General features: G+C 42.5%; 1 long non-coding RNA gene across 1 annotated transcript; it reads right to left on the bottom strand.

Annotated features, from left to right (window-relative positions):
* Positions 1 to 13,378: 13,378 nt before the first annotated feature.
* Positions 13,379 to 56,083, bottom strand: LOC124404061. The gene is made up of 3 exons (XR_006928976.1): positions 56,022 to 56,083; positions 34,464 to 34,559; positions 13,379 to 14,053 (listed from the first exon to the last, which is right to left on the bottom strand). It is a non-coding gene; the product is annotated as an uncharacterized LOC124404061 (long non-coding RNA).
* Between the last annotated feature and the right edge of the window lie 16,006 nt (positions 56,084 to 72,089).

Raw genomic sequence — 72,089 nt, forward strand, 5'->3', positions numbered from 1 at the left:
GTGTAATAGGTCAGGCCAATTTCAACAAAGAAATTTCGAACATGATTTTTGGTAAAAAATAAGTAGGTTTGTGTTCTGGTATTTTACTGGACCGACATTTGTAGTTGGCGAGAAAAAATATTGAAAACTTGTTTTCGACGTGCTCTGAAAATTTTTTCAAAACGTACAGGTATTTTTTTTTTTTTTTGTGTTTTTTTAATCAACCCGTATTTAACCAATTTTTTTTATACTTAATGCAATCTAGATATTCAAAGAATTATAAGTGTAGAAGGTATGATACTTGATGTGTGACAAAAAAAAAAAAACTTTGATTTTATTCCAACAGTGCTCAGAGTGAAAGTAGAAAATTATTTGTAAATAGATATCTCTAGTCATTGGCAATTTTGGTGTTCTTTTGGGATTGGGGAATGATTTATCTTTGATTAAGGGCCGTTTATCAGGTAAGAACAGTAGAAAGTAATCATTGTTATTATTTCATTCTGGCTAGACTAATGGACGGTATACAAAAACACACTCGAAAAGTGTAAATTCCGTTTTGAAAATGAAACAATTTTTTTTTTTAATAATCTTAATCATTAACTTTCATATATCGCGTCGGTCTGGTAGAGCTCTGCAGAAAACGATTGGCAGTACAGTAACCACGTTTATAGGTGAACGGAATATTCGAAATACAAAAACTAAAACTTTTTAGAATCGTAAATTTATCCTCTAAGCTTCTATGAGATGGTTTTTTTATTCGATGTTTTATTTTGAGAAATTAATAAAACCGTTCTCAAGTCTAAAAAAAAACACGAAATCTGATGAAAAAAATCGCAACTGAGCCAAATTTCAATTATCAAAAACACTGCTCTTACCTTAACGATGATTTTGTTGTAGAGCTATCTATTTGAAAATAATTCTGCATTTTTATTTTACGCAATATCACTATTGATAAAAATAAAAATTTTGTAGTCTCTACGTCAAGTATTGTAGCTTCTATAGAGTTAAATATTTGGAAAATATGAGATGTGCAAAAATGAAAAAAAATGATTATCATGTTTTGAGAAATTCTCGAAGAAATAGACTCTTTCAGAATACATAGAAAACAACTTTGCACATTATTTTTTCTCAAAAAATACCGATTCAGTGAAAAACAGAAATACTGGTCCCTTTATTTTTTACACAAAAGTATGTGAAAAATTTTTTATTCTATAAAAAAAAACTACTTTTCAATGTATGATCCCTTTTCCCAGTTTGTTTGATGTTTTCCCCTTTTAATGTCTACTTTATACGTAATGTTGTTCGGTTGAAGTCAACCAACTTCACAAAAAATGATGGCCAGCACTCGAAAATAGGCGTCGAATAAATTTTAAACAGTACCGCGGACCGCGTGGCATTTTCGCGTGGAATGCCCCCCGTATACTTATGACAGTATGTATTATCTGTGTCGCGGCTCAGGAAATCCGGTGCCCAACGATCCTTGGGCAAAGGTGCGCCTCCTCCGGTCGCGATGTACAACCAGAAGTACCTCAGGGTCATTCCCAGGATGTCGCAGGGTCATCGCGTGTGTCTTTACAGCCAGGCCATGCTATTGTCAACCAGATGCGGGTACGTCAGAGACTGTCGGTATCGCCTCTAAACTCGCCTTGGCATGGGTCCATAAATTCCTCTCGAATCTAGGTAGTAACTAAAAACTTACAAGGCAGCTTGGTGATCCAAATTTTCAAAATAATGATGGAAGCTTTCCGCCTATTTTTTAAGTTGTTACTTAGATTTAAAATATTTAATACTTCTCGATGAAGACTTGAACGGGTTAGTAATAAAGATGAAGACTTCTTTACGTAACCTTGTGAGAGATTCGACTCTGGGGCAAAATGGATTGTTCATTTCCTTTGGATCACCATTGTTCGCTTTTATTGCTTGCACATCTGTGTTGATCAATGCTTGCAAAACTGTCATTTAAATGAACAAATCGAAAATATTCTCCTGATTCAATTTCAAAATGCAAAGTTTCAGATAAATGTATAACATACGCTCGAAACAAGTTATAAAATATGTAAAGTACCCATACGTCTGTAAATTTCCCAGTAAATTTTTGGAAAAGTGTGAAATCCGTTCAAACAGAGGCGTTTGCCAAATGGTTAAATGCATAGGCCTTTCAATTTCCACTATAAAATGTACCTTGAAATGTATTCTAAATAAAAAATGCGAACCGCATGTCAGATATCATCTATACCCAGTCCTGGACCCATGACAATTATATCACGTAACCACTAACAATTCGTAAAGTCTCTCGAAATTTTTGTACTCCTGATCTGATCCGGGGGAATCAGAGACTCGAAGGATTCCCACAAGCAGTCTTCAGCTTGATAAGAATAATGCGGTCAAGGGAGGCGCGGAGGTTGCGGTGGCGGGTACGCGTGTAACATGTGTGCAATACGATGGGCGTGTACCCGTTTCGTGGATGCGGTCCGACTGTCCATCGTTCGGCTGGGCCGAGAGCTGAGGGGTAATTACCACATCCTCCGATGCCACCCCAATTGACCGAACCGAACGCCATCGCCACGGTGTTCCTGACGAAAGGGCCGGACGGCTTCCGTCACGCGAGCTGCTACTCTTCCAGCGAGTTGCTGTTGCCACTGACGCGCGTGTTTCGCTCGGCCTCTCATTTTCGGTCTCATGGTGTACTAAAAGTCCACTTTTACTTACACCCCTTCCGTTCAAGCCACCAGAATCATGTCCGTCAAATATTTTCCCCGATGAATTAGAACCCCTTTAAGCGAATGATGTCATGTTTGGACAAAGTTTTTCTTTAATTTATACTGTACACGAGAAATATGAATAAAGCTTCCGCCATCTAGAGTACACAGTGAGACTTAGCAGATTCAATATTCGTCTGCGCATGCGCGAGCTTTGTCTCACCTATTCATGCAGGCTGGCCACCTCAGGATTCAACTGTGAATTTAAAGCGCGGTTCAGTGAGGTTATGTACGTGATGAGATTTTTTTCGGTTGATTAGCAGAATTTGAATACTATATTGTTGAGTGAATGATGATTGAGTACTGCTAGGAGTTATCGTAAAAACAACGTAATTTCAATTCGTTGGCTTCCTTGCTTTGCAGATGAAAATGTTGTCGAGGTGACATCTCGCCGACTAATAGTGTTCAATTATTTCTTGCATGAGTAGTCGGTCACTTGGCCTGCTAAGTTCCGCGTTTTCTTGAGGTACAAATGAACGATCACCGCTATCTGAGATGTTCTAAGCACCAAAAAAAGTGTCGAGAAAAAATTACGGAGACCAGAGCACATCATCGATCGTCCAAGACAGGGGGGGGGGGGAGGGGGAGGAGACACGGTGAGCCTATTTATATTGCTACGTTCACGAATGACAATGAGATTAACCGCGAAGATGGAAATGAAGATGACGTAATAAATCTTCATTAAGGAGGGTTGAGGGGTGAAAAAGGCACATTGTGGCGACAAAAGCTCTGCGCCTGCTATTAGGAGTGACGTCAATGCAGATATCGACGTCAAGGCTGGTGTGGAAGCTCTCTAAAGTTCAGTTGCATCATGCGTTGATTTAGAAATTCGGATAGCGTCGTTATTATATCTTTTTCAAACAATTACATTATCAATGCAGGCATTTGCATGCTCCGTGAAGGGACGTCATGTGATCGTTTGGTCAAGTCGAGGCTTCACGCAACTCTGAAAGTGGTGGTATCCAATTTTCCGCTTTTTAATCAAGGGCACAACGACACGAGATTGGTGGTCAGTTAGCCGAGTAAAGGACCTTCAGGCCTGAGGGCTTCGATATGAGGGGGTTTCCACTCTTTGCAGACCACCACATCAAGCCAATTTTCATCATAATCCATTTCCTTCCAGCGACCACACTGCGACAATTGCTTTGCCTGTGCTTGCATTTCGTTGAAACATTTGTGTACAAAACTATATACTACAATGCAATTCTGAAATGAGTGATCAACGATCAGGCAGACACGAGAAGTAAAAATAAACGAATACAACTTTCCATAATATTTGTAAGCCTTGAATATTCATTTACCAACCGAGTTCATTCACTGGTCTGTCCATCCCACTTCATTCTCCAACATGCATACGGTTCATTCAGAAACCTGCTCTCGTCTTGCGTACATTCTGACAGCTAGGTGCAACCTACTGGTGTCAATACAACGATATTGAATCCAATTTTTCTGCAATTAATACCTACCAAGTAACACCTTCCGCAATCCATACTTGACAAGTGGCGAGCTTTAGTCCTGAGTCTCGAGTGGATCCAACAAAGGACGCAAGTGTGCTCCAATCCAACCGGAAAGTTGGAAGACCTCTGCGATCGGCGTGACGGCATATGTGGCTTGCGTGCGTGGCAGAGCCAACAGGTGCCAGGCAGGTCCTACACATCGTGGCGCAGGATGGCGAACGCGGTCATTAAAGTTCGTTATTATATGTTGATATTATGATTTTTGTGTAATTAGACCGAATCCCGCCGCTTACGCTATTACCTCTACCACCGCCACGTGCGTCGAGTCGGTACAACTTCGTGGCTCTGGTTCCTTCGCTTTGAATCACAACTACGTGACTGGGAGCCACGTAACCCATTGGTAGAATAGTTGCATGAGTAAAGTCAGGAGTCCCAGTAGCGCGAGGGTTGCAGGTCTTCTCGGGTATTAGGCAAACAATGAGTGATTAAGACGCGGCAGGGGTCTCGACTCCTCAGCGATGATGTGTTGCGGGGATTCTGATCCCCCGAGCGATTCTCGTGGTGAACTGGTGAACTCGGTTCCTGGATGCTTGGCACAACCCTAGACCTTCGAATCCAACACACCCACAAATCATGCGACGCGTGCTCTACGATCGCCATCTTTTGATGAAAATGATGAACACCATTTCACGAATGATGTTTGAGGTTGTTGATATTTGTTTAGTACTATAACCCAATCAATGTATCATAGGCGAAATATAATCGTATTATTAGGGCCACTGCAATATATTTTCGATCAGGAGCTTGGAACTTGAATCTTAACAATTTTTGTCATAACTAACTTTTAACGTGCGTTTATGAGGTTGAAGTTATAGTATATCGTTATTGTAACGATGGATGTTCAGGAGAATATGTTATTTCTCAACTTTAGGAATGTCTGAACTTTAGTTTACTGTAATAGAGCAAAACATATTTATGAATATTTTGAAAATCGAACAGCTTCAAAGTGACTTTAAAACTGTAAGATCGGTAGTGATATTTTCTCCAATATTTCGTTACTTTATTGTTACTTACTGGGACCTTGTGTGCATTATATGTCTCACAAGCCACGTACAAATGTTGAAAACAATTTGAACGCTGTATAAGACATACGAAATAAAAAAAATGGCCGAACAAAGGTCTTAAAAGCTTAACTAAACATCACCAAAATAAATGTAATTAAAAACATCCCTGTAATTCTAAACACAATTTAGAATTCTGAATTTCGAATGAAAAAACTCTGTTATCAACAACGTTAACTCAATTGCATTGTTTGTACGTTTGACTAAGTAATACATACAGTTTATTCGTTTTTGATAAACAATATCTTACGTGATTCGTTAACGAATACACCAAAAATCGTCCAAGAGATTTGATTCTTTAGCTCATTAGTTGTTAAAAAACAATCCGTTACCGGCAATCGTTATAATTCACAGATGGATAAACTTATCATTTAGAAATAAATGTATTACTGTTACCGTCAATCCAACTTATTGTTAGACAATCTATAGCAGATTCGTTCACGAATAAAACGAGCTATTGTTAATCAAAATCGGACAAGCAATTTGACTTTTTTGGTAACAATTTATAGAATAATATTGTTAACATACTGAGGTCTTTAAATTTAAAATTCAGTGTTTCACATGTTTCCTGAGTCATGGGGAATTTTTTTTTTTTCAATAATATGTAACTTATAGATTAGCTCAAGTGAAACAATCTAGGCTCTGGTGTTATCACTTTTTTGTTTGAGTCACTCTTTTGAACCGACTACATGTAAAACGTCACCCTCAAATGTAAAACTGCGTTTATGGAGCTGCTTGGCTTGATCGTTAATTACGCAATAATGAGTACTTCGAAAAATACCTCACGAGTGCGTAATTGAAGGCGTTCGATTAAACTCCGACTTTAAGCCGCGGAGAGGAAGGAGCCGAGCGGAAGAGAGTGTGGCGCGGCAAAGAGAGATTAGCGTGAATAATGAAGACATGACCCGCGAAAGTCTAAGCGAACCCCCTCAAGACTATGTACCGCTGGAAAGGGGGAGTGAAGGTGGCAGTGCCGGGGGATGAAGGCGAAGGACGGAACCAGCGGGGAGTGAACTGGAACGGGGGTAGTTAATTACTCCTCCCCTGCAGGCCGGCGTAACGACTTCCCCTCATTTGTCGAGAGGCACAAACAGCTACCCCTTCAAAATCCCTCGCTAAGACGGTAAGATCTTGCCTAAGAACGCCTAGAGTCCCGTAGTAGGACTGGAGCCATAAAGAGAGGGCATTTTCCATGGACCAAGGAAAGCCTCTCTGAGCTATCATACGCATTTTCTATTATAGTTTCATCTTATAATGATTCTCGATCCCGTTTATTAAATTTTGAAAAATAAGATCGCTATCGTTAAGATAAAAAGTTTCAAATTTTAAATCATAGTAGAAGATATGAAAACAGTTATTATTGAGTGTGATTATAGTTGTCGATTCTAGATTTTCTGGTTTCAGTTACAAAATTTATTTTTGTATTATACCAATAACTGTATTTCTAGATTGTGGGAAAAAATGAAAATAATTAAGTATGTACTGTAAAGTAATTACAAATATATGTTTCCAACGCTAATTGGATGGATATTTTTATGCATAGAACTTCGTGCGATGCGAGATATGAATATCGTATCAAGAGAATTTCTAGTTATGGTTAGTATACAGTCCTGACTAATTTCATTTTTCATCACAAAAGAAAGATATTGTAAAACCAGAAAATCTGACATTCTTTATCATTCTTTTTGATTATAGACACGCGTACTATGTTTGCTTACAGCTGTTGCGATAATTTGATGTTGGTACAACAGTAAATAGATGTTGAAGCCTTGTTCCATTGAAAAACTTTACTAAATTCAACAAAGAGAATGAAATTTGTAATAACCAAAAATGTAGTATTTACAGCTATTCCCACACGGAATAAGTGTTTTTACCAACCACATTTCCCTGTAGCTCCAAGAATTTTTATATCCTTATTGTAACGATACACATTTACCTAGAAGTGTCTATAGCGACTATAGCAAATACAATTTCATTTAGTGTTCCCATTGAAAAAAGCATTATTCCAACACCTGCCGCTAGTTTCGTTGATGCAATTAATTGATAAGCATTTCCGCGATCATTTTTCACCTAAAATGTTGAACCCATGAGTCTGAGATGACGGAATAGTGATAATAGAAGTGAGAACTCGTCTACTAATTTAAGAAAACTCGATGAGCAAAGGATACAGAATTCAGGAAATGAGCTAATTTTGGAGAACACTGAAGGCGTGATCTGGACAATGAATCTTCGTATATAATTCGGAAAATTAAATTTGAGGCAATTGTACCCTGCGGTGTGCGGTGTATTTATCTATACCATGGATATTATTGCCACGGATACAGATATAATATACGTGAAACCGAAGCGTGCAGCAGTGCAATTGTGGTCGTGGTTTGGGCCCAGCATCTATCCGACCGGAATAAGACCCCAGCGAAAAAGTCAAGGCGTCGGAAGGGCTGTTTACGAAATCGACCAACTGGCAACCGGAAATGGGATCTCCGGGAATCGGTTCTGACAGCGTTTTGACGGTGCCGTCAGCAGCACGCAATGGAAAACGAGTCGGCGTACGTGCTTTGTACATCAGCGTGTAGGAATTACGGATACGGATCAATTTTTGCTACTTACCACTTTTGCAATAGATATCTCACAAACCTCGAATGCATTGAATGGCGGAGAAGAATTAAAGTCTGAGGCTGCCGTAAGCGTGCCGTGAACTCGGCTTAAGGTTGCAGTCAACACTTGATTAGAGAAAACAAAGGATCCGCCGACAAACAGAACGCGATGATGCGACAGAAATTTTAATTATTGTTGCCCCCCGGGGGGCAGTGCCCCGCTGATTGCCCCCAAACTCTCCACCTCTACATGGTATTATAAACTTACGACTGCCGTTGCGATCCCGCAGATTCATTACCTGGCCGAGCACCGCTGCATAAGTGCAGTTATTTTTATAACGATTATCATTGCACGAACGATATCGTTTTGTCGTTCGAATTAACGACAGCATAAAAGGTGTTTTCAAAATATTAAAAATAATAAGGAATTGTGAATTGTTTGTATAAGTGTTGTGACAAAAGTTCCGGGTAACCTTTACGCCAATTGTATATCCGCTGCTGCATCTGATTCGCATCCGCATAAGGAGAAAGATACAAGGTCAAGGAATAGTCACGGTGCCGAATTGTATATATATATATATATATATATTCTGAGAGAAGTTGTGGAACCCCGTCGGGCTCGCCAAACTATGATGAATTAGCTTTAAGTCATATCGACGTGCTTTGCCGACAGTCAGGACTCCAGAGGCGAGAGGAACCCCACTGAGATAATCTCTCACCAATCTCATTTCTCATTAATCGCAGTGAACTATCGACCGAGGACCCAACGAACTCGATGTTTTCGGCACTCGAGCCAAGATTGTACCTGCAGCCGACTATAAACCGAAACACGACGAACTGTACGCGATGCCAGAGCACGGAATTATTCTCAGATTAGAAAAAAAATTAGAAACTAGTATAAAAAAGGCGCCCAGCAACTGTACCTCGTGCCCGGAAGTTCAGTTGATGATCTTATCAGTTAGAAAGAACTAGTTATGAGCTCGAGCACGGGATGCAATAATTTCAAATTTCATGTTCAGAAGCTTTTAACTTTGGAAGTTGGGGCGAACAAAGATTTTCATTTTTTTCCTTCTGATCTCATTGATTGAAATAATTGGAAGCGTTAGCGTCAAATCGTGACTCGTTTCACGTTACTTTTTTGTTTTTAAGTAAGAAAGTATAGCATAAAAACAGGAGGAAACAAATGAACAAAGAAAGTACTAAACGTAGGAGTTGACAGTTGTTCAGTAACTTACCGCGTAAATCAAACCTTCGTCGTTGTCACGAGTTGCTTGATATCTTCAATATTCCTTGTGAATAATTCGACGCACGTGAAGATCGGTCTGCACGTGACCTGTTGATCTTCTGCACCAGTAGGGATCTCCTAGCGCAATATAAGCCATGCAGCAAAGAAGCGTGGTCGCAGAAGACGAAGAGGAAGGAAGATGCGTGGAGGTGGGGCATAAATCACGAGCACAACAGCGTGGTTTATTAACTACATCCATCGTTTATTCGTCAGACAATTTATTCACCAGACGCACCCACGCGCGAGCTCTGCACGTGCTCGTAGGTTAGTTCACGCACACGTGGTCAACGGGTGAGAAATCAACAATTTTTTGTTCACTTGTTTAGTTTATTTCGGTAAATCACACCGTGCGCTATTACGCCATTGTTATTTCGCTTTATTCTCAAACTTTCTTGCACGTCCGTTAAATATTTTCGTCGATCACAAGCTGCCGGTAAAACAGTGCCCGTCAAATTTTTGGTAGACGTTAAAAATACGACAGAAAGAAACTGAAAGAACGATTTCAATTCCCGTGTTTAAAAAATATTGCGGATCGGCGAGTGGCAGTCAATTTAAGAAGCCTGCGTGGCTGGTTGCAGGCGTGAACACCCCATAAATAACTAATTGTTGCGGCTGAATTGCGTCCATAAACCCGAACGACGCTGCGGACCTCCGGAGTTCCGACGACCCGAAGGTATAAATTATATGCCCCCATAAGCGGGACTCGCGGGCCAACGAGGTTCGCGTCCCGCCTCGTGAGGCCCGGCTAAACTGACCCAAGTATGAAAGTTGAATAAGCCTAGTCATGCGCTCGACGTGCTTCTCGTAGTTAATTAGTCCCACGTACCTATTTACGCACCGATCGAATATCCGTAAGCGACGAGAACCCTTCGAGATTTTTGCGACGACTGACGCCCGAATCTATTCAACTTCGACAACTTCACGTCAGAAGGTGGCGCCTCTGGAGAGTAATTATTGAATCACCGATATGCTCCGCGATGACTAGACTAAACTAGTTCTGTTTTGCCCCACGCCATGTTGTTGATGTGATATTTAATGTTTGTATTACATGTTTTTGGCGGGGGTTACGAAGTAGAACGGCTCGCACGATATCGAATTCTCAAATCACTGAAAATTTAATTCTTATAGAATATTCTAATCAACCGTGACAATCTCGGGAAACTGACCACTCAAGTGCACATGTGCCAAGTTCTTCGTCTGTTTAGACAGGCTGGCCAATTCCGCCTGGTTGTGTCTTGGTGCCAACTTCACAATAGTACGTGCAAACGTTTTGAGGTATTCTTAGCTTCAATGTAAACGCATTATATTTTGGTTATCTCAAATTTTTTACTCAACGTAACCTCTAGATTCCTGTGAATTTTGATATCTAGCGTCCGGCCACAATTGAGTTAGTCAACCAAGCGAGCAATCGAAAAATGCGATGCAAACCAATTAAATCCATCAATGGAATCACACGATTTGGCGCATGCGCATTTGAGTGTTCAGTTTTTTGAGACCGTTACGGTAGAAAGGAAAAATATTGAATCATCATCATCATCAGAATCATAGAATCGTCAGAATTACAACGATTCTATATTTGTAAGTTTTCTATACTTTACCTTCTGATATTTTGATTTTTTTCGACTTCCTACCCTTTGAAATTCTATGACATAGATTATCGGGTTTTTGTACATCCGATAAAACTGTTTCAACTGTTCAACTGTTTGTTCATTCAACCTTTCGACCTGCATCCTTCGTTCCCAGTGATTTGTGTGACATTTGAAGATGCCGACGACTTATTTTTTAGTAAATTGGCCATTACATTGCCTAACTCTGTGAGTTCTAACCCAATAGACTTGAAAATTCATTGGCTAGTATCAGAAAGCCTTGAGAAGGAATACGCGATGTGAAAGACTACTCTATGAGAATTTCTGAGTCTAACTACCGGGAATGAAGTACGAATTGAGCACTCAATTATTGCATATCGGTGTCTATCGGTGCTGTCACATCGGAGCTTCGTATAATATTTTCCAACATTTAGTGGCCCGAGACATGCGTGGCCGCGCGTGGGCGTTCATGAATGGGCCCCACGCTGGGCCCTATCTTCCATCGCACTCGCATGCACGCACCTCCCGGGATCGTATATACGCGACTGACGAATATACACAAATACATACATACATACACGCACTGATCGCTGGAATAAGTAATGCCAGGTTTATACCGGGTGTGCAGGCCCACCGCCGGTCCGGCCAACATGTATAGTGTTATAGGTACACGGATACAACGCAGCCTCGCAGGGCGGGGGTTCTTGACTAATAGGTTGAGTCAGGTGCCACTGCGTCGTGTCTGGACCTCCAACGGTTCACCTCAGGTTTGGACCACCAATGTGTTCCGAAAGCACTCGGACAAGCTACCGGATGGACCTTTCATCCTTCCCCAACCAAACCCGATTGCCGAAGCACACGGGACTTTTAACTAACAAGGAAAGTATTTCTTGATCAGAAATATGGAGGATACTAATGCGTAGTTTCATCCAATGAGAATGCCTTGACCCAGTTTACGATAGATCTAGGGGTAGAAAATTCGCAGTTACTGAATTCACTACTGCTACGAAATGATACTAGATTCTACAAGTAAACGATTCTACAAGTTTGAGCAGAATTCATGATCCAGAAGCCTGATCCTTTTTGTCTCAAGGGTACAGAATTGCAACGGTCCACGTCATAGAAATCTTTCGCAATTAGCAGTTTTAGAGAAAACATTTAAGAAATCGCGCAAACCTGCGTTATTCACCGAAAATGGGCATTTCATGCATATTACAGAAGACTGTATTTGAAGTTTGAAGACTCATGGTTTGTAAATGGCTCCGAAGGATACCCGGTTGAGTATAGTTTCATTTTATTCACTGCAAACTGATGTTGAATAGTTTCAATTTTGAATCTAAGCTTTTACAACCTCTTTGGAAACAATTGTCCCAATTTCGTTCTGCCAGTACTCTTCATTCAAAGCAAATCGACAATCGCTGGCACAACTCAGGTTTTCACAATTTTCTCTATAGATGAACTGATAGTGGAGACGAATTTTATACTCGTGAAGAACGTGCCTTTAGAGCGGAAGAAGGAATGGAACGGATTATCCTCGAGTCGGGGGCTAAAGGAACGCGGGTGGCACCTGGAGGCCCGTTTACTTGGAGACAACACGGATTCCTCTTGTCCCTAAGATTTGTCAAGTAGCGACGGTACTCCGGGTCCGGAGGAAGAGTGGTAGCGATTACTTAAGCAGTAAGCTCGTTAAGTTCGACAACATTCCACTCGCCGTTAACCGCAGCACCACCAGCCATGCAGCGTCTCGTCCTCGAGCTCGCGACAGCATTTCGTAGGTCAAAAATCGAGTGTTCTCCGGTTATGTTAAGCTTGTCGTTAAAGGATGAGATACTAACTGGAACCAGTCGTAAACTGAGACCAACGACGAAACTGCCGCGGGGCACCGACACCCGCTGCGTTCGGGACGGCCGATTACTTCGCGAAAAAATGATATTTCATAAGCTCCGGGTCTGGTGATCGGACGAGGTACCAGCCGACACGCAATCGTGGGCAAAAGACGTCTTGAATCTGGGATTCTATAAGCGGAGGCACCGAGTGTCGGAAGAAGACGAAGAATCTTGGCGAAAGTGATTTTTAGTGAAAACTGAGTTAGTTGTGGCAGCTTGTTTTCGCTCAACTCTCATTAATTTCCTTCACCTCGGTTGTTTTTCTCTCACCGATTTCACGCTGCCCCGTTGATGCATCGATTTATCACTCGTTCATACACTTTTCTACGAGATGTATCGTAAATGTTATAGAAATATTACCAAAAAAAACAGAAAGAATTCTGATACAATCGTATAGGGTATAATATTTCATAATAATAATATTTACTGACAATAACTAACATAATCGATAACGAGCAATGATAATTGTGAAGGACTCTACGATCAACCGTAATCTTCCTTATTCATATTTTCTTACAACAACGTCTGACAATGAAAATAGGAAAATGTCTTACAATTGACCATATGGTCTTCTTCCTTATATTACAATTGACCATATGGTCTTCTTCCTTATATTACGATTGACTAAATAATAAAATCAAAAATAATAATAATAATAGTGATTTGACATTAAACAGTAAATAGACGTATGTCAGTAAAACTAACGTACATGTAATGTTTATCAAAATCAAAATGATAATCTTTCAAGAATTATTTGCAACTATTATGTGTTTATGTGTTTATATCTAATGTATAGATAATCATTAATATGTATTATATAAGTATATACAAATTAGGTACTTTGGGAATATAACTTGTTCGTGCTTGTCGATATCTTTTTTGTTTGTTTTTTTTTTTATGCCACGAAGTTGAACTTGAAGAAGGTTCGTCGAGGGTAATTGAAATGTACAATATGTATACAATATGAATGCTATTATATGAATAATATTTGATTTGATCAACGATAATTTGTGCACTTTCGATATTCACCAATATGTATATTCATTATTCTCTTCCTACTGATATACCTAAAGTTATTTTATTTATGATATATATATGTATACTATATATAACATGTGCTATTAATAACTGATGATTTTGTTACTTATCATGTGGTGTGGCAGTATTTGGGAGGCTGGGCGATATTCCAAGATTACCATAGATGTGGGGGTGAAGGGTGAGAGGGATGTACGCTTTTATTTACATTATGACGGGGGGTTCATCGGAGGAATACAGTGCTACTTTTGCTACAATCTAGTTTATGCGTTCCGAAGTCTTCACGGCGACGGTGGTATCGAGGAATACCGTCTTGGCGGTGGCCTCCAAGCCTCCTCCGGGTAATGGTACCTGAAACATGTTGAAAATCTATCGTCAGATCAAAAGTTGCTCACTAGGGGAAATCATGGCGAGAAACATAATCCTTAAAACTGGTTTCCAATATCTTGATAAAATTGATATTTCATCGCTGATAGGTTAATTATTATCGTAACTTGTATATAGTCACAATCTCAAGAATATCTAGGATATGTTGGGTGTAGAATAATTTGTAAATATGAGATAGTTGAAAAATTTCAGAGAAATATCAATATTCGGAGAAGATTTTTTATTCATTGTTACATTTTTTGTCATTCCAAACAAACGGGCATTTGGTGAAACACCGTTTTCGTTCAGATCGGATTTTTAGATTGCTATCTCAATCTTTTGTAAGAAAATTCTAAGAAAATCACTAAAATTTGATTTGGGCAAAATTTTAACACCACCATTTTTTCACAGTGGAATTAGATTCCCGATTGACAAGTTTCCAGGAAGATACTTGTCTCGTAACACCGATCCACGGTAGTTTTGTTGCCCTTGATATTTGAAGGATCTTATCGTTAGTAAGATTTGATGTCACTTGCCCTAGGAGTAAGCGTAGTTTTTCAAAATTGAGTCTAGTCAGTTGTTTTATCGACATTTTCATATACGGCTCAAAAAAGCAATAATCAGACAAAAAATCCTGTATTTAATTTTTTAATATCTAAATTTTATAGAAAAAATACTACACAGCTTACCGAAAAAATATTTTTTCTGCTGCCCTGTTTTTTCCTCAAATTTTGGTGTTTGAAAACGACGAATTTACGAGTAAAGTTATAATTATATTGGGTACCCCGTCCCTCTCGTTACAATATCAAAACAACATAAAACCTAGAGTCAATCTAATATAATCACGACTTGAGTCGTAAATTGTAAGTTTTCAAACACCAACATTCACGCGAAAAAACATTGCAACACAAAAGAAAAACCGTTATTTTAACCGTTGAGCTGTGTAATTATCTTTTCTAGGGTAACAATAATGCCGAACTTCAGTTTGTATGGAGAAATTTGGAAAGGAGGAAGCAGCAGCAGGACATGCGCGTGGTGATAAGAGCGAGCGTAAGGATATGAAGGGGAGGAGAAATCTCTACGCTGTAGGTAGCTACTGCCTCAGTCTGCATCAGGGAGCGCTTGGCCGGACGTTTAACATATGGGCAGCTACCCGGATTATTAATGCCCCAGGAGTGCCAGCCTCGGGTTCTGACGCCGTGAGCCCGGCTGGCGTAGAGGTCCAGGTCCAGTTCCGTCGGGGACGCTACCGCAGGTCGGTGGATGGCCACCCGGGGCACGTAACGCGACACTCGAACTACAGGACGAGGGGATGCCTCGCACCGACGGAGTTATGTCTTCCTGTCCGCCGGTGGCTAATTAATATGTGTTTAGGGTGGAATGCAGCGCGGGTTGTGGACGTGGCGAATACTGCGTCCAACGTCGCCGACGGAATAGCCTGTACACCAGGTTCTGGCAGCCTTTGTGGACGAGGCTTCGCCACCCCGTCACACTCCCTCGGACCGTCTAGACGCCCAGGGAAGGGTTGTGGTTAATATTAATGAGGTATAGGCATCCCTTGCTGCGATTGACCGAGTAACGCACCGAGAGAAGCCCACACCGATTCAACCCCTGTCTTTAACAGTCGTTGGTTTCACCCTTTTTACACCCTCCTCGTACATCCGTTCGTTCGTGTGCGGGAGGAAAAATTAAGAGCCTCTTGGGACGAGGTGAGAGACAAAAGTGCGGTCGAAGAGGACCTGTCACTTTTATGACGTTGAATTTTTTTTACGTCATCCTCAGCTTCGAATAAAATCCTACGCTAGTGGAATTTTAAGCTATAAGTATCACGAACAACGCTTTTTCAGACGTGGTCTTTTACATACCAATTGTAGTATCGTGTTCACCCTTTTACACATGAATTATATTGTTACGAAAAGTGGAGCTAGAATCTATAGTTAACTACCTGGTGTACAAAACGATCAGAGATTGATTTTCCACGATACGTAATAACAGTTCCCGGAGAAGATCTGCTCGGACAAGATCTCTCACAATCTTGAACCTCAGCCGGTAATTCCGTTACATTTTGTGTCAGTACAACAGTGAGATTCTAACCCACGTCCAGAAAAGTGGAAAGCAATTGAGTGGCAGATTTGTATGAAAAAAATTGAGTTCGCACCGAAGAGTCGACTCTTTACCGCGGTGATTGTAGGTACCTAAGTGCGGAGCTCGGAACGCGTGCTAGATAATCGGTACTCGATTTCGCGATGTTGAAAAAGCGCGGCAGAGGGGGAATTATACAAATTTTAAATACGAATCGACACGCGATGCGTCCCGGCTCGTTACTACACGATGATGCATGGCTCGTCGTGCGATGTCCTGGGGCGTCCGGTAGCCCGTCTCTGGTCGCCCCCTCGCGCACACAGAGGCCTCGAGAAGAGGGCTCAACACACGCAGGCCGGTATGCCGGACCAAGTAATAATGAGAGATCGTAGATAGTGGCGCGATATTAATTGTGCGCATCGTGTGTTGCACGGTGCTACCGACTTACCCCGATCCTCCGGGGCGATATAAGGAAAAGATACGCCCGACGCGATACGAACCCGAGGTAGGTATACAGCCGGGACCAACTTTTATTTATTTCTTACCTACAGCAGCCCGTGCGCCACGCGCACCTGTGCACCTCGTATCCCCCCTTTGACGCGTTTTTCTTTATCAATCCCATAAGCGATGCCGTTTCATCCTCGATTTTTCCCGGGAGAGTATGAATTAACATTTGACGTTCGGTAGATCGCATATTGTGCACTGATTTCTGTACCAATTGAAGGGCCAGTCTTATGCTTCCAACACTCGATGCTTGTGCCGATTAGAAGCCCCAAGAACCGACACTAGCGCTGCAATATCCGAAGTTGAACTACCGGGTAAAACAGATTTAGTCACATGGTTCTGTCACTTTAACCAATGACATACACAGTGAACCACGTGATTCGATAGTACCATTGAGGCTATTGATGCGCTGGCGTTGATTCGTCTGCTTCTAATCGACTCAGGCCAAGGACGCTGGACAAATAGTGTGTGCATCTAGTGAACATGAGAAGAGTTACTTGAGCTGTGTTCATGAAGTTTGTGTCTATTATAATTGTGTTTTGTGCGATTGTCCCTGATGAAACGGATGTAACGATCTCGAGAAGTGGCAAATTAGTTTTTTCATCGAGTGAATGCACGAATGTAAAAGTAAATCGAACGGTGGCAAGAAAGTAACTTCTCTGAAAACGAATGGCTTGTATAAAGAATTAGGAAAATCAAAGATTATCGAGAGGATCTGGACTATTAATTACTGCGAGTGAAACTAGTGTAGTGAAATATCGGCTCGGCCCCCTGGTCAGCGTTGGTCCTCGGAACACGATAGTCACAGAAAGGCGAGGTCCTCCCCCGTGTCGAGCGAGATTCAAGCGCGTTGCCGGTGTCCCTTTGGCCGCAGATAAAAGAGCCACTTTGAAGATACGATCTCGAAACAAATTACAAGTCCTTTTTCCGTCGCTCTGCTCCTCTGCAGCTCCGCCTTCTCCTTGCCAACAGTTGTATTAAAATAATCACTACCCGTTAGCGAGGAGAAGGAGAGGATACGGGGGGGGGGGGGAGATTCGTTGAAGTTGTGTTTTAAATTAATACCAACAACCTCTTATCGGCGAATCAAAGGCAAGGAGGGCGAAGGGAAGGACGCGCGTCCAGCGAGATAAAAGTGTTGATGACTTTCAGTTCGGATCCATAGTGTGCTGCACAGACTCTCCTCACCATGTCAGCCTTATTCTTTGCGAGCTCGAGAAAACTCGAACGAATCACGTGCCGTATGCGCAACCTAAGTGGAGAGTGATCTTTTTTTTTTTTTAAACAAATTGCCAATTATCATAATGGATCTGGCAGGGTTTTTGCAACTGATAATGTCAATATTTGTGAAATATGGAACGAAGGAGCTCGCGAATCCAGGAGCGACAAAGTTGTCAGACGTTTTGTTTTTTCCACGTTGGAGTAAAAAGTTTTCGGTATTAATAACCAAATTCTTGGTGAAAAAGTATCTGATCAGTTTTTTTTTTTTTGTGGAAAAAGATTCTCTGGGTATTGAAACTGCTATTCAGGGAGAGGGTGAGTTAAAATCTGGTCTACACCACCCACGAAATCACGTGAACTAATCTAAAACCTCTGAAATCTTTGAAACCCTACGAAATGTACAATCCTTTTGAAATCATTTTAAATTTTATAAAATCTTTGGAACCAAGTGAAAAAATTAAAATCTCATTGAAACCTATCGTTGAGCCGAAGAAGAAATACCTACATAAAAATTAGCCAAATACAGAGAAGAGAAAACGATTTAAGAGGAGTTTTGTATCACGGCACGTAGTGCCTGCACCTTTTATTTTTACTCCTTACTTATTTTACTTTCTAAGACATTCTAAGGACTGCGACGATTCGAGTGGAGCTCTCGAAAAAGGTTTGTGGAGTTGAGAAAATGAGAAGGAGGGAAAGGAGAGGCTCGCCTGTCTCAGTTCTGGTCTGCCTGTCGGTGGAACCCGGCTTACGGTAACACCAGCAGCAGTCCGGCTGCAATTTTATTATCCAGCTAACCAGGTGGGTGGTGGAGAGGGCGGCCGCTTGGGTTTCCAATTTTCTTTCCTTTCCTCCCTTTCCTTTTTTCCGCCAGGCAGGCAGAACTCAATCTATGTCTCATCGCGGATTACCAGGATTTCAAGAACGGGGCGGCGCGGGTGAAGAAGTGGGAGTGCCTGCCAAGATCCCTTCAATAAAATGGCCTCGATCCAGGTTTCTTTTCTCCTCTTCATCCTCGGACTTTATTCTCATGCTGCTCAAAGAAAATAACCTAATATCCGTTACAGCTGACACTGCGAGCTCGTGATAATTGAATCCAGTGTCGCATTTGCCTGATAATCCTAGGAAATAACGCAGTTGTCGAGGAATTATTCGAGGAAGAGGTGTCTTTCCCCAATGAGCTTCGTCACCTCCAGCTTCGAAACTGTAAAATTGCTTTGAAAGAGGGAGAAGGCAGACTGGACGATGGCCAAAAGAGTTGGTCGGCAAAGTTTTTCGGTCGTTGTCGGACCGCGATGAGCCGTAAAATGAAAAGGTTCTCTCTCTTTCCGCTTAACTCACCGAACGAATCCTCGTGCTATTGGAAATTCGTCGTGATCGAAACACAGAGAGTGCCTAACTAAATCCGCTCTGAATCAATCAGCGAGGGAAGGTCCTAATATAACGATTGAGGTGGAGCGACCGCGACACGCGCTGAAAAGGGGCTTCGGTGAGGTTTGACGGCCAGTTACCACGCACGGGGCTTCTGCGCAATAAAATCAAGCTGAACAACACTCGGCCGGGAAAATGCCGTGTCGTCGAAGGTACGAATGAAGGTATGGGTAAGCCGCGACACGTGTACGAGCGCCCTCCTCCAAAGGCAAACCCTAGAAACGCCAGGTCTCACCGACATCAAAGCACTTTCGGGTCATCCCTGAATCGCTGCTTTGGACTGAACGATCGAATGTTAAAAGATAATAATGCAATTTGGCTTTCCCACTAATGGTCATACAACACTCGGCATCGGAACTTGCCGCCTCTCCGGGTAATCAACAATTGGTACCGTATCCGGTTTTTGAATTTGTTTCACACGGATGATTTTTTTGAGGGATTCAGTGTCGCCTAGCAACAAATGTGCAACAATAAATAGCTGGAAAATACACATGCTAAGGAATACTGGAGGTGATTTGTGCGAGATGTTATGTTTTCTTCTTACGTACTTCTAATTCGAGAGATTGCAGAGGTGCGTCAAAGAGATGACGGTTGCATCGAAATAGAGGCAAGACGCGACACTCTGGTGGTCTAATCCTCTTATAGAATCCACAAAAAAACGTATTCCGCTTCTCTAACGGGAAGAGAGAGAGAGAGAAAGATAGAAAGAAGGAGCTGGAGGGACACGCGATGCAAAATAATAATCCGGGAAATAATTGGCGTAAGAAGCTTCCGCGGGAACCAGGCTCCACATCAAAGCGAATCTTCTTTTTATCCGACTCGATCTCGACGTCAATTTCAATGATTAATTTTCAATTGCGACTTAATTATGTGGGAGGCTAAGCCGTAACTCGTCCGATTGAGGAGGGTGCAGGTCGGGGACGACTGGACAAAAAGAGAATGTCACCGCGTCTCTAGCTCGGCGAATAAAGGACGTCCTGACCGCGTCGGGGGTTGGATAGTCCGCTGGGGTGAGTTGGGGGAGATGATTACACGAGCCGCGTGATTAGATGGCCCGGCTGGTCCCTGCGCCATCCTACGTCGACGTATAAACCGCACGCTGTACGTTGTTACGTCACTCGATGTGCATTCAACCCGGAGACGACAACGAGGGACGTAAAAATGCAGCATGGTAGGTATTACGGTAATGAAAATCCCCGAACGTTATCTTGGCTCTTCCATCTGAGCTACCAGGTCCCATTCCGAGCTTTTCATCCGAGGCCCACGCAGCTCGATGTTACGACTCAATTTCCCTTCTTGTTGGAACCCAACGCACGTTAATTGAAAACGAGTATGAAAATATCAAACGGGCCCACCCACGATTGTTTTTTCTTCCCGCGCTACACGTGCATCATGGATCAATTAGTCGATGTGATGAAGGATGAAGATGCCGAGAGAGCACGATTAAACGCTTGGCGGCCTGAGTGTCTGCGCATGCGCAAAATAATTGAGATCTATTGGCTGGCGTGATCGTGCTGCGGTAATATTTTCGTCGCCAACACAGGGCAGCCAACTTAATCGAGACGGGACGTGAGATGTCAAACTTATCCGCGTCAAGTTCATGGACGAATCGAAGTTATTTTATTGCCATGAGTCTTTAAAAATTTACTTCGCTCATATAAGTTTCCCAAGATTAGATTGAAAGCTATGAAACTAATTGAGGTGACCAGCCAGAATGAAAATCCGACAAAGCTAAATCTGCCAATAGTGTCACAGGTTCAATTGAGTACACGCCTACACGAAAACAATCGTAATAAACTTTACAAATATTTTTTCATTCCTCTATTTACTGTCAATCAACTTCTCATGAAAAATAAAAACTGAACAGCATGCGAAAACCTTCTGACGCTTTCATGTTTGTCAAATTAACTTAAAACAATTAGCTGTCACGCCATATTGCTTAGCCCGTAGAATGACTACGAGACTTCTGATAAATTGAAAACGATGAGAATGATTTTAAGTGATAAGAGGATTACGGCAAGTTCTCGCCAAGTTATTATAATTGACTATTAGGATGTTATGGTTATTGCCTCCACACTATTGGGTCACAGCAAACTACGCGTTATTTGGCGTTAGAGTCGGCTGACAGGTGCCAAGTTATTGCCTCTACGACGATATAATGGTGGATGGGGGAGGCAGGGGTAAGGGGGTCAGCGATATCGTACAAGCATGCAGAAACAGGCTTTGGCAGGGCGTGTCTTGTCAGTTTGGTATAATTAGCGATCAGTAATCAATAGGAATTGGGGACGAGGGACGTTGAAAGGCAAGGCAAGGCAAGGTAAGTCGAGGCGAGGCAAAGCTTTTGCGACAAGTTAATAGCTGGTTAATTAATTTGATTACAATAATGCAACCGATATGCCTATACACCCCGCCACCCGCCAGGGTTTAGCTTTGACGTCGTTATGGTACGGATTTGGAGCGATTGATTTTAATTAAATTAAATTAACGAAGCCGGGTTCGCTTTGTTCGATTTTCAAAGACAACGGTGCGCATCCATACTCAACGCTGATTGGCTGACGGAGATGAAATAACGACGATGATGTTGATGATGATGATGCGAATCAAGTGCGAGCTTCTGAAGAATTTTCATGTTTTATAATTGATCAGGGATATCGGATATCACCGAGCGAGTATCGAGTTTGTTGGGAGAAGAGGGAAACACAATAGCTAATTTGAGGTTACGGTCGCAAACTTTGTTCGTCTCGTTTCACCGACTACATGCACAGATACACCAAACTGCACTTTTCGTTCCCGTCAATCACTGAGTCTTCGGTCAAATTAATGTCAAACACAATTAGACGTGATGGAAGTTCGCCTCGAGCTATAATATGTAGATATAATCAGATCTCGTTGAATTCGTAAGAGATCGATCCACGAATATGAGTCCAAATGGAACACATGTCGGTATATTGTTTAAAATAGCTACATAAAAATTCAAATTTACATTCTCGGAGTGATCATAATAACTTACTCCTTCATTAGTCACAAAATCCTCTGCATTTATTACACCTATAGCGGTAAGTTTGTTCTAAGCACACACCATTATGCGCACGTACCCGACAGCTCGTTCTCCCTCGGAATGTCTTCTTTAGAAACGCGTGTGTGATATATAAGATGACATTTTTTGGCAATAAACAGTCGCCGAGAACGGGCTCGACCCCGACCCTGTGCGCAGTTAGCGAAGGCATTAGGGGTGAATTATTTCGGCAACCCGGGAGGAAAAAAATCACCTAAATCACACCCTACAGCAGCATCATCCCGATTCCAACGGTACGCCTCGATTGCCCATCTCAAACCCCTTCGAGATCTTCTAACTTGGGTTAAACCTCGGCGTTGCATTGCTCTTCATACTCATAATACTGAAATTATAACAAAAGTTTTCGGTGAAACTCCTCGCTCGACGCTAGCAGATTATCGGCAACCGAAGCTACATTTTGTAATTCTGGATATTCAGATTGTATTTCCAGTTGCTTGTCTTCTGGCGTTGAACGTAGAGTTTCGAAAAAGATTCTCGATATGAAGAAAAGTCGTCTTCCCACGTACTCAGTGAGAATTTTGAAACACGCAATTCCCTATTATTCTTATAACCTCAAAATTCGTTGCCGCAGCTGATCCGATGCAAAGCGACATCCAGAAAGAGAAATTGAAAAAATAATAATACTAGAGAGAGAGAGAGAGAGAGAGAGAGAGAGAGATTCTAGTTTCTCAATCGGAATAATTTTACTCTCTCTCCCCCCCCTCGCTCTCTCTCTCTCTTGTCACTAGTTTTTCCAATTATATTGAATACTGCCGCGTCGCTTATAACGACTTGTCTGGTGTACAAAATACGCGGTTTCAACAGTTTCTGAACTCTGCAGACGAATATGTTACTCCATTCCGTTGCGAGTTGGGTTGGCTTTCGGTTAGAAATCGTTGGCTATTTTTTCCCGACTGCCTGCTCCATCTGGTGTTTAATTCCGGTGTTTCTGTCTACCTGAGGGAACTCAGGGAACTTTTCACATTTTGGGGTGTAGATGCGTCTGGTTTCTTCCGTCTGGTCAGGGGTGAATATCTCGTGGTGCGTTTCTCCACTGATTGTGAGACCTTCCGACGGTCTTTCTCTGTTACTGGAGTTTGACTCTGGAACTCGCTCCCGCTGACACTGAGGGAGATGCGATCGTTATTCGATTTTAAAGTGGCCTTTCACCAGCACCTTTTTGCTAACAGAGTCTCTTCGAGACTAGAGATGACCTTCACCTCTATTTAGATAATAATTTGAAGTCTGCTTTCTGTTTTTACTTTGCTTACCTCTTTTTTCGCTTATGGTGCATGTATCTACGTAGATGCTATGTATCCAGTAAGCTTGTCCAGTAGTCCAGTTGCTTTTCATGGAGAAAATAAATCTATCCATCTCTGTCTATCTCTCTCTCCCTCTCTCTAATATTATTATTATTTCATTTTATTTTTTTTTATTTTTACTTATCATCCATCCCGAGAAAATAAAACAAATCCTTGAGTAAAAATTGCTGGGAAAAGAAATTACTTTCTCTTTTGTATTTCGGTATCTCGCGCTCGGCAGTGGGTGCCGCTCTCACCGGGTGCTGTTCGTTGGGCGCCCGCTGGATGCTCAAGGGCCGCGAGGGAGATTCGAGGGAGGTTTATCTCGCTCATCCTCATTAAAACCGCCCCCTTCAAACCCTCCCCCTGTCTTTCCGTACTACTGCCTCTGCCGTTACTTTCCCCTCTTCCCTCGTCATCCTCTCTTCGTTCCTCTGCAGCGTTTCCTTCGGCTTCGTGTTCTCTCCACACTTCCACTTCCACTTCCTCTTTTTCTTCGTCTTCTTCTACTTCTTTTCGTTCCGCCGATTCTACCCTCTGCCAAGCATCTCCATTGCCAACCTGCTGTAGCACGCTCTATTAATTAAAAACGAGGAGCGCATTCCCCGGCAAAATACTGGTCAGTGGCGGCGGGGGAGATGAAAAACAGAATTCGACGACGCTAATGACGCGGATTCATTTAATATGTTCTTATTTGCACCCTCGTCAGGGATCGTGGTTATTAAATAACAAGTTTTTCACCCTCGAGCTCTTCCCGTACTCGTTATATAAAATCAGTACAAGTATGTAAGATTTACTATAATATATAAACTTTTCTTCACGTTCTTGGCTATCTATTTTAAATCGTGAATTCTTCGATTTTTTTTTTGCGATCTACGGTAAAATTATCAAATAAGTAACCAAAATATCGAATTCATATACTTGTGTACTTAAAGCTTTGTTCGGTGAGGCTAGATTGAAAAAAATCTCAATAATAAAGTAATAGATTTTCAATTTGACAATTCTACACCCTCAAATAATAAACCAGAATTCAATGTTACCATCTCAAAAGTTGACAATTGGTATAATACTAGTGTACTATCAGTGACAACTCGAGGCTATGTTCAAATAGGATCCATCAATATTTCAGATACATGAATAAATCTGTATTCGTATTGCAGTTACACACTTCTTCAAGATCCTAGAAATTTGCAAAGGCATTTATTCACCCGTACATATATCTGTTACAATAATCATCGAAAGAGTTGAAAATCGCTCCAGCAATTAAAAGTCAGAATTGAAAGACTTGACCGTTATCGAAGGTGCGACGTCGATCAATCGGCCTACAACTTCACACCGGCATGAAATTCAAGGTGAGGTCCAGACGTCCGTAAAAGTAGAAAAATAAAAACAAAAAATTTTAAAAAATGAGCGCCGTCGAGAGCTCCTCCATCGCTGTAACAGCTGGAGCTGGTCGGCGTGCGGAGAGCTAGCGAAGGAGAGAAGGAAGGAGGGTTGGGGGTGTTGGCTAAAACAAAGGGCCGGTCCCAGGATGGTCGATAGTCTGGAGCCGCCAATCAGGCGAGACCTGGAGCAAGCCGCCCTCGCGACGGCCCGAACTACCCCAGAACCCGAGAGACGCGCGTCGAGCGGCCCCCGCGTATCCAGGGCGACGGCCGCGGCGAGGGCTGCAGCCTCGTCAGCTGCGCCTACGACGACCTCTGCAAATTTCGGGACCGGAAGTCTCCGCTGGAGGATCAGGGGCTGAGCCAGAGGAAAAACTCTCCAGTAATGACCTCTTGGATTTAACAGTGATTCCTTCAAGGTGGAGGGAATTCATTCATTTATTCACTTGTCGTAGGTTGAAGGGTGATGGAATTTCTAGCGACAGAGTTTCTCAGGTTAAAGATATGTCAGCATGGAATATTCAAAAAAATAATATTTGATTGTATTAATCAAAATATGGTCCTGGTTGATTTTATAGCGCGTGGAAAATGAAATGTTTTATTTGGAAGGTCTAAGAACAGGTTTGACACCACAATCTCATAGACTCGGTCAAGATTTCGAAATCAGATCTACGGAGTGAAATCGTTATTTAAAATTGCGAAATGATTGTTTAATTGAGGGAAATAAAAAGTTATTATTTGATTGTAATTTATGCTACATGAATTAGGAGTCACTTTAAACAATGACAAAAAAATACGCCATTATGGATTGACAGGGATATTCAATGTTGTTAGACCAAGAATGATTTAATTCTGCTGATTGTATTAGACAGATGCCTGGCGCGTCTACTGATAACTGATCATGTCACTTCTCTTGCGAGAAAGAATTTTTGACTTGTCACAAAGAGCGTTTTGCCACTTGAACAATTTTTTTGTTTTGTATATTTACGATATAAAATATTATTTGATGGCGATAATCAATTAGCAACTCTAACAATTTCTTAAATTTGACTAATATTTATCCACCGATTAGATTTAGTGAGTTGTATTGTAAACAATTTAGTATTAAATATTTTGATAATACAATGAAAAAAGAATTATTTCATTAATAAAGTATAATTGTAAAGTAGAAAAAGTATATCGTATTCAATAAAATTTTTTTCTGCAATCTTCAATCAACTATTTCATTAATATTGTTATTTACACCAAAATATTGTATTCACACAAGAAAATTTTCTACAAAAATGCATCTATAAATTGATTTCTATCAAAAAAAGCAAAATGTTATCTCTGAATGAGCATAAAATTTAATAATTGGGGATTTTAAGTTTCAGTTTCTTATGTTAGTCGTAAAAAACAGCACACACCAGCATTGTAATTCCATGACAACATGTGAATTGTTGTAAACAAATTACGTTGATAGTCATCCATCACGTATCCATCTTATACCGAGACCAGGGGTAAAAATCTGCGGCTCCGACTAAGGCGTATGAAAAATTCATATTTCTACATCGGGATTTTACACGTCAACGAGCGCAACCCCTGCAGTATAACCTACTAGTGTGCGGAGGCGTCAGCCCAGAACGATTCGCTGCATTCGGTGCAGCAGCAACCCCACGCGGCATCAATCCCTGGGGATGTTCGATGCGCCTGTTCGCCTGAACAGTCACTCGCAAAAACAAAACGAGGTTTGCTATATAATCCTCCGAAGAGTCGACGACAACTGCGAGTATAATTATCGTGACAAACAAGACCCTGGATGCTTGTCTCCAGCCTAGTATTCCACCGGGAATTCAATCATAATACGCAATTTTATTATCGCTGAAGATCTTACGCTGTGAAAATCGCGTCGATCCGTATCGCTATAATTAAGTGTATATCCAGGTATACATATACCTATCGCTTCAGGGAATTGCCATCCCGTCGCAATTAGTCTCGTTTTAATACCCGCCTTCAAATTTCCGAATAACATGTTCGTTCGTATTATCGAACGATCCCTGCGAGCGCTAATGTATGATTATACGTCTCTTTCATTCCTCTGCCTATTCTGTTTTTCAACATAGCTGTATCTCCTGCAGAACCGACCGGAGAAACAAATGAATTTGAAATAGCAAATCGCATGACTGCATGTGTTTAAGTTATCAACGCGCTCGGGCGTCTGATTGGCACAATAGCCGTCATCGATGAGTTCCTGGAGAGTGGAGGAGGTGGAGGAGGCGTTCCACGGGGGAGGCTGGGGGCGGTCGAACGGGGACGAGGAACCTTCTCCACCGCCACCCGTAGTAGGTAATTATTTTTCCGAGGGTGAGAACTTCTGTCTCTGACAGCTCCGCCTCCCGAGCTCGACCTGACGGAGACGAGGCACTCCGCGTTTCCAGTCGTCGAGGGCTCCCCCGGAGACAAAGACAAACGTCACTGGCAAGCATCTCAATCCGTTGGCTGGTCCGGTCGACCGAGCTTGACAACCGGATATGGTCTTCGGGGCGTGCCGATGTCCTTCGTTTCATGCCAGAATTATTCTACTCGTGCGTCGATCCTCTCATTCCGTTCCGTTTCGTTACGTTTCGTCTCGTTTCGTTCCGCTTCATCGGGCGAACCTGCGCGGGGCATCACCAATACCGCAACGTTGCTCAACCTCAATTTGCGTAAGACCATCCGGAAATGGGATTTACTCGCAACCCGTCATACTCTAGACGACAATTCTCTGTCCCGTCAACTGTTCGAACCGTTTCCTTACTGTTGCACAATATTACACGAGTTGCATCCATTGGCAGGATCGTCTTTATAAAACTGTGCAACATCTTCAACTACTCGATTCATGACTAAACGCGATCGTTGAGTATGTTTTGTGAGATATTTTTAATACTTAGCAAAACTTAATTACACTTTGGATAAAATAATGGCGACATCTGGTACTAAGTCGACCAAAATTAGTACAACTATATTCGACCCTGTACTTGTGTAACGTACATTATTAAAAAGTAATTCAGACACTGCTTGACTATAAAGACTCGCTGAATGAGGTTCCATGCATGCACGGTCTTCTCAAAATTGCGTATATGAGTACCGATATTACTTTCACCCGGTTGACTTCGAGGGGTTCTTTGATATGGAATAAACTCTGACTGCATAACGGCGATGGGGATGAGACGAAAGGAAAAGGGAGTGATTCGATAATTTGAGCTGCGTAATCCACTGCTCGATTAGCCAGCCTCTTTGGCTGGGATTTTTCTGACCACTGGCTAGCAGCGTTTTCATTTGACCGTTTGATCGTGGGGTTCGCTGTACTTTACATCATAGAATATGTATATACATAAATGTAACCATGGAATCTAAACTGCTTTAGTCACAGACGAATGTGTCTCTTCCAAGAATAAATTATTTCTTTACTGACAGGACGACGTACGAGAAAATGAATTAATCCTGCAGTGTATCAAATCCTTGGTAAGGTTCCCTGATCTTTTTTTCTTCGTTCTTTGCTGTATTTTAATCATCCGGATAATTACCGCGGTAAGAAGTAGGGTCAAGAAAGGTATCAGAGCTAGCAAAAACTCGACGGCGCACGCTCCTTACATTATGGTTATTCGCGATACTATTACGAGTTTAATTGCTCGTTCAGCCTTTCACTCGGAGCAGGTACAGAAATTTCTCCCATCAAAATTTGATTATATAAAGTACATCAGGCAGGGCGAAATTCCAAACTAATTTTGGCGATAAATTAGACCGAGCATCATCATGGCCGCGACGAGAAGGCAGTGCCGTGATATTTTAAATTCCTCTCGTATAACTGCTGACGAAAATCAATCTACTTTTTATCGGCCGTTCAGAGCTGCAGAAGCGTGATCAGCGACTCGCGTGGACATACATGAAAAATAAAACAACCATTCTCCGTACCGTTGACCTCAGATATAGTATAAAAGCGCCCCGGGCAACGATGAAATATTACCGAAATTAATACAAAAGTTAAGGCACAGCTATTTTTATTTATTATTGTTATTTGTATATTCTTTCTTCTCAAATAGACAGCCTTACGACCATGCGGTTCCTTAAAACAAACCATAAAACCAACATATGGTTCGACGTAACTGGTTCTCGAAAAACAGGCAGTGGTTCGCATTCATCCATTTTATAAAAAAAACTATGATAAATCTAAGCACTGGAAAAACTCTTTGCAGGGACAATAAAAAAAAAAAAGAAGACGGCAAGGACGTGCAAATATTCCAATAAATATCGTTTTGCCAATTTTTTACCCTACTTCTGAGTTTCGTTAGTATCTAAACCAAGCAGCCTGTAGCCTAATCATCGAAACGGTTTGATAAGTAACCGATCAGTAAATAATCTTTATTATTCCAAGATGATGGCAACTGTTACTCCTATCAATTCGTGTGTAGATCTTATACATAAATACCTACGAGGTCGTTAATGGTTCTACGGGCACACGATGACTATGCTAGAACTGGACTACAGTGGCAGTTTAACCATGTGGGGGTTCAATTTCTGGCATCAATTAAAAACTGACCCGAACCCAGGAAAATGGATAATTATCTGAACCACGAGGTAGTTGCAATGTTTAGTTTGCTCATCCCAGCTTCTCGTTTTCGACCAATCATCATTACTTAAATAGTGATTGTACATGAAGGTGAATACTGATATGAAATACTAAAATGTCTGCTTTTAGGTTCATCGATTCTTTGTTATTTCGGGACTTATTGTTAGTTATTCATGTTTATCTCTCAAGAATGGTGTTTCGTTTATACCAACTTCAACTTAGTTAGCATTAGTTAGACTTAGGAACACGTATTCCTTGTAATATTTCACCAAAAGATTTGCTTGGCAAGCAATGTATTTCAACGACCTGAATTTCCACAGTAATAAAAATTCTTGAAAAGACGTTTTGGTATTCGAATTTCGAAATAAAAATCGAAATAGATGGTGAAACTTTTCATAGCGGTCAGTCGGATTAAGGATCAGATGAAAGATTAGAGATTATGAAGGCGAGGCGCGAGGTCAGCCTGATCCCTGGTACCCAGCGCGAGCGATTCGGTCCTGCACAAAGCGTTCGGAGGGCCGAAGAGAAGTACGCGGCTCGCCTCCTTCGCCCTCTAGCTCGAAAGCTCGTTACGAGGAGTGACTTGGCAGAGCCGCGGTTTCTACTAGCCGAGAATCGGTCGTCCGCAGCAGCATCTTCTTCCTTCTCCAGCAGAGCCTCGGATGGACAGACTTCTCTGCACCGTCATTAGCACCAAGCAAGAACCAACCTTAATTACTAAATACACGGTTACATACCCACCGCGCAATCATTTAACCGCGTAATCACGTGGCGCGAAGACACGCGGATATCCCTGCGTGTGACTGGGAGCTCGATGGATCGTCCGCTTTGCTTCGCGCCCCTCATTACAGTTATTCTCTGCGGTTATTTGATTAGCGAGGCAACGCCACGTCGGGGGGCCCCCAGAACAGGATACGGGATCATGTACTTTCACCAGGGATCGGAACGTTTACATCAATGTCAACACAGACGAACCCATTGCCAGGTCTTCCAACTCCTCTTTGATCTCGTCCGAGATGAATAAAAATTGGTGTAAGTATGGCCCGTTCAAACGCCAATGCATTACGAAAGCTAACACTTCTCAAAATCACTTTCTTGGTGGGTACTCTTTTGAGTACATTGACTGCTCATCAACGTTGGCGGGAAATCACATGATTTCATCGGTATTCATGAGTGGTGTACCCTAGAATTTAAGGGTTGGAGGTCCGAGAGGTAACCACTTCTGAAGATCACTGACCACCTGACTTCAGGACCTCATGACTTCACGTGACTTCAAGTGACTTTACAGGACTTTTTTTACGGTGTACCCCAAGCTTTTGAAGTCGATATCCTCTCCGAGACCACTAGACTCACTCTTTCTTGCACAAGGTTTTCAAATTGGTCTGACACATTAGAACAGTTTATGAAACTGTAAGTTGATGGTTATAAAACAGGTGAGAACGAATCTAGCAGTTCGGGTAGCGGGTATTTCATTACCTGTAGCTGACAACGGTATATATTGAGCTACCGGGTTCCTTCCTTAGCCGCAGGAAAGATTACTTATGTACCAGCGATTCACCACAGTCGGATATAGTTTAACGAAGAGCGACAGGGTCCAGTATAATTTTCGATTAAACTCAGACGTGGCGGCGGTCGCATTTAGCCCCCCGCAGAGAGGCGGCAAACCCGGGAAGCAGTCTTGGAGAAGGTGGCGCGACGGAGGTTCTTGGAAGCTCTGCGTATCCGCAGAGGACACATAATTGGTCGCACAGCAAGTCAGAGGATCGACATCGGTAGATCGTCAATCGCCACCCAGGGAGAAGCATTACTTCGCAGATATTCCGGTTTCTCAAACTTTACACCGCAAACTTTAATCCGAGCCAGATTTGTGAAGATAAAATTTCAATCCTCGCAGAACTGCTAACGTCGAAACTAATTCAAGCGAAGAATTTTATCATTGATGAGTATAAAATAAATTAAAATGTTTTCCCGTTTGATACAAGAAACACGATGAAGTATGTATCGGAAATCAATTCTAATCGATCAAGCTGGATCGGACTATAAAAGTTGAGTTCAAGATCAAATATTCTACTGATACATATTCGTTGATTATCTGAACTCAGACTGACCAAATTTTGAGTTCTCGATCGACCTTGATCGATAAAATTTTCAGTTGCTTGAAGAATTCGAAAAATGTATCGACCATAATCAGAATTTCTTGATGATGGATTATTTATCTGATTTGAATGATTTTCCACAGTCACGAGCATCAGGTGAAACAAAGGATTCATTTTAAAAATATCACTTATGGGTGAAGCAGAGTCAGAATTCCCAAAATACATAATTCAACTTGTCATGATATGCGCTTCTCGTGATACATACGTTACTATCACATTATAATTGTCTTCTCAGCTACGGTAAATCCGACGTTTGCGCGTCTAAAATATCTTTAAACCGTTAGAAATTCATTAAAAACTTGTTACAACATTTCATTATTATTTTTTAAACAAAAACTAAATGGTTCTAGCATGAGCCATGGGTACCTCAATACCATTGCCGTTTTTGTCTAATAGGTACGAAAATTGCCTTTCTCAAATATGTCCTGCAGGCATGATGTATGATCGACTAGTTCAAAAATCTAGTTCAATTTGATTCTGGTGAAATGAAACAATGCAGTCGCAGATATTTGATCCATCCACAATTTAAAAAAATGTCTTCTCTTACAAATTCCTTAGACTGTATTATATAGAACAGGAAAAGGAATTCTAGGACTCCTTGCCTCCAACACCCAGCAATATGTTATTTGATAACTCGACTATGATCTGCATGGCATCACGTAGGTATAAAAAATGGTGCAGAAGGAATGAAAAAAGTGGATATTTGAATCAGTCAAATGTAAAATAGGAAAAGTGTTAACTCCGTGTCTTACGCTCTACGAATAAAATCACGCTCCACGCAAATCATAAATACCCGGAAGTATTTATTAACGATAATAAAAGAGCAAACGGTAGAGAAAAAAAAACAATATCCAACTAATATTGTAGCACTTTCTAATCATTAACTGGTAGCCGGCAGGGACTTATTCCGTTCAATGGAAGATTTGATGTAGCAATTTGTGCGTCAGTATAACGGACAAAGTAACTTTCTGCGGCATTTCTTCATCAAAGTCCCAATTGAATCGCGTAGAGTGATATAGTCTAGTCTCTAGTAATACCAAAGACAGATGAAACGACAGTTCAGTTCAATGAAACAACGAACTTGCAATACAGAAACGCAGAAGAAAAAATGAAAAAATCCCGTACAGGTTGAAAGAGGCAGTGCATCTACTGCTTAAGGTTACGCGATCATCATAATCCGTATCAGGTGTGTTTCGTGTTCCCTTAATTACTCTTCAACCGGAGGTCAATTAGTTTCGGTTGGTTTTCGGGTGATGACGAAAATTTCTGTACAGGTAGCCGAAGTCTTTTAGGTTGCTGGATGCAGCCTCCGTTAACTTTGACGAGTCAATCTTACCTCCTAGAACCAGAAAGGGACGGTCCCGAGGGTCGGAGGCGGAGTTCTTTCCATGAATCAGCGATATCTCGAAGCACCGTTACAAATGCTGATCGGTAAAGTCGAGCCACTGCGGCGTAAGTTTCGCGGCAAGTCCGTCTTATTGGTAATAATTAAAGCGAAATCGAATCCCCGTCTGATAATGATGAATCCGGAAACCCTGTGCGACGATCATCGATCGCATCAGCGTCACCTGAAGCAGGGTGACTCGAGGTCCACCGAAGCAATCAGGAGCGATTTCATAGCCGTCAAGTTTGGGTGGAAAGTGTGCGTCGAAAGTCGGGCTGGAAAGATGAGGTTGCGCATTCCAGCATCGTCATCGGTTATCCTAGAGTTTCCACGAAATTCAAATAATTGCTCCCCCGTCTTTCGGTTTCAATTTCAGCCCAAGGATTTCGTTTCTTCGACTAATCAAGTCAGTTCAACCCTCTGTGGTTTTGACGGTGCTTTGATTCACTGTCAAATTGTTCAGGTAGTTGCCAATGGTGGACAAGTAAATGAAGCTGTTGAATGGATACAGAGGACGGGATAAAATTATCCGCTCTCCCGGGTATCGACTTCACACTTGTTGTCGCAATATTGGGGCGTCCAACCGATCCTTGCAATTACTGAATCGAGAGGGTCGTGACTTATGTGACGTCAATAAATAAAAACTTCGACACTATACCCCCGGAGGCAAAAACCGGTTCCCAATTTGAGCGATATTTCGTTCTCTCCACTGACTCTGCAAGTGAAAAAGCAAATACCTACTGCTTATGACGTAGAACGACATAGATAAATGCGAATTAAGTTCAGTACTAAAACTTAAATTCCCGAAACTAGCTTAACGCACGTACTATCAATGATTTTGAAAAATGTTTAGTCCAGGACAAGTCCCATTTTGTTTCATTCATTCACCCAGACTCATAATGGACTCCCAGCTTTCGGCAAACCCGACTCTCTATTAACGTACTGCTACTGCACGGATAATCAGAGAACCGACTCGTTCATGTATCCTAAGCATTATTCTTTATTCTTCCCCGATATCGACACATCAGACGTGCACTAAGTCCGCAGCCGCGCCTTGTGCGCTTTGGTGATTTAGCGGCGCAAATTAACGACCCGTTGACACGCTACTCTGTAGCACCGGGTTTAATCAGGCACCGACGTCTTGCCTCTTTTTGATACCTATTCAGGACACTGGCCCTCGCGATCGTGCCACGAAAGACTACGTCTAAGGGTCCTAAGCTCAAAGACGTTGGTGCCAACTATTGGCAGATATGTCACCCCCTCCACAAAATTGAGGCAGTCTTAGACTCACCATGATGCGCGAAAAGGCCAGGGCGAAGCTTACAGGCTTAGCGTTCACGTCGGCCAGGACTCCGGGACGCGCGCGCTGCTCGTGGCCGTCCAATCCCTGCAACACAGACCATAAACTCGGTTGAGTGGTCTCTTACTTCATCACTTCATCGTCACTTGACCTAGTATTCTTTGTTTTCCATCATTCCTCTACTGCATCCTCGAATCGATGCTCTAATAGTAATATCTGTGGTGGAATTAGCAAGAGGAACTTGTAAAAGTATAAACGAACTGATTCAAAGTTTGAAAACTACTTTCACAAACCTGCAGACTGAAACAAGGCTTAGTGGTGGAAAAATTGTTGGTTTATAAACAGACTGTCAAAGTTGCCTGGGGGGCCCCGACCAACAAAAAGGTGGCAAGACTCAAAGGGTCCCAGCGATATCGGTCGGTGTCTTGTCACCATGACACCGGTGTCATGACCGCTAGACGGGAGGCCCAGAAAATTTACGAGCATCGAGCGAAGTTTAGTATCTAAACTGATAACTATTCGCCACAGGTTCTTTATTTGGGGAAAGGAGGAGGGAAGAAAATCAATGAAATGGATGTGTTACAGGAATAGAATCAGAAACAACCTTCGAACAAGCTTCCAGTTGTGGTTTCGAAAAAAGAAAAGGAGGGATAGACTGAAAGAGAGGACGAGTGGTGGAGAAGGCAGGATACGAAATGGTCCCCGCAAGCTTTTAGGAATGATTGTCTGAAGGCCTGAATCAGACGTCTCTATCTATGCATGGGGACGCGTCGACGCATATATCTTAATATCACCATGACTTGAACCCGGCGACTTCACTCCCGAAGTCACATACATCAAGCTTGACTCGACCTCGGCTTTGCCCATCTCCTTGTACCTGGTCTCGGCTACGGAGAATCGGCGCACCTTCGAGTTTGTCCCGATGATAAATCCGAGCTAGAAAACCGAAGGATTGATGACCGAGAGAAGAGAGAAGAGGACTACGAGGTCCGTTTGGATCTCGCCGCTTTTATTAATGCCACCAATTTACTAATAACGACACAATGCCTGGTGGATAACTAACTACCTCAGAACATTGATGTACAAGAAATAAGTTGACCCTGGCGACTGGATTAGGCTCCGGGTAACCGGAATCGCTTTGGCCCGGTCAGTCGAATAATAATTCAAAACTAAAGAGGCTATCAGCTTTGACTTAAGCTGTTGGTATGGAAACCACCAACGATGCTAATCTCTTTTCTTTTCGACGGTGCAAGTGTCGACAGATTTTTTGAAACAATTTTATGGAATAAAAAATTACTCGATTACATTTTCTTTCAGCAGTAGTAGTAGCACTATATAACGAGAGGGTGAAAAATACCAGATTGTATGCATTAGATAACGTTGTACAAATTAAAATAAATGAAAGAGTTGTTCACATAGAAGGCTGCGGTGGATCTCAATTAGCATAATCCATTCCTCCGAGACGAAATAACAAACAGGTCCGCAATCTAGATCTAGTTAGCCAGTGGAGGGTTCCACAGGAAATTAAAAAAAAGGAGGGATAAAAGAAAGCAGAAAAGAAGGAATTCCCTCTAACCAAGAAGAAACTTCGAATCGTCAGACACCTCATTGCACGCTTCACACTTTTTAATTGAAAAACGGATCAAACTACTCATACGCAAGTCGTTGACGAAGTATCCTTAGCCCTGGTATCAAAAAGCTTTTACGTTACACACAACTCTTTGTTATAAACACTGACAAGAAGAAAACAAGTGCAGAAATAACTTCGTAATTAAGCTCTTACAATTCTACCGTGTAACGACGGGATCCCAAGGACTGTGAAAAATGGAATTTCCAGTTTGTAGATATTTAGATGCAGAGTAGGTATAGGTTAAGCAGGAGGTAATTATTTGGAAAGAGGATAGCAGGTCGGTACAGCCAGAACGCGGAAAGTGGTGGATGGGAAGCGGGCGTCGCGACGTTAGTTATTACACAGTTCATTAGAGGAGCGGTCTGCCTGCGGCTGCACTGCCATCCGCAAGGTGGAGGAGGAGGAAACGCGAAGAGAAAAAGAAAAACTGGACGTGAGAGTCACAGTTAGAGTTAGACTTACTCGCGCCCTGGGATAAATCCACCGAAGCACATCACGCTTTTACGCCCATTATACAGGTATCATTATATAATGCCAACTTTTGGTACGAGACCGATCAATACAGATTTTCAGCAGACGAAGAGAAAAAGGTGAAAAGGGTGTGGGGGCAGAAACGAAAAGAGAATGCGTTGGCTCATACCAGACGTCATGGCGCTGGTATAGTATACCCAACGAGTAATGAGCGGAACTTCAATGATGCCCAACAAATGAAAAATCCGCTTCCCCTAATTACCTGCCGGCTTACCTTCCAATCCGCAATGTATTATCATTCTAGTCGCACGCATATTTACATATTCATGCGCACCCGCATTCATTTTGTTACATGATATCTATACCGTGTACGCATGGTCAAACAACCTGGGCGAAGAGATGGATATTGAAGGTAGAGAACATTTTGAGAAACCGTTGTTTTTCAAGATCGGTGTAACTGTGTAAGGATATATCAACAGTGTTCGATGTATTCAGACTCGAAGTCTTTGCGGGTTCAGCAATCCTGACTAATTTCATATTATGGCTAATCTTGGAATGGAAACTGACAATTATCGTTAATTGATGTGAACAATGGAACCTGGGAGCGAGGATCAATGGAATACCGCGTAGTGGGAGGGAGCCAGTGGATCACTCTTTCATCTCTTGGGAGAGAGCAATTTTCGTACCAACGGCCGCTGGGCAAAATGGGGTAAAACGGGCACCAAAGGGACGGTCGCTCGTTGTTGGTTGACGTAGCATACCGAGGTCCCAATCGCATTACGCTGAAATTCAAATCACCAATGTGCAGCACTGCCGGGAGTATCTTCACTCTGCAGCGAATGATCAGCAGCCCTACAGCGTCACGGCGCAAAAAAATAGTGAAATACGTGACAGCCTCGAAAATACTTTACTCGCAACACTGATTGGGTTTGGTTCCTCCTGAATCGTGAGCCCATCATTGTCGAATACGCTAGTCCAATTCACAAGCTCGTCAAACGATGCACTTTCGCCGGTTACACAGGCGGGACTGATTAATTGCGGGTTCCAGTCGGCGGAACGTCGTTGACCTCCATTTGTCCCCGGGCGAACCAGCGGCGCAGTTTTTATGGATTTCGCCAGCCGACGAAAGTTCCGGGGGACGGACCAGTATACGCCTCTGACCGTCCCGTTGCAGCACAAGCGAGATGGACTTCCGTTTCCTGGGCACGATTTCTCGAGCGGTGAAATTTCGCAACGTGAATTGAACGATATGCGCAGAGCAGTTCATGACATCCGACTGACTTTGACTTCTCTGCACAAAACCTTCTCCCGAGAAAACACGTAGGCAAACATACAGATTCCATCGCGTTGGTTCTATATCTCGTCTCAGCAGAGAGGGTGGCTTTTTTCTGTCTCTTTTTTATTCTCCTTCTTCTTTTACTTCAACAACACCGGCGAGGATCGTTGTTAATACGTGATTTGGTGGCAATTAAACTGAAGTGGTCAAAGCAAACAGCGATCAGGAAGAGTGCCGGGTACCAAAGTTTGAACGGCAGGGGCTCCAAGGGTGACGGCGACGATGTAGGAGGAGAGAAGGGAGCACACGTCAAATATTTACCCCATCAAGAACACACGCTAGTCTATTGTTCACCCGCGCTACTATGTGTAAATTTAATCTCCCTGCGATGCTGTACCTATAATATACACCCAGGCAAGTATACCGAGGCCAATGTATATAATATATTATAAAAGTGTAGACAAAGTTGGTGGACACGCTTGAACTCGCATCTAGACATCTGAATACCAGCGTTTAGTTTCAAAATGCGTTCCCTGCATACGGATGTTGGTCTTGGACGAAAACTAATGCTTCTTGTCTATAATACTGAGTATACTCTAAATATGAATCAGTTTCAAGTATACAGTTACGAGGGATCGGTACACACTGATAATCGAGTGATTTCCTTACAGATTTCCAGTGTATATATACCGTAGACTTGAAGATAAATGGAGCATTCAGTGGAAATTGATGAAGTCAATAAAGAGGGACAACATTTCACTCGTTCTCACTTGGTCTCGAGGGACTCTCTACTATTTGCTTGATGGATACCAACAGAACTATGTGTCAGCGACAAACGGAACTACTTTAAAGAAGGGTTATCTCGTGTAAGATGACTTCGATCCAAGAACGGGCAAAATTCTTTCTCTCGAGTGTCTCCGCATCCACTCCACCTTTCAGTCATATCTTGTTTCTTCTTCTTCTTGTTCTTATAGCGGCATTGAGTTGCAACTGCCAAGAGAGGTTGAGGCGAGCGGTGTGGGATCAGTTGCGTGTCACGCGCGCAGGTGTCCCGGCATCACATCGACTCGCTGATCACGGCTGAGCCCAGGATCGTGGGGAATTTGCTGACTCGTCGTGATGGGGTCAACCCCGTGGTTCATCCCGGTGACATCTTCATCTCTCATCAGTACCCCGAAAGTATCCGTGCTCTCCCCCCTTTTTCTCGTCGCCTACATGCCCGGTGACTGTGCGTGCTTAGCTGCGGCCTCTCGATCCTTTGTCGGCTTATCAAGAGCCGGGCCCCTGGGATGGACACCTGGACATTACCTGACATCGCGCCGCCTTCGACGTCTAGATCGGACCGGTAAGGCTGTGGATTCCATCATGCCAGAAATAGACAGCAAGAGGTGTCTGCCTATCGACGCACGATCCTCTGGCATTTAGTACCGCCGGTATAAATACTTGGATACCTTTCGTGTTGGCCTTTGAGGTTAGCTCGAATTAACACCCCTGCTTACTGCCCCCAACCCTCGTGGACGAGTTTAATGCTTTATTTCTCTGTTGCGTTTCTCTTTTCTCCACCGTCACACTTTCCCTTTCGCCTGAACCGTAGATGTACGTAAATTCAAAAACTCAACGGGGCTTCCACACAATTTTGACAGTATTGCCAACGAATTCCCGTCTACCAACAGAGACAGAGATGATGTCCACAAAAATCGCCATCTCGGTGATCTCAGCTGGGGTCTACGAGGATGGCATAATTATACAGGAATTCAAGGCACGTCCCTGAATCGTTCTAGGATCACTAATGGATCTACTTACCATCCCTTCTTAGTCGGCAGACTTGGGTCCTCCATCTCCATCTGCATCCCGGCGGTTAATAATCGCCAATATTTATTTCGGATTGGTCACGGCTCGGCATTGCCCGGTGATGAGCATCCCGATGGACAGCGTCGCGTTAACTTGAGCCGCGACGGACGGACGATCGAGCATTGTGCCAAGATTAATGTGCGACGAGCGGCCACCGCGAGGGTGTCTGTAGATATACACAGATGTGCTTTGGTCCGAGTGGAGAGCCGAGGACGTGTACGTACCTGTTCGGACACACGGGCTCGTATCCAGTCCTCGGATCTTCAGAAGAGCTCTGACAGCGCAGTGTCGAGAAGTTGACCGCGTAGAAACGCGCCTGAACAGCCGTACGACGTAATTAGGGATGAGCCGTCAACCGTTCACCACGTCATCATTAGCCCGGAGTGACCCGAGGCCCGCTTCAGGCAGATAGAGACTACGCCGTCGGAAGAGAGCACGTGCTGAACGTTTTTAATACTCGCGCATCCTCGGGCGACGGTGTGTAGTCGTTTCAAACGAACTGTCACGGTAGAAAAATTCTGTTCTCCGTTTCGTCGAGTTTCACACTTCATCGGTCTTCTTCTGTTAACCATTTAAGATAAGAGGTTCCAATGTTCTCTAACGCACCTCACAATACTGTATCCGATCAAATACAGTGGATTGAAAGTTATCACCTTCGCAATAAAACCTCAGCCACGATCCATAACAACCGATCATCTCTGGCTGATTTGTAGCCAGGAATCGTAACCCACTACTAAATATGACCTCAAAAAAGCGCGAGTAAACGATCACGGCCAAGTATCTGCACTTAATCTCTATTAGTGAGCTACCGTGTACAAAGCTTCACAAGTAATGAACGATTGGCCGTTAACAATTAACCGTAGCAACAACATCTCCGTAGCGTCACGTTACATGCGTTGTTGTACCACCTACGACCACGGGGCATAAAGGTGAGATGTATCGTTTCCGGTAGCCGGGAGGGACAAATGGGGACATTAAGTTGGTGCCGGTGCAATACCGCTTCACGTTCCTTCCACTGACCTCTGGACTGGAGGATAGATAGAGGAAGCGGGGAAAAGGGCCTCGTAAGAGAGAACAACTCTCATCCCGTCCCCTGCGAGCCAGGAGAGTTGTGACCACAGACCGGATAGCTATCCGATGGCTATCGAGTTCCGCCGGAAGAAAGGATGCAACGCGTGTCGTTTCCTCTCTCTATATTTCCCGTTCTCGCGGATTTCCCCCGCGTCCTTTCGCCGCTGCCTGAACGCAGAGAACCAGAACTAGGTTTCTGGTTGATAATTCGTCCGTGCAAAGCGTTGTGCTGCGACGAGATGAAAATGGCGAATATTTGCATCGTCAGGTGTTGGAGGATATCATGGAATTGGCCCCGGGCCAGGCGAATGCGATTTATTCGTTACAGCTCAGGCAGCTATCCGTATACCGGGCGAAATGACCTTGGAAAAGACTCTCGAGTCGTTTAGGACCGGAGGAATGAGAGGCGGAGAAGAAGGTGGCGGTTCGAGGACCTGTCACATTACGTGGTTAAATTTATGCGCGATGCCCAGCGGCGTGACAAGTTACCACTGACGAACGGCCCCTCCGCGAACTCTGGCCCTCCGGGGCCTTTTCGGTATACGAGGACCATGCGGAGCCGCAATCGTTCAGAGTTGAAACGACGGGGAAATTATATGTACGAGTTATGAATCAAATTGTAAATAATTGCCTAGTGGAAGTACAGCTCTGCAAATGGAAAATCATGTGTTTTGCGGTAAAACACATGCCATGGTCGTAATAAGGTCTTAGTGTTGTAAACAAATACTTAAATTTAAGGTTTATATGCTATAATAATCTGCTTTCAGCAACACTTCTTCATTTCCAATCATTTCAATTTGAGTAAAAATTCTTGTGCAAACTACTATTATCTACTTATTCATGTATTAATCAAAAAAGTTCAGTTAAAAAATACATACTATCTGATTAAAAAAAAAAATCAATTACTAGATTTTTGCATTGACACAGTTTGTCGTAATGATGAATCAACGTCTGTTTCCTAGGTAGCCGATAGAAACACAAAACACGACACGTGCCTAAAGAAAGTGACGAGCGAAGCAAACGGAAAGAGTACGAGGCATCTGACGGGTCATATTATATTCCACGTGTAGTGCAAGTTTTCGCCAAATTCCATCACTTCCCACCCTGTAAACAAACCCAATGCCAATGCGCGTCGCGTTCACGAGACAGTCTGGAGGGGATGGCGTCCAGTGGCGCTCCAGCTATCCAGGCGGCCAAAGGACCTCGCGAAGGATCGGGTAGCCGAGTGGTAGAAGCCTCGTTGGCAGCCGATCCCCTCCATTGACCAGCTCTCGTAACATACATGACACACGTTCGAGGTGCGTAAAACTGGCGGTAGGCATAGAAAATGCGAGTGCTGCGCACCCTGCGGACCGTTGACAGTCCACCGATGGGTGCGGTTTTAGTTTCAGTGCTCATTCCCGCAGTTCCTCTCTCTACTATTTTTCTCTAAACTTTAAACATGCATATAATGTATATTATGCACGCGGCGGTTTCATACACAATTATTTGTATTTGCATCAAAGGTATTCCGCATGATATGAAAGAAAGAAAAAATAATTTTACTGAACGTTTCTGTATGATACAGACAAAGGTTCTTGAAAATGGGATGTCACGAAAAAATATTTCTTGTTTATCGAGTCATCTTCAGATTCAGTTATTCATTATAAAGACACTTAAACCAAACATAGTTTGGTATCCAAGTTATTCCGATTTAAGTTAAATCAAATCGCTAGAGAAATACGGATTCTATTAATTGAAAATCTTTTATCCAATTTAAATGTAATAAACTTATTCTGAGGTACTCGCATACCAATCAAAAGTAATAATCTATACAATGAACATGGTGATATTAACATTCACTCGACTGCCGAATATTTAGGTTACGTTGTGATAGTTTCAAGTAAGTATGCACAGAGGTTTTACATTGTTACAGACAATTTTCGACAAACGGCCCGGATACCACGAATGTGTGTGACACGATCGAACAAGCAAGCAACAAAAGGATTATTATACGCAGTGTAATTACAGTAACTAAATATATCTTACATGTCGGCGACTTTAATTTCGCATAAGGTGTTTGTATGGCAGATGGTATAAGTGAAGTGGCGAAATAATTGTCGCGTGATGAGTGAACCTGTCTTCGACCTACTCATCGAAGATGTACTTACACTGAAGCGTTCCTATCTGATTAATAAGCAGGGCATTAGGTAACAGGATTGAATTCGTTTGGGTTATTAACAAGCGTGGAACGTAACCTTATCTCGTTACAAGCGTGGCTTGTCTAATTGCTCCGCGAGGAGAAATTCTTCACGGGGCGACAAAGTGCTTCGTTCTCCGATTCCGCAGTCATTTCGAGGAACTCCGGCCCGTATGCACCTTTAGTAAATCTCTCAACGTCAAGGTGTTCCGAAATGCAATTATACGCGACTGCAGCCACGTAGGTGCAGTGCAGCTATATGTGGCTGACCGTATTTACGTGTGCCAAGTAATGCGAACGGCGTGCAAGCGTCGAGTTTCGTCGTCTCCTGGAACGTGAGCCAAGCGTCCCGGACGTCTTACCTTGGTTAACATAAATGTAACGCTATACTCCGCCCCGGCTGCATGTACACCACACTAGATGTCAAATCCGCGTTCTGTCTGTTTGACGATTGCATGTACTCGTATTCTGAAAATTGGTAAATATTGTCTTCAGCTTCGTAGAAAGTTGTGACAGCTAGGTCTTAACTTGCGAAAACAGACTACGATGAACGAGGAGGAAAATATTTAGTATTACGAGCGAGTACTGACATCGGGTAAAAATTTACAACCATCGAGAGTGACTTTGTCATCGTTTAGCCACTAAAACCAGAAAATATCATCTATTGTTTTGGAAGGTTTACCGGCTAACCATCTTCCATTGTTCTGTCATCGGATAGGTGAGAGTTACACCAAATAGGCTCATTGTCTTGGCAGAACAGCAGGGCTCTTCGACCCCTTCATTGTCTTAAGGTTCCTAGGTCTTGTGGTCTGAAAACACACCACGGCCAGTCTCTACCCCCCTCCTAGCTAAACTCTGTCAAACTCTCGAAGGAGAATTACCAAGCCAATTAGCGGCATAATGCTGTCGACAAGATCCGCAGCTGAGTGACCGGTGGCGAGGAGAGAAGGTCTTCTATCTTCGTTGAGAAACACAACTCCACGATTTGTCTAGCGGAAGTGACGCGTTACTGGATTATTGGAGAATCACTGACGATTATCATTAGGGAACCAGGATCACCTGGTCATGTAGAGCGAGAAAGTTTCGTCGGCACTACGCAGCCACGATGACCTTCCTTGCCATCACCTCATTCCAAAGTCAATGTGACCCTCGGGACTTGGGACTCGGGACTCGGGACTCGGGGACCATAAACCATCCTGGGGTGCTGAGAAGGACCGATCCGGACGAAGGACAGTTTTATGACGGCTTCGGACCCTTTGTCTAACGGCACGAGGTGAGCATGTCAGGAGCTCCCCTCGGCTACGATCACCGTCCGAACTCTGACGGCAGAAAACCCGTCAAGGATATAGGTACGCAGGATTGCACCAATCGAGGTATCCACTGCTTTCGGTCCTTCCATGAAAATCTGTCCGCCATAAAAGGTATGACTAGCTAGCTGGCTGTTTCTAATGCTCCACAATTCTACCGGCAACATATTCTCAAAATCAGTCGTTTCCTTATTCCGCGTTCCTGCACTATCTTTAATATAGTGCAACGCGAAAATGTTACATGAAAATATGGATAACTCCAATTAGCAAAATGCACCGCCTAGTATTGACTACAAGACGAAATTTCAATGGCATGCGGTCAGTTTGCGTTAGGAAAGAAAGGCTGGTGAGAGAAGCCCTTGTCACTGCCCCGCACCGGCACATTTCATTGTAAGCTAAACGATGACCTGTCCGATTCGGTGTTATTTCCGACGTATCATTAGCGTGCCCATCCTCGATCCGTACCATTATTTTGAGGCGCTTCAATTCCTGACAGACATTAAGAGACGGACTGCCGGTGCGAGTCTTGGCAGACGGAGTGGCCCCATCGGAGATGAGGATTGGAGCGATGGGCTCCCCCGTTGTGTGGCGGTCGGACTTCAAAGTGTCCAGACTTCATCGTCGATATTGGGATTCGATCAGCACCGAAAGATTAGAAGAAGGCTCCCCTGTCTTAGGTCCGCGTGACGCTACGACCTTCTCTCTTCTCCCCTCTAGTATCTCCTTCTTACAACCGTGTCACTTCCAGAGGTTCGACATTTCTTTGGCAAGATTTTGAGATATCTAGAGAAGACACAACGCGAAGTGAAGGAAGGCGAAGGTGTCTAGAGTGCCGCTACCTGTCAGCGAAGATACCCCGCTGTTAAGAAGGTGGCCAAACTTGTCAATTTTGACTGAGTCTTGGACTTAGGGGTGGGCCGTGGGATCTCCTCGAGATTACAGGTGCAGCTAATCGTTGAGCCCTTTCGTTACGGTATACCGAAAATTATGATGCATAATTTTCCAGGTCTCTTAGGCAGGTACATGAAGTTTCTCAAAATTGTGTAACACGTTTCCATGTAATCGAAGTATCTTCAACTGAAAGTGGGTATCAAGTGACCATATAAACGGTATTCCCAACACTGCGTCAGACTGATCATATCTAGGTCGGCGAAGCACATGCCAAAATAGATAACCGATACAGTACCGAGCAGCTAAAATAGGATTCTGATTTACCGGCTTATCTATAACGATAGTGGCCAAAGTAAAGAGTTTTCGAATTGTGCTATGAGCTAGCAAGCTCCTGCAATAATCGTTTGCGGTAATTGTTGGAACGATACCCTGTGGCGAGTGGTTATTGTCTGAGTACTTTCTACGGTTTAGACCCAGGACGACGGCTTTCTTGATTTGCTCAGGTGTACAGGCGGCTCGCTCAACATCCGGAGACCGAACGAACGTTCAGCCGGGCTGGAAGTAGTTTCGGACTAACGTGGCGTGAGATTCCGTGAAATATCTTTGCACTTGGAGAAAAACTGGGTTTCGTGATTCAGGCGATACAAGAGGTTCGGATTTTGACTGGTACATAAGTCGTCTGCTAATGCACCGTGCTAATGCAGTCAGCGTGCGTCGGCATTTCCTTACAGCCATGTTGAACTCACGAGAGAGATTCGAGGGGTGGAAGTTGCTGATTTAACAATAACAATATTCATTTGACCGTACCGCGTTGTCGGTCATCCTCGTTTACGCTGCGGTATTGCTTTTGGAAACGCTGAATTAAACTATAATACAACTGCAATGCAGAATTGCAATGAAATACACAGCACTGACTTTATGATAGACAGTAAAAAAATCACCGAGCAAACATAACTTTATGCATTTTTTTTTTACACAATTTCAATGAAAATAGGATTTCTTAGTGAATACTGATACTAAGATAACAAAATTTGTGCTATTTTTTAGCTGCTGACTGATTCAATTGATCCAGATTTTTTTTCTTATCTTGTCAAGAACAATCATACCGTCACTGAATATGTATTTCCTAATTCGTTAAAGTTATTTATGTACTGCAGAGCCGCAATTTCGAGGCAGACTGGCGGCCTCACGCATCTATACAGAATGACCTCGTATATCTTGTGCGAAATGACGTGGGCTGACCGCGACCGTTGGTTAGTGGTTGGTTGGTTTTTTTTTTTATCTCTCAGTTTTCTTCTTCCGGTAATTGGTTAAAGCCAGTGAATTTAAAAGTCTCTAAAGAGTGTTAGGAGACGCAGAGAGTCGCTAATACGAAGGGAATACAATTTTTAGCAGATTTTTGAAATTCTTGAACAAACACACGAGGGTTCTAACCGAACAGAAGAGTTATTGAGTAAGAGTCAGGTGGCGCGTCCAAAGCCGTAGTAATTATTCGACGCCCACGTGGCATCTCGTTGTGTCGAGTGTAAATCTTATTACTGACGAAGTAAGCGATTAGCATCCTTATTTCAAACGGCACGAATAGAGGTGGGTAGGTATATACCTACTTACCTATTTCGTTTCTTCTAATCCGCTCACCTCATACCAAGCCTAAACAACACCGCCTACTCCATACTCCCCAACTAATTTCCGATAGCAAACGATCCTATCCGTTGCTTAAATTTGTCCGACTCCAACGCCGTTTAATGACTCCGTCGTTAAAACTCCAGCTGATACTTTATTAGGATCCTATTTAAGAGATGACTATCAGGATTTACACCGCAAATCATTCTGCACTTTCTAACTTCCAGGAGAAAAACCGTGAGAATAGATCTTAAATTTTCGATACTATTCTTGCTCAAAATTTTTATCAAATTTCTCCTAGGTTTTCGTTAGTTGTTTTGATAAAACTTCAGTAACTGTTTTCAAAATTTTCTGAATTAGTTGGTTCGAATAGCCAGAGTGAAAATGGTAAAGCATCGCTGACGTGTGAGGCTGCCGCATGAAGGTGAAGGAAGGTACGAAGAAAATAAAAGATGCCTGAGCGACGTCTGTAGCTCAAGTAGATTGGCAAAAGTACTTTGCTTACTTAATTACGTACGTACGCGGGGGTTACGCTCGAGCGGATGAATGGTTGCTGATTGGTAACGCGACTCGTTCGGTAAGCATCAGACTGACTTATGCCGAAGGGGCCGCATCTTTTAAACTTGCCAATAAATCGCTTCAGGTAGCCAGCCTGTCGACTGTCGACCCTCCGCTTCGAGGTGTGATGCTCATTTGTCCGATGAATTTGCACTTTTTATTCTTGTATATTTCTTACTTCTCCTTCTCCCTCTCCGTTTTTCTTTTCCTTTTCTTTTTTTCTTTTCTCTTTTTTCAAAAGGTTTTTTCAGACGGTAAACAACAACGCGAAGGCGTCGGTGAGGAAACGCCAACGCAAAGTTTAGCTGCGGAACTTGTAAAAAAAATTATCGCGGTAGTGCTGATCGTCGGTTGTTTGGTAAAAGTATAACCTAAAATGTACCCACGTTCATAAAAGTTTACAAATTAATCACACGCTTATAACATTTCAGAAGACAAGTTAAACAATTATATTTCGCAAAGAATGAAATCATCTGTCTTTCAGCTAAGCGATGCGATGGTCAATTTTTGAGGAGAAGATGAAAGCAACGATGAGAGATAACCGATGGTTGACATCTGGAGAATAGACTGTGGGTTTAGGAACGTGAAATTCATCCAGAATCAGACAAACTTGAAATCTTAACCGAGCATCACATCCGATTAATTAACGGCATTGTCGCCGCACCGCTAAACGCTTTAATCAATGTCATCGGGCCAATTTCCGTTCACCGCTAGCCTCTGTTGGCCTCCGTTGGCCTCGACTGCGTTCCATCCTCGACGCCCCATTTCCCCTTCATCCTCCCCTCGACGGGAGTCGGGCAGGTCGTCAACGCTATCGCGGTACTCCACAGGAAATTACATAGTCGGCAACCAAAATGACGTAGGAAGTGCTAATTTATCAATTTTTCCTAAATGGCCAATTCCCGATCGTCAATAAAAGTTTATTTCGCGGTTCACCCGATAGTCGACAAAAAAAAAAATCGTCTGCCAATTAAAGGAGTATCTTAAAAAACCTGAGGATAATTTTTTTCTCACCGCACGAGTGTAGGTTTTGCTTCCTGAGAAAGTATGACTGAAACGATTTACTTTATCTTTCGTCTCGTGACGACTCGACGTTGGGTCATGAATTATCCGCCTTCAATGTGGCTCGATTCGATTACCTCCGTAATAAAATCAAATCACTAAGCAATAAAATATTTATAGAATCGTTTACGCCGCGTACATACGTCGGCTTCGGGTTCACCCTCCCCCTGTAACGTGAAGGCTCGTCCCCAGCGGTTATTCGCTGTTTACCCTCGAGGTCCCCAAGGCTTCCTCGTCCACCACGCACGTTAAACGCACCCCCGAGCTCTTCGTGTCTAGCATATGCTACCTTGCAAATAAAAGCGCTTCATCGGTATAACGCGTCGATATTTGCAGAAATCGTTGCTCGATTTTCTTACAGCATTTTTATCCGTATTTGTAATGTAGAAATATTTTTAACGAGGGCTCGTTCGCCCGAAGAATTCATAAATTTAACAGTTGGAAATGAAATTATGAATCCAGGAAATTTAAATGACTGATATAATCTCTGAAATAATAAGAAATGAATTGAAATTATTCGAAATCATTGCGCATAGTTTGAAATCACATGATCACTATGATAAAATCACGCGGTAATAAGCGTCGGAAATTATCGAAATCAATTTTAATTCTTATAATCAATGCCAAATGGTTTCACTTCGTTGAGATGCCATTCGCTTTCACCTTATTGCCTACCATGATAAGGTAGAAATCATTCGCAACAAATTATTTTAAAATGAATTGAAGTCGTTCATTTTATTTCCGATTAAATTCCCCCCCTTCAGATTTTACTCGATCGCCACTGCCAATAATTCTCCAAAAAGTAACCGAATTCTCGATTTGTCACGAAACTGCACCGAATTAGCCAGGACATTCGCCGATCCTGGAACCAGGAGAACTTCGGCGAAAAGTGGTGCGGTGCTCGAGGGAGGTTCACCGTATCGAATCGTCGCAGCAGGGGAACACGGTGCCCAAATTGGACACGCGCTAGCGTCCGTCGATCCGTCAGTCCATCAGTCGAAGGATCCGGTGCCTGCAATGCATTGGAGATTGAGCGTCATCGAGAAACAGGCCTAAGCGTCACCCTCGAAGCGTCCCAAAAACAGTTGGGGGGCGGCTTTTCTGCAGCCGCATGCAGCTGCATCGAATTCAGCGCGATTTTCAGCGAGGAAGTTGGAAGGTTCTACCGGGGAGGGGACGTCAGGCCCTAAATCGGCCTCGGGCGGATCTCCTCCCCCCTCCCCCCCGTCCTGCCCACCATGCGAGAAGTAGTCGTTTTGGGCCTCGTCGCCACTCGTTCTGTCCCCTGAAAGAGGGCGCTGCGATATCGGGCCCAATCCTTTCGCGGTTGTCGATTGAATTGGTCACGGCTCAATTGGAGTGGCTCTTCGACGAGGCGAGGCCTAGTGGCGTGTGTGATCGAACCGATGCGAAAAAGTATATGAAAAACTCGTTACGATCACCTCCTCTCGATCGTCACGCCTGGAACGAATTTCCCTCCGCATATCTCGTATATATTATACACAGCACATGTGTATGTAGGACTTCGTATAGACCTTTCGGATGAAAAGAGAACGAGATAATTGTCTCTTTCCCTCTCTCTCTCTCTCTCGATCGCGAAGAAATTGCAACCTGACGCGAGTCAACGAACTCTCCGGACGTGTTGGGCTTTTGGGTCCTACCCAGCGATGGAGTTTAATGGGCACGCGATTTCAGTCGTGGAAGTAAGAAAAAAATAAATAAATAAATTCACCCGTAGCAGAGACTGTCTACTATACGTATAATGCGAAGACGCGGGCACAACGTGAAACTTGTTGGACACGTCGTGCCTAACCGGTTTATCATAGCTGAACAGTACAAAACTAATAACCACTCTTCAAAGTTCGTGCTATAGATATACTACCCAGACGTACGATTATGGGTCTATGAAAAAAGTAAATCACTCTACCAGTATCGATAACAAGCCTCACAGTATGAACATACCGACTCAGTATCTTCAGCAATAAACTATACACTTCAAGGATATTATTACCTACCAATATTGATTTCTTTAATCTAAATTCCGGTAAGAACACAAACCTACGTGAAATATTTCGAAACTATTTCATTCCTCAAATCATGGAAGAATCTGTACACGATGTCAAGAGAGAAGCTATAAGGCTTTCGGTAACACAACATAAATAACCGCAAAGGAAATAGATTTGGAGCGTTTGTTAGCCGAGACAGAATACACGTGTATGTAACAGGGTGCGGGGTAAAGTCCCAAAAACAAAAAAAAAAAAAGAAAAAACAAGAAAAAAAAAGAAGGAAAACTCTGTGGTACGTACGTGATTGGGGAGAGGCGAAAAAGTTGGTCAGTTTTACGAGGGTCCGATGGAGGAAAAACACTGGTCAGAATTCTCTCCTCCCAAGCAGACAGGGCGCCGGGCGAACCGCAGGGCCAGTTTGTCAAACGACCCTTCGGAATATCGCTTACCCGACAGCAAATTTGTCTTCGACGAGGAAAACAAATGTCTGCTCGAGGAGCTGCTGTCGCCCCCACCGTTCTCTGGCGATGGGGATCACCTTGCTCTCTCCGTGTGCCTAGTTACCACGTCTGTGACGTCTGTGACGTCTGTGCACAGTGTCCATCCACTCAAGACCACGTAACGCGATAGGCATGTTATACCTTCTGTCTGCGCACACGTGCACGTGCACCGAAAGGTGCAACAGTATTTGTTCACCCATTCGATACGTCGAGTACCGTCGCAGGTGGCGCGTTTCCATTGTCACTTATATGTATACTGCAGTCAGCTAGCTCATGAGATAGTGGTGTCACGGTTATTCCATCAGGAACCTTGTTCGCTGTTTAGTACGGTAATCATCCGTGCACAGTAATGACATCGAAAGACACTGATGGATTTAACACTAGAACTACCAGACCAGGAAAAATGACTGGTTTTACAATTTCATTTTAAAATGGATACTTCGTGTTACATTTTTTTACTCGCAATGATGAAACGACTTTTATATAACGATAAGCAAAAGAGTCATGTAATGAATTTTGACTTGAAATGACTTGTTTTACAGTTTCATTTTGAAATTCCGACTTTGGAACTGAATAGTAACGATATAACTGTTGAACCCGTGGCGTGTATCGAACAAAAGGAACTGAATTGATTTATCAGCACATTCTGAAAGAGCACGGAATGCAGTATGAACGAAAATGGATAGAAAAAGAAGGGGAGTGAAAACACCGCTAGAAGGAATAACGGAAGTGCGAGGGTGATGCCGCAGGCAGCGGAACACTTAGCACGTTGGCTTCGTCAATTTTTCCCTCTTGCAAGACGATGATCCCGCCATTAGACGTCCTTCGTAATTCTTATAGGGAAGTCCCCTGCTGTATATAAAGAGTGAAGGTCCCCCACATCCAGGACATTGTTTTCCGTCTCACAATAGTGTCCTGCATTCACGTGATGACATATTTTTTCACAAGACCTGATCGTTTTCCATATTTATTTCCAATTGATGTGATCAGCTTTGTATTTGATTCTAATGCTGCACTGAGAGTCTGATGACGAAAGTCAAAGAACGATTAACTCGTCGAAAAAAGCAAAAGCAATCGCGGTTCACGATGACAGTTAGACTGCTCCTTTTGGGCTGGCGAGACCGTCGGTAGGTGGATAGATGACGATGGGCTAATATAGGTGTTAAACTATCTAATGGATTTCCCAGTCGACGTCCTCCTGTGACGTATTTCTCTCCCGAAGCCTGACTAGATTCTCGAAGCGCATGGTGCGACTGTGATTTATCTCACCTGAAATCAGTGTGCGATCAGGGGTCACCCTGCAGGTGGAACCTATGCGGGAGTCGTAGCTGTTGATTCTCCGAAGAAATTCAAAATGGAATGGCAATGATTCTATAATTTTGGATAAGGAGTGTCTGTTATCATTTTACAATTTTTTAAATTTGTACTTATTATTCCAACCAAATTCACGTTATGATTCTTTTTCAGGTGACAAGCTGTTCAATCTAGGATTCAGTGAAAATCAATTAAAGTCAAACTATTACCGTTGACAAAAGAAGAAGATTCCTAAGTAATTTCAAAGTGAAAATAACACTTAGTTCTCAAAAATCTATTTCATTAATCGAACCGGATTGACGAAGATGTCAGACTTTTCTGTTTTACCGACAAATTCAACAGATCTTATTTTACACGTTAGTCTTCCTCTGAGTAGAAAACACTCTAATTTGAACGTTGTGAAATGATAGAGTTATCGATCAAGTTTGTATGATGATGACGGAAAGTCCGAAATATTGACGAAAACACTGTGAATTATCTACTCGCACGATTTGAGGTTATGTCATGTTACTTCTCAGCTGAATACCATACTTTTGTATTCTTATATCAACGTAGAAATATTTCAATCTCTTTTTTACGACGAATCAAGTGTAAAGTGCGATCATGAACCGGATCACTCCTCAAAGAGAGAGAAAAGTGGGATTAAGTGGAATCGTCGGGGGAAATTGGAAGCTTGGCTGCACCCCTGCACCATATAGCTCAGCTACAAGACATAAGTAAAGAAAGTAACTTCCCGACGTATGATGGCACCCTCCATTCGTGCTTGTAGTGGCAAATCACGCGTGTTTTCGTGCGACTAGGGATATCCACATGGGCTTGTCTCAGTCCCACTAACTCTCTTCTTCGGTAGATGAATAAAGAAAGAAAGAAAGAAAGAAAGAAGAGCCAAGCAGAGTCGGTAGTGCTAATGCAGCCTTGAATCCTTGGCATTAAGGAGCCGCCCTTCGACGTCAAGACGCGTTAACGGCCCCCGTTAACAGAACCAGAAACGAATGTCTGTCGTTACGTCGAGGGTGCGTGACGGCACGACGACGCCCCGACACCCGCAACGCACGCGAACCGCATTAATCGCTTTGCGCAATGGCAAGTTCGCCGTTTCATTTGAATCAGCGCTTTCCGAGGCAAGATTTCAGCGCTATTTTGTTATTACTGTTTCCCCAATTAAACATGTAAATTTTGGATCTCCGAACTGTCCGACAGCAGCCCATTATTTTTTTCAGGGAAACATGCGAAGGACATGAAAAGTCCTGGTTGGCGAATCCTAATAGGCTTTTCTCGAGGACCACGAGAGGGGGGGGGGGGGGGGGAGTAAATCATGCCACCCCCGCCGGCGTCACGTGATGACAAATGACCGCCGTGACCATCACGCGAAAGGTTATATGTATAGCCGCGGGCGTCGCGACACGGATCTGATAACCTTTAATCGCATTAACAACCATTCAAATTATCCGCCTTATATGCAGCCCCGTGACTCGACTCATAGCTAGCCTGGCACAAAAGAGTGTATTTGCAATGCAAATTGACCCGCGGGTATATGGATATCAACCTGTAATTGTAGATTTTAAATTAGCACCATGTAATACAGAGCCGTGAACTTCCCGTGAAATTGCACCTTACAAAATATCGTCACGAAACTCTCGCGTCGACGTTCGTCGGAATTACTGCCACACCGATTGTAAAGAGAAGGAAAAGAAAAAAAAGCAAATAGGTTGAAAGATTGAGTAAGCCGTTTATTATACTCGTTTTAAGCACATCTCATTAAGTTCGGTTTCAGGTGTTTTTTTTTTTTTTTTTTTTTTTTTTTGTTAGCCACGAAGGGCGACGCGATAAAATTTTTGAAAATATTGAAATGTTTTAAAAATTGCGGAATTCAGAGTATCGGGAGATCCATGGCTGTGAATAAATGGAACAAGCTCAACTAAGCGTCAGTAATATTCGAATGAAATATAGCGGAAAACATGTGTTATACAAAAGTATAATTATAAAATAATAGGAGTAATCAATCGGAAGCTATGAAAAGCTTGGAAATTGTTATTGAACTCGGATCCCTTGGGAGAGGGGAACGCGAAGTTATATAACCGTCGCAAGGCTGGGTTAAATTCTATCGAGTGTTATTGCAGTTCGTATTAACAGTAATTTCCCTTTGCTATATAAACGAAAGCAACCGGTGGAAAAAGACACAATATTTCATTGAAATAGTATTCCAAGTATTTTAGTCTGTGCTCCGTTAAAAATTATTACCAATGAAAGCTACAACTGAGCTATAATTCTGACTTAAAAATATGTATCGAATGATGACACGCGAGAAGTATAGTGAAAGCGTACAATTTGTTTGAAAAATTGACAAGATTTTCGTCAGCCCGTTTCAAGTGGTTGATACTGTATTTCCATTTCCGCCTAAAAGATGGGAGATTAAACGGTGGAGATTCCCGAGCTGAGGCGGAGGCGTTGCTGTTAATAGACGCCATTAAACGGAATAAATTAAATGCGAGCTGCGGCATAACGACCATGTTCATTGGATAGTTCGCACCTTTAATCTGACTTCAATCTCCAGCCGGTCCGGTCACGTCTTGTACCTCCACGCGTCGCTCATTAACATGGAATCTTAATTAGGCACAAAACGAGCGAGTGTTAAGGGTGTCCAGATAATCGACAAGACTATAGATAAAAAAAGGTGCTTTTTTACTGTATTCATGATATGCGGTGACGATTAATTACTCGAATAGTGTATTCAATGAACGGTGAAGTGTAACAACAACAAATCAAGAACGAAAACCTTCAAATATGAACGAGTTTCTTCTGCAAGCTTTTGCTTTTAGGTACAGTAATAAGTGATGCATATCCTCGCGCGATCATTTAGAGATTAGGGTCAAAACTTGGTGGTTAATTCTACACCCATATAACCATGAGCGCAAATTGCAATAAGCCAGTCGTCAGGGCCTGGCAGTCGAATAATTGTGGTTTGTAATAACAGGCAATGATTGCGTGTAGTAATCAAGATGGCATCGGGACTCCGACCCTTACTTCTATCGTTACGAGAATCTCGAAAGCCCCGTCTCTCCTTGGTGTTGACAAAGAGACGTTAGAGTTACTAGAACGAAAAGCTTTTCCTTCCCCCGCAGCAGTCTCGAGTTTACAGAAGCTCTTGTCGTAATGGCAGCGCGAACTCTCCGCTCGTTTCGACACCAAAGCCTTTTTTTTTTCTCTCCTCCGTTCCAATTACACGGTATTTGTTAACAATTTGCCGATCGAAGAGGCGATTGCTTGTATACTAAGTCGCTATTAGAGCGGTTCCACGCCATTTGGTAAAAAGAACACGACAGTTAATCGTCAAAATAAAATGCGTCCTGGGTCCTGACAAATGATCTGCCCGGTCGTTATATCTTTTCGAATTCTTTACCTCAACTGCTACGAAATCAGCAAGATTTACGAATTCGATTATACCGCGGCGATGAGACCGAAGAATTATGATAGACGGTTGTATGTGCACAGCGTGTCGATATTTTATCGAATAACATTCACTTATACTGCACCAGTTAAGAAGAAAATATTTTCAATTGTCTGAGGCTCTGATATTCCTATTCCTGTTTTCTTGATTCGAATTTATTCAGCCTTGACAGTTTCTTTTTACTACAAAGACGGCAACTTGTGACAACAAGAACGCGTGTGACACTCGCGATTCTTATGTATCAGAAATTTCATTATTTTAAATTATTCAGCGTGATAACGCGAGAGTGAATACTCGTGGCTATTGCATCCAAACGATGTTTACGCATACTGGATAAAATTAGTCCATCAACAATTACTCACCACGCGCGAACAGACTCAGCATAACATCCAGTCTCCGGATTCAGCATTTTTCGTTCATTTTCGGACCTGTAAAAAATAAGTGGAAAAACTTTTTGTGATATAATGAAATACCCCAAAGAAAGTCTTTTCTCAACTAGTGTTATTCAAACTCAGTTTCTTACGGTAAAGAAAAAAAAAAAAAAAAAAAAAAAAAAAAAAAAAAAAAAAAAAAAAAAACAAAAAACAAAAAACAAAAAACAAAAAAAAAAAACAAAAACAAAAACAAAAACAAAAACAAAAACAACACAATCTTACCGCAGGGATAATGCTTTCATGTTCACCCTGATGTAAAGGTATACCTACAGTTAAACGCGAGTGCAATCCAGAAGAGATAATCACCGCCAGAGTGGCAACCTAATGAAATGACATGTAATTACGGCGATACGTAGGCCGCTTGGTCCGAACTCGGAACGACGGTTTTTCTCTGCTAGACACCGTGTCGTGCCTACCAGTCTTAACGATCTGGTTGCCCCGTCGATTTGTTAATAACGACGTCGGGCGTCGCCACGCGGGCAACCCGTCATTACCGTTTCAACGGCTGGCACTACTGAATTAACCATGGAATATGGGACACACTAAACACACGTGCGAGGGACGCTACGCTTCGAATCGGCCCCGATACCCGATAAAATATCCCTTCATACAAACCGCCGTGACGTATCGAGGTATAAACACGTGATCATTAGCTCTTGCCGCGTCGTTATACATGGGCATGTATGCATCGATCTTTGTACATAGAACCAACCACGAATAATCTCGAAGCAGAAGCTGCAGATTATATATAAATCCGAAACGAGATAATACGTGTTATTGTAAATTGTATGGTAAGTTAGCATATTCGCCAAGGCAGATAACGAGCGATATTTCCAAGAATAGTAATTTCATAGACGTTGTGAACTGGAGGATCGAGAAATCACCACGTGACGTACGACGTCGGTATGACGATCTCGCGATTCACGAAAGTGGAAAATTAAATTACAGAAGAAGGCATAGAATGCGTATATATCCCTTCTGTAATCGCATTCACGTCAGGGTAAAAATGACGACGATACTTTCGACAGAGCAGCAGGTGAGCCAACGAAGCGTTGTATAAATTGAGAATTCGAGTCCATATTTCATGCGAAATTCGTTTAATTTATTCATGGAAGGCGTAAAAGGACTGCAGGCGGCAATTGAATTGCAAATGGCAACGTTTAATTTCAGGGTTTTAATTGTCTCGCCTTCTCGCCATTCCGAGCGATTATACCTTGTACATTTCACGCCTCCTTGTCTTTACAAAACCGATGCTTGCTCACAGTTTCGATTCGCTTCTATATACATATACGCAGTGCAGTGAATCGATATGCGTGAGTCGTCGTCATATATAGTCGCGTAGTTGTCATTAAATCGAAAACAACGCCACGTCGAGGGTCCCGACAATTTCAATAAGTGAAAGTACAACTTCTACCGCGTCTTGGGCGCGTGCGTATTTATAAATAAATCTTCGAGATGTTCGTGTACATAATCGTTTTTGTAGGCAGGTATATGACGCCTCTATGCCTCCGGCGCATAACCGAGTATGCGATTCACGTGCCTAGGGTAACGGGATAGGAAAGACTCTTTGGCCCAGGTGTCGTCGAGCCATTCTCAAACCCTGCTCACCGAAAACGACAAGCTACGACGCCACCGTGTCACACCCGAGACAATAGCTTGTAAATCTTTCATCGCAGATATAAAAATACACAAATACTCTTTTACTTGTCACCAAGTAAATAAATATAAGCTGCGAAGACTTTTCGGAACAATTTTTCGCAAGAATTTTGAAAATATATCTCATATCGGGATTTCTGAATTAGCGGTACATTTGACATAAATTATCTCTTCAAAAATCGCTACTTTTTATCAACTTTATGAAGCGATGATTGAGCGTTGAATATTTATATATTTGTTATAACCGTAATACTACGATTTTTAAAAAAATTCACTAGAATAGGTCTTTTTTTCAGTAGTCAATTCATTGCAACTTCATTTATCAACGTGGTATAATTAAATATTTAATGATGTCAACATGACGAAGAAAAGTGTTTCAATAAATTTGTAGAAAATAGTCAAAAAATCGAAATATTAAAAAAAAATTTTACAGACCTTTGCATTGCTATGTAATTGTAAGCTTTTGTGTATAATTTGAAAATTTGTTTTCCTGTATCTTAAAAAAAGGATCCACGCAGCTTACGAATATAACTATTTAAAAAACGCTTGAAGTACGACTATGTCCCAATAAAGTAAATAAAAAGTATCGATTCTTGACCACCCAATCTCATCAACGTGAAAATAGTATCTACCTATGGTCTTATCAGACTATGAATACATCACCGCATGATGCGAGTATGTAAAATAATGAAATGCTCGAGTTGTTGTGACAGTCGGGTTATTGCGTATGGTTACAAGTGACATTAGTGAGTCGAGTTGAGGGGGGAGGAGGCGGGAAACGAAAGCGGGTCGTGAGAACCCCATCTGCCCCAAAGGGCGAGGGTGGCAAATCACTGTCCATGAGGAACGCGGTCCCATTGCTCGGTCATGCGTTGAGCGAGTTGCGTGCGTCGACTTTGTGGGAATGCGTGTGCTAATTTTGATTCGAAAATTACTGAGATGGTGTTTTCCCCCTGACTTTCGCCCCCGTCCTCAAGGCGAGTAAGTGTCCTATCATACCTGCTCTCGTAGCCGAGATATTGCGATAGAAATTGATTGAACGCGATTCCTGGCTATGCTGGTTCATTACTGGCTCACCAATTCAAGAGATAAGTATATTTTTTTTCCCAACCTGCACTTGAGTCGCTGTAATCTTTTCTTTTTACTTACGAACGTTCTGTTCCTTATTTCATTTCTCGGCGTTAATGCTACTAGAGGAGATAGTAGCGTTGCAGGTTGTTATCGACAAAATGGGTTTGTCAGGAATAATTGAATAAGTCGTGAACGAACGGTGTCGGCGGGGCTTCTACGAAATCACTTCGAATTGCTCGATCGCGTATATTGGGACTCGGGCCAGGCGAACGGACCTGTACTGCTACTAATGGATAATAAGATGGATTTTTACGGTTCGCTGATCGTGTTAACGAGTCGGTGAAAAAGCCTCGAAGAGCCCCGTCGTGCCGGCTGGTTCAGGAACTCGCGCTTACCATGGCTCATTTAGTCAATTCATTCCTACACACCTCGTGATATTCTACCTTATATCACAATCATTCGCAAGATATAAAATTATCCGTTACTTTCAACTTGGATTGTATTTTTTGGTGCAAATATCTGTTCAAAACGATACTTGAAAGTTATTTTTGCACCAAATATTAGTCAGGTGATGTTCCTAAGCATTCACTTCTACATCGATCAACTCTAGATTCAAGTGTTTAGAGTTTAACGCTGATCACTGTTAAAATTAGTTTCTAAATTTGATCCCGTTTCGGATTTTACGAAAGTCGAAACAACCTTTGACGTTCAACCAGCTGCAACCCGATACAGATTGTTGTCAGTGTCAGAGAAAAACACCTTTTGCGTTGCTGAACCACCACTACCATCAACTCAACATTGTTTGATGCTGAAGTCTGAAAGCGACACCATTCGATGCTCAGTGACACGCCATTATCATTTGAGGTTAATCCCAGAGATTGACAGCTTTTGTGTCGAAATGTCGAGTGCTAGTTCTAGTTATAATTGCAGCCCTCCACTTCAGAGTCCAGACTTATTTTCGTCTAAATCGATCTGGATTGATCCGAATATCACACATACATGAAACATTGTAGTCTTCTACAAAAACAGAATTTCCAACATCGCAAGATCGTGGGTGTGGATTTCAAAGATGACTGGTAGCATGTAACACTCCTTGCGCGATGTCATGGCCCATAGCGTGCGCTGGGTAAAAACGAAAGGAAAATGATTCACCTGCGTAACGCGGAGGAACGATTACTTTACAGCGTCAGAGGCACCGTAGCGTGCCTTATAATGTTACAGTCGTCTCCTCTCTTCACTTAACGTTAAACCTCGGTCAATTTGTGACTACTTAGGCGTATTATTTAGTCTAGCCCAGGCTACACGCTCCATTTGTGTCAAAACCAATTCGTGCACCTTCTCTATCGAATATTCTCGAACGAGGAAAAAAATTTTGCTTCGAGTTTGAACTACATTTCATGAAAATCCATTAAACATATAAATATTTTTATGTTGATCATTTCTTACAGCAATGCAGGCAAAGTGAACCAAGTTTCACATGAAATTTTTTCAACACAGGCTTCTATAGTTTATAACCTTTATAACCGTTTGAACAACGTAATTAGAAAAACACTTTTTATCACAGGTTCTGTAAAATTTTATGCGTGACAGTTTGGATTTGAATTTGAACACAGGCTCAACGGTTCTAGTAATTTTCTATTGCAGAACGTAGTTTGGATTGAAACGCTAATCCTCATCACGGATTCCATGACAGTTGTAGTTTGAGTTCCTTTTACTCAAAAACCGTGCGGCCAAACTATTCAAGGAAAACGAGCAAGTTCTATATCGACGTTTTCCGTAATTTCGGCGAATTTCCGAGCACCTTGACTCCACGCGTACCTGGGCCAAACAATGTAGAACCGCAAAACGGTAGGTCGACGGTGAGTGTAATTCTGGACTATATGTGTTAGCGCGTCATTGGCGAGGGGCTGTCAATCAGTAATGACTAATAATCCGGGACATAGTATACGCGTAATCCCGGCACCTTGGGGGAACCCGGACATCAGGAGCCAAGGGTCGAAGGTGGTACGCTTCGGGGATGTCGTGGGAGACGGGCCACGTGGTTGACGAGGTACGTAGAGTGAATTTTACACGTAGTAGAAGGTGTCTGGGGTAGCGACGTACCTTCGGACCATTTGTCAAGGTGACAAGGCAATCTCACCCCCGTGCCGCCACGCTCTGCGTTATTCCCGTGAGCGTGCAGAGCCCCGTTCTATACCCACGAAATGAAACGAACGAAACGAAACCGGCGGACCAGCGCACCATCGAACCAAGCAGGCAGGCAGCCAGCCAGCCACCCCCTGTCAACGGAGAATCGATCAAAGCTGTTTTAAAATTGGAAATTGGTAGCGAAATGGTTATAGCGTCGGATGTATGTATGCGTACACCCGCGCTGCTCCGAGTTAATATCGGAGTGCAAATCGACCCCTCCGAACCGAAGGTGTTAAATAAATTGGTTCGGGAATAATTACGAACTCGCGACTGTCCATTCAAACTTTGATAAACGGTGGAATAAACCCCTGAATATATATCACTATCAACCGTACAGCCTGCTGCTTGAAAAGGGTCGCCAATCCTTGCCATGAACTCGCCAATTGAAGGACCTGAGAATCGGTTTATCGACTCCTACAGTGCGAGCAGTTTAAGAACCTACATCGATTTTTCAAAACTATGTGAATTAGTGCGATCTAGTTGTTCTTCTTTTCGTTACTTTCCAAACGAACCAGGTTTCGTCGTAATCGACAAATTTCCTGACGAGAACTTGTTCCTATTGTCATTTCTATACAACCATTGGCGTGAAATACAAGATCTACAAAGCATCCCATTAGTAGACACTCGAGTTTTGGTTGCAGGTGGTGGTTAGATTTCCCATAGAGTCGTGAGGTTTCGTCGCGTTAATTAGGGACTTCATTGCACCTGCTGCCGCAAATGGGCGTTGGTCAAACTGAGATTCCCATGGTTAGGGTAACCTTGCAGTGTTGCGGGGGTTCCGAAACTAAAAATACCTGCACACACAGGCAGGCAATATACCTATGCATGGGAAACGGCTACTCGCAGAATGCCACGCACTTCATAACTGGGTATAACCTGCTTGTTATGTAAATTGGTGAAAAAACAGTAACCCTCCACGTTATCGGGGTTGTACTTTTAATCAGCAGCGATGTTTCACCAGCGTAAACACGACACTTTTCGAACAGCCAGTGATTGAAGAAGAGTGAATCCTCCTTTTGTACTTCGGTTTACAAAATACCTCAATTCGAAAGTGCAACATCTGGATTCGCTGAACATAGTTACACACATCAGAGACTAAACGACTTCTCATAACTTCTGACAACAGCCACCTGCGGAGAGATGGATGATCGTGAAAAAAACTTTTGTTTTCAATGACCCGACAAGCTTCACAGATCACAATTGCTGCAGAGTAACGTGGCATCGAATGTCGATGCATGTACAAGCTGCGTGACATCGTCGTGAGGGAATCGGCTGTGCTCAACGTCCCGGAGTCCGTCCGCGGGCTCGCGGGTGCCTGGCGGCGGTTCCGCGCCCGTCCGGTTCCGGTGTTCCGGTAGACTTGGTTCCGCTGGGGGAACACTGACTTCCGCCTACAGTGGGATACACGCTCAGCCGCGCGACATGATTCTCGCACGATTCACGCGTAACTCAGAGTCCATTTACCTCGGGATCAGAGGGTCGCATGTCCGAGGATACGATGATTCGATATGGGAACTAGAATTTCATTTTACACTATACCAAGGTCCAGCATATTGACCTTTGTGTTTCGAGACTACAGAAATAAAAAAGTGAATGATCGTTTTGATGGTTTTGTCATTTTAATGGCCTCGGAATTTTGACGTTGATCAAGAATCAACAGCTGAGGTATTTACAAACGTCGACGATCTGCGCGATGGACTCGCAGCTTTTAGACCCTCAGCCAATTGACGGTAACTGCGTAGGAGAACGGATTCTTCCTGTTAGTCGGTGCCGTACCAACTAGGTACAAGTCATGCAGCGTAGTTTACACACGGTTATAGATCAGGTTAGGTTTGATTTTTTAGGCTCGACGGACGGGAAAATTCATTACGGAAGTGGAAGTAGCTGGTCGTCGGAGTTGTATACTGCCGCTAACAGCTCGCTTATCAAATATCATCGAAGTCATTTCCGTTTGTGAAATTGGCTATTTCGAGGGTAAAGGTACAAAAAAAAAAAAAGGTTCACATACTCCTCATTATTGTGGCATGCAGGTTTGACCGCATATTTCATCATACGGATGTGCACTCGATATCAGAGTAAGGCAAATCGTTTATGGTCATTGGGTGTTAGTATGTACGGAAGTTTTGTTTCGAATCTACTGGGCATCGCATGATCGAATCTCAATCTGAAGGACTGAGATAGATAAACCGAATTTGGTTATTCTACTATTTTCGAACATTTTTTTCATAATCTATATTTGATTGTTTGACTTTCGATTTGTTCAATAACTCGATTCGTGACTAAAATCCAACTTTGAGCAACAAAGTGTATTGATTGACCAAAACACCGCTGTACATCATTTTTGGAAATAACCTCGGATGACACGTTACAAATAGAGCCACAACTAGTTTAAAAGATAGCCATGTTTGTTAGGTTCTCAGGTAACTAGAACGGTTAAATCCACCTTGAAACTTCTTCACTACGAACAATGCTGATGTTTTTTTTTTCCATAAAGATGAAAATTTTACAGACGGAACGATCATACCACATAATGTGTTATAGATAACCGTGCAAGAACATACTGCATAGATTTTTCTCCTCTGAAATAAAACGACAACCGTATATCACGATCGCGTCGAATTGACCGTGGTGAAAGTACGATCTTGGCAAATCGGTGCAATTCGAGGCTTCCCGACGCCTCCCCTCTGTGGCAACGTGGCAGAGGGGAACACCTGGCCTGCACGCGCAGCTGGCACCCTTCGACGTTTCTGGGGTTCGGAGAGGCTCGAGGCCTGCAGGAGGGATGCTGAGATTTCAGTTACGCCAGTCGCCACCCCTGGGCCACTGGCCGGATGATCTAGGTGCAGCGCGTAGTCTGAGCGTTATGAACTCTCCAGTTTCGGATTCGGACGACGAGGTTATGCAGCCTTCCGGTATACGGAACGTTGGCGATGGCTGCTGCAGGTATGCGGGCGGAGCTACTGCAGCCGGGTATCGAAGGAAATCTATAAACCTTGAATACGCGAAGCTGGTCGGCTCCGAAGAACGATCGGAGGGCTCTGAAGGACCCTCTTCCCGACTTCGCCCCCCACCCACCCCCCGAGTCTTTCTCGCTCTCTCCTCTCCGGGTAGAAAGCTCTCGGTAGAGCCAGAAGAGCTACTACCAACACATAGCGGTGAATCACTGCTCTGTGTGCCACTCCGGGGGAGACAAAGAGTTCCTGATCCTCCTCCGGTTCGCATTGCGCTTGGCTACCCCGACAGATCGCTCCTAATGACTCGGAGAGATATTTCCGAAAAGCAAGGGAAGAGAAAAAAGCAGTAGTGAAATCCTCGCGCGCCTTTAAACTTCCGAGCCTCCGATCTTTCGATAATAACGATAATAATAACGACGACCAGACCAGATCCGTGATCACGATGCCCCTTCCCTTCTTCCCTTGCGCGAGATAACGCGATGGGGAATACCTGCACCGCGGTAAATACGTTCCTCCGTACATTCATGTATTCCTATATGCACGTACCTCATCTCGTCTACGTTGCGTAACACGAGGGTTTCGTATGAGACCGGAAATTCGTTGTCCACACCCTTTCTGATTGAGCGAGTTATATTTTTATTTTACCATTTCACGATGTGTATGCACGATCATACGAAAAGTCTGGATAAGATAAATGTTTTGTAATGAAGTTGATATTACACTTGGGATGAATTGCAGCGAAAGGAATAATGAAAAAAGAACAAATCCCCTTAATCTGCCGAATGGATATACCTAACAGGTGAATTTATTCATGAACGTCAATGGACGCGAAGGTCGCGGTTGATTCATTGACAATGTATAAACGTGCTGCACTAGACGAGCGTCACTCTCTCTGTTTCCATTGTGTCTTCTGATCCTTGCCCATACAGCTCCCTGCAGGTACAAAAACCGCGCGGGACTGTCGAGCGAGGCGGACAATAGTCGTGATCAACGATCGCCTAATTTGTTTATAAATACCCGCATTCCCATTCAAAGTCTAAGCGGCAGTCCAGAGAGAACGGCAACCCTTCAAGGGTCGCCACGCGAGGTGTAAAATTCCTTTTTACGCAAGACGATGCAGCACTGAAGAAGGGCCAACTCCCCGGACAGGTTGTCCGTTTTCATGAAGTGCCAGAGGACCAGAAGGACGGATTGTGGTGTGACAATCATCGAAAGATTGCCGCATGACAATGCACATTACGTCTAATTGCGGAGCAGATACTTACGAGGAAAGTACTTGAGATGTACCTCACCGATTTTATTCATTTTGAAATATGTTATAGTACGTTGAAAAACGTTAAGAGTTGTATTTTTTTAAGATGCCAATTCGGTTGTTCAAGGAATGAGAACCACCCCAGAATTTTACCCGTAGAACTCTGAAGGTAAAAACACTACCGCACATCACAATCGTCTGTTGATAGTGAATAATATCCAACAAAGTTAATCAAAAATTGTATGAACTAATAAAAAAATGATGGGAAATCGATTTTTATACATTACAACACATCACGGATGATAAAAATTCGGTAAACTGCATCTCGGGTGCTTTTGTTGTTAGAGTACCGGGAAAGCAAAGGCTCCTCCAAGTTTCACCCGAGTTTTTTGTCGACGGTATGGCACTGCGTTTCTTGCAATACAGGCCGCGGTGTGACGGTCGTTCCGCTTATCGAGAATTATCATGTATCATGTAGAAATCCGTGAGACATGCCGAAGGGGAGCAGAAAAGAGCGAAGAAAAATCTCCTCCACGTGATAAATATTCATCGGTTTAATTGTCTCGACGGTTATACGTCCGTTTAACTGCGTGTATAATCTCCAAATGCATATATTTTCGCTCCTGCACCAGCCGCTGAATAACTTTGCATCGAGATATTTGACAATATTCGCTTACAGCTCCTCGCATTCGTTCGCGCTCTTCGCCTCAATCCCCGGGGTCCAGGTAAACTCGAAATCAGCTTTGTTGTTGTTTCGGTAACCGTGACGCGAGAAGTCCGCCCCTTTTTCACCGCAAATTATCATAAATTAAGAATAAACGTATATACATTCTTTTTTTTCCCTCCAGATCTCTCGAGAGTATCCGAAACGTCTTTCCTTTATAGATACGGTTTCACGCTTCTCACCTGTCCGTTATATATTCACACACCCGCGTATATTAATATTTACGACGAATCTCCTTAGACTTTATTATTTATTGCACGTCTGAGCGTCACTGCTGCCAACCGATCTCAAAGGATACGTTTAATTAGTATTAAAATCGTCGAAGCACGTCACCCACACTGAAAAATTTCAAAATTCACTTCAGGATATTTAAACTGCACTTCATTATCGGCCCGGTCTTGCGAGTCCAAATTCAAAAACCACTTTGTGAACTCGAAGCGTTTGATATCTTACACGTGAGAATTCAAATGAGCCTCGCTAATGGACATTTACGATCTGGTCACACCAGCTGGAGTCTGAATGAAATAATTCGACAACACACTCAACATCGCGGACGGAAGTTCAGGCATCCATGCCGTATCACCTCGCGTGCGTAATCCAACCATTATTTAGTTTAAGGCGCGTACAAATTTTTTTATGGCGTGGTATTTATTTCAATCAAACCTCGGACATCCCATATCATTGCAGCAAAAAATATGCATCTTTTAACCGATGGTCATCGATGAGAAAATATTAATGATAAGAATCGGGGGTGAATGATTTCTACCGGTTTTTCTGAAATCTAACTTTGCTTTTTTAACACGGTTATTTCGGAGAAATGTCTTCATTTTCTAAAATAGGGAACAGACCCTTGATCAGATCTGATTATTTATAGGCATACGCAAGTACATTGAGTTCGAAAAATTAGTAAAAACGAAAACATGAGTAGAACAAGGTTTAAAAAATTTAATTGAACTTCATTAATGAGAATATAAATAAAATTCTCTGTTACTGAAATTCTTTTTGTTTTGTTTTTTCTCAACACTGAATCTCAACTATAAAAGACCTGTTATATTAACAACGTTGGAAAATTATATAATTTAACTATTTTTTCACCTTGATCCATGCAATTCGATCGATTTTGACGAACAATAGCTCATTATAGCCATAAATTAATGCAGTACAAACTGAACAAGACAGATTTTTTTTTGGCTTCGTCAGCGGGCGACAAATTCTAATATAAAGGTGATGAATTTATAATTTAGAAAAAACAAATACATCATTATTTCCGAAAATCTATCTCTGAAGATGTATGGACGATTCATTGACGAGTAAGATGAGCTATTGTTAATCAAAATTGAACAAGCATTGTGGTTTTTCGGTGAGAAATCATACAACAATTTTATTTCTCTTAATTAGGTATTGACATAATGATGTTAAAAAAAATTCTAAAATACTCGTTTTTCAGAAATTGTTTTTTTCCAATTTTTCTTTGATAACTTATTTATTTGGCTTTTAAGTCCTATGAATCTCAAATTTTTAACCCTGCCATTTTTGGGACCATCGCAAAAGTTTGTCGGACAGAGACCGACAGATTCTTATTCTTTTTAACGATGATGAAAAGTATAGCGAAAAGTCCGTTTTTCCGACTTGTTTTATAACATTTTTGTTTCAAATTTTCGACCTAGCCGCACGTCCCGTTCATTCGAATGTTGGAATTTCGACGAGTTTGGTTGACCATTGTAAGGCGTTCTATATACTCTCTGCCAATGCTGCACGTGTCATTCGGTTACAGTATTTATTCAATGTTTACATGAATTACTGGAAAATGAGGAATAGGTAAAATTTTTATTTACTTTATTTATTTAGGTGGGATGCACAGTCCGAGGCGCGTTTTTTTATATTCTAGCTTGTGACACTGCCGCGTCGTCGAATTAGACACGCTGTGAGCTGACGAGCCTGTATACACATACCTGTGTCTACCTAACTATATATACGCGTATTATGTTACAAGATCTTTAAATGAGCCGAAGGAATGTTTACCGAGAGAGAGACTTGATACACGTATAAATGCAGGAACACGCTGCCTAGAGCTTGCATCAGTAAATATTAAACTATGTAAATATATAATATTGCGCAGCAGGATATATGACTAGTCAAATTTTCGGAAAATTATACGGAAGTGCAGAAAATTATGAAAATAAAATGGAAGGAAGACGGTTTGCTACGGAGAACAAAATCGAACATTTTTATTACATTTCAGTGAAACTCACGTTTGTAGTGTAGCCGGTAGGTTCATTATGTACATGTTCACTTAGGATCTGCACAGTAGAAAATAATTCACACAAACGTTAAATTATTTTTCTTTCAAAGAGTCGCATGTTTTTGCAAATTGATTTTACGTTCGACGAGTTATTTTCTTCTTCCTTAAAATTCTGTAAAACGTGTTAAATGATGAATTTAACAGTTTTATACGAAAAAGAATTTCGTCCGTGCGTCGTTGCGTTCAAACGTACAAAATGTGTTAATTTTCTTGCACACGGAAGATGTGACAGGCGAAAAATAATGCAATTATGTTAGTTATTTTCAAGGATAAAAGGATATTAAAAATTTATTCCCTCTTTTCTTTGCGGTAGAGCAGACTAAAGGGATCTCGTTTACGACGAAAAAGCTGCAAATATTAATCTGTATCGGAAGTGAGATGCACTTTCGGGATCTTGTTGCAGCCACAGTAGTTTATTTTGACTAGAAAGATTCCGACACGCGTCTTTGTGGACATGACTGTAAAACCAGAAGACAATATAATGCCAAAGAGGGGCGTATCCTTTGTGGCACGGTTGCCAGTTGGCCAGGAAAGCTGCTAAAGTTTAGGTACCTACACAAAAATCGAGAAAGAGAGCCAGCGTGCCGCCACAGAGCAAGAGACTCTGTTCAAATATTAGCTCAGAAAACAGCGAAGGAGATTCCATAAGTTAGTTTCGTAAGTCCGGTGCCAATAAAGCTACCGGCGTTTATTCAACTCCGAAAATACTTCTGGCTATAAATGATTTCCGTTAGTTGACAAACATTTGGGAGATTTTGTGAAAAAAGATTAGGTAGGAAGGTTAGCTGGCCAAAAATCGATGCCTTTAATTGATTTTATTACGAGAAGATCGTGCATTGAGTGTTCTCAAATTATTGTATCCATGAGCTGTGATCAGAGCTCTTGAAAAATAAAAAGATAAAAAATAACGGAATTATAAACCGAAGTTAGATATTAATGCTTCACTTCAAACCGCTTTAAAATGGTTAGAATGTGTAGTAGATTCGGCTGATTTCACTCTACGATAGCTCGTTTTATGCAGAAGACTATTTTCTTATACGAATTCACCGAAACACTCTTTTCATCATGTTGGCATCGGTCAGTTCTTAGTTTCACGATATTATACCGATACTAACAATAGTGATCAACAAATAGTAACATTGAATTGACTACCGAAAAAAAAGAAATCTATTTCAGTGAATTTTTATAAAATAGTCATTTGAATAAAACGCGCTCTCGTAGATTAATTTCGAACGAATCTACTGAACTTTGAACTATTTTAAAACGATGGTGAAATGAAGCATAGATATTTAAACTTTCGTTGAGAATTCCAGTACTTTCTATTTTTATTCTCAAAAAGATCTTCTTACCTTACGAATACCTTAGTTTAAAAAAATCTTCAATGTATTACCATTTAAAAATGAAATTAATAAACAGTATTAGTATTAAAAAAAAAAAAATCATTTCCTATTTCACTAATATTTTCGTACAAAAAACCATGTGCCAATACCTGTCAGCTTCTTTCAAAACTTGCATAAAATCTTTGAGAGTTTAAGAGAAATCTTTCGTAGTTCTTTTTATAGAACGTCGTTGAGAAAAGATACTCGGAAATAGTAGTAAAAAAAAAAAAAAAAAAAAAAAAATACCACCGAGAATCCTGACCCGTTTAGTTGCGATTTTCAACCATCAACCAGGCAGTTTTCCTACCCTGATTCGAAGAAGTTTCGAAATCGGTATTTTAATAGCGGGTTGCGTCGGCGGCGTTCCAAGTTCCAAGGAACATGGACTCGGGCAGACAGTCGGGCGCCTAGGACAAGGATCACGAGCCCCGAGCAAAGAGAGGTTAGGTCGGTCCGCTCAGGTAGCGACCACGGACCCCCTCCCCCCTAGTTTGGGCCCCTAGCGCACCTGGGCGATCCTCCGGAGGACGCAGGATGGGTATACTGGTCCCAGCCCAGCCCCACCCTGATCCTGTGCCTGCAGCTCCTGCTCCTCCTGTCCTGCCCGGATTACGCCCAGCGATTCTCACTTTCCCGCTACTAAGTCTCGGCAAATTTTATGCAGAGATTTTAATTTTGTTCGGTTTTGTATAAATGCGGAGAATTTTTTAATCGAGAAGAAATGATGTTCGAACGGGCGTTCATTAATTTTTTCCAACCACATTATGAAAAATTGTACGAAATATCAAACGTTCATGAGCCAAGTGTCCCCTCGAATAAATTCTCCAGTCAGCGTATCACGTATGTACAATATGTATACCTATATACATCGAAACATATAACCCATCGTTTGAAATTTAATTAACGCTCCGTACGAGTATGGATATAACAGTTTTAGCCACGAAGGATCCATTCGGTGAGTCCGCGAACGAGGTGATTAACGGGGTGATTCGCAAGCTGCAGGGTGGTGCAGGGGATGTGACGATAAATTTGGACGATGAAGCCACTGAGTGGGGTCGGGGGGAGGGGGGGGGGGGGGGTGAGAGTAACGAAAATCATCCTCGAGCTCGAACAGTAACTAACTGCAACCGGATGTGAAATTACGTTGTGTGAATGTAGATAGCGAAACTGGTGTAAGAGAAATATGGGAAGCGTACGGCGATGCAGAGTTTGAGTATAATGAAACGGTTTGAGAACCCCTGCGAATCTCCCCCAAACGGGGATTTCGGGGTTGGAAAACCGAACAGACTAGTCCGAAGTACCAGCAGCAACTGCGCATAACACGTACAGGGCTACAACTAGCAATAATCATAATGATGCCGGTAGTACCGACCGACCCCGCAACGATGGTACCTAACCTATAAATACATGTGTAATATAAAATACGTTCACAAACGTACAAATACACGCATAAGAGACGCGCGTGTACCGATGCAGTACATATACAAATATACCTGGCAACCACCAGGCAAAGGTAATAATACACCGGGATAAGCTAAGACTAAGCCGTCGGCTCTTCTCCGCAGCTATAGCGAGCACAGTTCTCTACGGTGGTGAATATATGTATACCGGGGGTATAGACGGAGGTGCAGGAAAGGGAGGGAGGGAGGGAGGGAGGAAGAGAGAAATAGGTTCTTGTTACGGAGAGTTTCCTGTATGGTAATCATCGTCGCGCGGGCGCTAGATATACTAGTCTGGAAACTTGTCCGGGGCAATCTACGAATGAAATCAAACCCTCGTATATATATGCGAGATACGAGGAACTTGTCCAGCCACCAACAGACCCTTCAGAGACGTTCTCGTTACTGGACCTTCCAGCGTGCATCGATATCTGCGAATGTGCACACGATATACGAGGATGATAACACGACATTTTACTGGTATGAAATTCCTCAGATTCAAACTGCGCGGGTTTGCCAAGAACGATGGAATCGGACTGAAATCGCAGAACGAGAGCGGAACGATGGAAAAGATGGCAACGGAGAATGGCTTGTGATCTGCGATGCTATTTTATTTTATTTTTTTTTGTTGAGACTGATATTTGTGGATGTTACAAGCAATTCAATTGCACCGATTTTGTAATATTAGGTTGTATATATATATATATATTACATAAATATTTGTAAGTCTGTAGCATGGATAACGTCGTGTTGCTGTAGTTGTCAATCGGCTGCATTTACATTTTTTATGTTTAATTGAAAAAACAAAATGATGACCAAATTATTTATTATTACTTTACATAAAGACTGAATTTTGATGGAGTCGCCTGCTTAATAAGTTTAAAATAAATGAATAAAAGCCCTTTCAAAGCAGTTTTCTGTTTCATCCCTAAACCCGCACATAAAATAAGTGAATTTCGCAATTTCAAATATGTATTCGTGATAAATAATTTGGTGAAAAAATTAACATCATAATTGATACGGCGGTCT

Source organism: Diprion similis, chromosome 3 (assembly GCF_021155765.1).
Source record: "Diprion similis isolate iyDipSimi1 chromosome 3, iyDipSimi1.1, whole genome shotgun sequence".
Classification (NCBI taxonomy): Eukaryota; Metazoa; Arthropoda; class Insecta; order Hymenoptera; family Diprionidae; genus Diprion; species Diprion similis.